The 71259-nt window shown below is 51.2% G+C and overlaps 1 protein-coding gene across 1 annotated transcript; it reads left to right on the top strand.

The window, feature by feature from the left end:
* Nucleotides 1–30426: 30426 nt before the first annotated feature.
* On the top strand, nt 30427–58889 carry LOC132526512 (guanylate cyclase 2D-like). Its single transcript, XM_060160862.1, is given in 15 exon segments — nt 30427–30584; nt 32422–32556; nt 39322–39421; nt 40645–40828; nt 41067–41216; nt 41518–41667; nt 45072–45211; nt 46561–46724; nt 47171–47363; nt 52753–52888; nt 52891–52921; nt 53915–54018; nt 54874–54968; nt 56567–56653; nt 58020–58889. Coding segments are annotated over 15 exon segments (2697 nt in total).
* Nucleotides 58890–71259: the final 12370 nt, after the last annotated feature.

The following is a 71259-nucleotide window of genomic DNA, read 5'->3' as shown; positions in this document are numbered from 1 at the left end:
TGGGGTCCTCCCAGATCTGGAATCTTCAGTTCTGCTGTGGTTCCACGTGGCATCCAACTGCCAAAAGGACACTTTGGTTGTTTGCTCAGCTGTGACCTAGAACACAATGAACTGACTTTCTTGCTAAATCCTCCTCCGGGAGTCTGGGAGAGGGTTGACAGAGGGAGTGGAGCGGGGAGAGGCGCCATCCACAGTGTTCTGGTCTCCTGTCCCTGAGCCCATCGTGACTTGATAGGTTTTCACTGTGCAGGTTTTGCACTGTGCATGTTTTTAAAAACATGACCGTGTGTGTGTGTGTGTGTGTGTGTGTGTGTGTTTCTTTTTCTTTTAACTTTTTAAACTTTTCTGAGAAGATGATTTTAGATCTTTATTTACTCTTCTCCCATGTCTCAATCACAGTTTCATCTTCATCCCCATGGGGCTGTGATACTCAGAAAAGAGGACGGCTTCTCTTGTAGCCTTCCACGGAAGAAGTGCCTGCATGAGGAGGGGAAGGAGCAGGAGGAAACTTTAGTGAGCACCTACTATGTGCCAGTTCTCACAGAGAGCGCTCTGCATATTATCTGGTTTTTTTGTGGGGATGGGGGTAAGGAGGCTGAGAGATAAAATAATATGCACGAGAGGCATGTGGTTGATGATGATTATGCTAATTAATAAATGATAATTTATTATCATTTGATAGTATGATAATTATTAGGTGAAATTATTATTCGAAAAAATGACAATTTCTTACAGTTCAACCGAATACATGTTATTCAGGCACATCTTAGGATGTTCTTGCTGTAGCCTCGTGGGAATCCTCTGCAATGAAGGAATTATTCTCATTTCAAAGCTGAGGAAATTGAGGCTGAGAGAGAGATCAGGTGACCCGCCAACTCCTCCCAGCAAGTCAGCAGTAGGGCGGGGCCTTGAACTCAGGTCCGTTTCCAAAGCCCTTCAGTTTCCTGACCTCAAGCCACAACCCATTTTGTCTCCTTCCCTGCAACTCATAGGGACTCAGGAGGTGGAAAGACACTGGCCTGGTGCTTGGGAATCCCGGGCTGGCAGAGGCTCTGTCCCCAAGTGCTGGGTGTCCTTGGGCATGTCCCTCCACTCTCTGGGACTCACTGTTCACATCCATAAAGTGGGAGGGGCTTGAACGCACCTGTTTCCTGCTGTGACCGCCTCTGGATGTGTGCTGTGTGCACGGAAGGCTGGTACCACGTCTGCCTCATCTGCGTTCCCCGTGCCTGGGGCGGCCCTTGGCTCAGAGGGGGCCTCAGTGAACTTCCACTGACTGTAGGGGTGGGAGGGAGCGTGCGTGGGTGCACCGTGCGTGGGCATTGCAGGCTCCAAGTGAGGGGGCAGGGGGTCCAGGGCTGCTCTTCTCGGGTAGGAGGCTGCCCTCCTGGTGACCAGGGGGAGTACTCGCTGCCCAGGCCTCAGGCAGGCCTCTAAAGGGGGAGATTCTGGGGACCCCTCTCAGCCTCACCAGGGGGCTCATATTCTGGGGTGCCCCTTGAGAGAAAGCCCTGTGGCTCTTGACCTTAATTGGGCCTCCTAAAGGTGGGAGTGGGACGCTTGCTAGGGGCTGCAGTGTCTAGAGGCTTCCCTGAACTCTCATAGTCACTTATGTCACCGAGGACTCAGCCATGCTCCCCTCCCCTAACTCCAGAGGAAGAGGACCAAGCCACGGGCATGCCCAGCAGAGAGAGCTGTCTGCCCACCCAGCTCTGTGGGCAGGAGGGAGAACGGCGCTAGCGCTGTCCATAGCCAGGCTCGGGGAAGAGAGGGAATCTGGTGGCCCCCAGGGAAAGAACTCACAGATGTTTTACACCCAGACCTGGCTTGACCTCCTCGTTCATGAACTTCATGTGGCTCAAGCCAAGGACAGCATGCGAGCCCTCGTCTTACCAGATGACCCTCCAGCCATGGGGGCAAGGGTGACCATTTACGGAGCACTAACTGTGTGCCAAGCAAGATACTCAAGTCTTTGCTTTATTATCACATTTGATCCTCACAACAGCCCTGTAAGTTACTATTTTTATTCCCATTTTACAGCTGAGAAAACAAAAATCTTAGAGATATTATATAACTTGTCCAAGTTCAGATATCTAGTAAGTGGTAGAGCTAGGATACAAATCCAGGCTACAAGACTTGGGCTCTTAACGACTGCATTATACTAGTTCCATCCTTCCATCCATCCATCCAATCATCTAACCAGTTACCCATGTGTATCAGACAGAGTCCCCGTAGAATAGAGATTCACACTTCATTCAGGCTAATTCAAGGTGGGCTTAATAAAGAGACAGTTTATAAAGATGGGTGTGTGTGTGAAGGGAAACCACACAGGACCCCGCAGTGCCTGAGCGTTAGGAACAGCCAGGTGGATAGTTCCTGGACCCTGAGGGGTGAGGGAGGAGATGTTAATGGAATCTGGGGAGAGAGGACCTGACAAGAGCTCTGCCCTTTGTCAAGAGATGTGCCCGCCCATCTGAGGCACCACACAGAGAGAAGCCTGAGCAGTAAGGTCCCCAGCGGCTTCCTCCCTTCCTCTCCCTCCCCCTTCTTCTGGGCTCCCCATCAGCTGACCCAACCAGAGGCCATAGGACACTTGAGCCAGTGATGCAGTCCCTTCAGGTCGGCCTCTGGGGCCCAGAGCAGGGTGTGGAAAGGTGGAGAACAGAGCTGGAGGGACAAAGGGAGGACACTCTGCGCATCATCTATCCATCCATCCTACACGTCTCTCCTGGCACTGTGCCATGTCAGGTATGAGGCTATTATTCCGGGCAAAAGAGATGTTATTCATTCATTCACTCATTCATTCACTCACTCACCAAGTGCCCTTGAGGCCTCTGTGAGAAGCTCCATGCCGGGTGCTGGCACCCAGGGAGGGGTGCGACCCAGATCCTGCCCTTGAATTGCTCACAAGCTGCTGATAGATCGTCCTGAGATGTGACCTGGGCCGCCTGCTCCCTTGTGTGGGTCTGGGGGTTTGGGGGGATGGGTCAGGTGAGATGGAAGTAGTTTTACCGGCAGGAAATCTCTTTGCTGAATCTACTAGTTCGACCAAGTATTCTTAAGATTATACTTGTCTTTGGGGATGGGAGCTGTAGTCAGGAAATGATGGGCCCAGCTTAGGGCTGAGGGGAGGCTCAGTGCCTTGGTCTCATTAACATCACTATGTTATGATGAAGAAACCAAGTGCAGCCACATGGGAGCAAGACGCAGCCCTAGAACTTCTAGGGCTCTTGCGGTACTTGGACAGGTGGGCAGAGCCCACTTACCAAAGACCTGGCTGCTGCTCCAGCTCAGCTGTGTGCTCTTGAAGGAGTCCCTGCTTCCCTCTGGGCTGCCTGCTCAGCTATACAGAGGCTGCTGGGACCTCCAGCTCTGAGGATCGGTGAGTCTGGGAAGAGGCCACAGCTGGGCCTCCTTTCGCCTTCCCCCTGCCAACCCCAGAGCTCTGGCCAGGCCCTGCATGAATGCCTCTGTGCTTCTGTTTTTCTTCAGGACCTTGAAGTTGCTACCTCACTTCCCTGCACTCAATTACCATCCCTCCTGTTGGCCGTGACTTTACTGCATCAAAGCCCCTCCAAGGGGTGCTCAGACTTGCTGTGAAGTTCATGGTGCCGGTAGTGCTGAGCTAAGGGGTCCAGGCATTCTGGGGGCAAGCTGAGAGCCCACTCGGGTATGTGAGAGCGTGAGGAGGGGTCCACCGCTCCAATGCCTGGCTGCCTCCTGACACCTCAGCTTGTCTGACACAGGAATGCCTGATGCTCACACAGTGATGTATTCTCAGCCCTGGGGCCTCTGGCCTGGCAGGGATGGGGGCAATTTGTCTCTTACTTCCATTTCTGGTCTTTTTGTTCGCTCAATCAGTTAGTGGACTTCCAAAATAATTTCTTACCGGGCTATATCTATGTATCTGCATTTAAGTCTCTGTGATATGCACGAACCTCTAGAGTGCAAGCCCCAGGCAGGTGCCCCTTTTGCCCAGATCCAAGATGGGTCTTAGATCAGATGGGAATGTGGGCCCTTCAGTGGATGCCAGTGGGGAGAGATGCTGGTGACCAGACCCACCAGTGGGAATGAGAGAGCAGTGGGGGTTGCCATTGTGGAACAAAATTGACCAAGCACAGGTGGCCCTTGTCATCACCTTGTCACTATGCACCCTTACCCACCTCCAGAACTCCATCGCCCCAGGTAGGAGGGGAGGGGGAAAGCCCTCAGTTGTCTGAGGGAACCCAGAACTGACCCAAGTCGTGTCCACCTGCAGCAGAAGTTACCCATGAAGGTTACATTTCTGCACCCGTGAGCACGGCTGATGTAGCCCGTCCCTCTCTCCAGCCCGAGCCTGTATCGCACAGGTTTTCTCCTCTGAAATGGGAGGAGCTCAACGCCCTTTCCAGCTAAAAGCATTATGCCCTTTTTGGAGTGGGGGCTGAAATAGAACCCCAGTTGTGCATGACACCTCCCACAACCCAGAGTTCTGTAATCTGCCCACTGGCTGCTGACGGCAACCTCCCCCTTCCCCCTCTGCCCCCTCCCACAGCCGCTAAACTGGTAGTAGGCGACTCCTTGGAGTATATATTCTTGGCAATGAGTATGTGAGACTGTGGGCTTGACTGTGAGCGTAAGAGTGTGAGCGAGGCTTGTGTGTGAGAATGTGTGCCCACATGAGAAACTTCCTCCAAGCGAACAAGTCAGAGAACATTGAAAGAAGACTCATCAAGTACCGCTGGCCCGTCAGCCTCTGAGTCGAGGTGTGTGTTTCAGATGAGGACCAAGTGTTTACACTGGAGTTAGCCAAGAGACCCCAGCCCTATTTTTTTTCAGGGTCCATCAGCATCTTGGGGCCAGGGGCCCCTTAGGCTAAAAGGTTAGGGGGAGGCTAATATCAAGGACCATGGAGATATTCTGGGTCACCCAAAGCAAACATGAGCCCTTGCTCAGACCTCACAGAAAGACCATCACTGGTTAGTTCCATGCAGAGGACCAGGCCTCTGGCAGGAAACGGTTAGGGGAGGTCCAGGTAATGGAAACTGGAGGAAAGAATGAACGAAACTCTCTGGGATGAGACAAGTCACTTGGTCCTTCATGTACAACTCAGTTCCTCTTTGCCATCATGCTAGCAGGTTAGATTATTATCCCCACTTTATAGAGGAGAAAACAATTGCCCTGAGAGGGGGAATGACTTGCCCAAGGTCACGCAGCCAGTAAAAATCTCCACCCAATCATGTTGGCCCCGTTGTTCCTTCAAGCACAACAGAACTTCTACCTGGGGAAGTGGAGAGGAAAGGGGCAGGCCTGGGCTTTCCCCAAGGATGGAGCAGGTGGTCAACATGACTTTGAGATTTGAAGGGCCTGGTTTAGGGGAGCCTGACTAGGTGGGAGTTGGAAGCACACAGAGGCTTTGGAGTCAGTGTCTGCATCCTCCTGGCTGGTAATCTTGGGCTGGTCATTTCACTTCCCTGAGTCTCAGTTTTCTCACCTTTAAAATGGGGGTAATGATACCCTCTACTTTCTTCATCAGGTTGTTGTGAGGGTTAAAAGAGATACAGTGAGGGAAGAATTTAGGCCTGACCAATACTCATCTGTGACTGTCATCACTGGTGTTGGGATGCAGGTCCCCTAGGGTTGGCATGAGGGTGTCACATCTGGGGAGAGCAAAGGGGAGGATGTCCCCAGGGAAGAGAGGGCAGTGACCAAAGTTACTCTATGTCAGGAACAACACATGGGGAATTCTTTGTTCTCATTCTTTCCCCATGAAGGCTATTCCCACTTCTACACCTCTAATAACCTTTAAGCTTCAGATAAACAGTGGAATTGTTGGGAGAATTGCCTGGCCCTTCAGATTTTTCATCTTGAATCATCACGTTCTACTCCATACCCCTCCTCCACAACGCTGGCCATGAGAGATCTTATTAGCTGGAGCAGCAGGACGGCTCCTACTGAACCTGGGGTTTGGGAGGGTGCTGGGGAGAGGGGAGGACGGAGGGAGAAGCAGGATTGCACCTGCTTCTCGCAGGAGGTGGGGCCCAGCCTCCAGGCGGGTGAACTTCAGTAGGACCAATCTCGTGCTTACAGATGCACTGCTGCATGCTTCGCTGCCCCTTATCTTTTTCCTGCTTCGTCCTGGTGCAGTCTAGCGCACACACCACGCCACTGACCATGCTCTCCACCAAGTCCCTCGCAAACTCCTTGTCAAATTCAGTGGACACCTCTCACTTGGTCTTGACCGGCTGGCCCTCTTAGTGTCTTGGGTGCTCTAGACACGCCCTCCTTCTTCAGATACCCACTTGATGCCAATGATTGGCTCCCCTCCCCTAGCTGCTGCTTCCCTCTTCTCTAGGCTCTGCCTTCTCAATCGCTTCTGAGGGCTCTCCTTTCAAGGCTCCCCTGCCGTGACCGTGTCCGGAGACAGGTCCAAGCCCTTCCCACTCTACATGCTGTCCACCTTCCCTTCTCTGACTCCTCCCAGATCTCCCTCTCCACCTGCAGTGGCAATCTCCCCCAGTTCAAAATGAACATTGATCTAGAAATTAGTTTTCACCTATAAGGTTGACACATTTTGAAAAATATTGATGATATCCAATGTTGATGAGAGTTGCTGGTAATGTAAGCTGGCGTAGCCTTTCTGGACCCCAACTGACAGACTGACAGACTCTATCAGACTATAAAATACACTATCTTGGTGTAGTGGACCCAGCGACTCACCTCTTGGAATCTACCCCAGAGAAACACCAGCACATGTGCACAAAGAGGACGGCACAAAGCTATTCATTACAGGATTGTTAATAACAGTGAAAAATTGGAGGAAAGTGCACAAGAATAGGAGATGCTACATTCATTCTATGCAACACCATGCAGCAACAGGGGCATGCCACCCTGTAAACTTGGACTTACAGTGTGGTCCAAGAGAGGGAGGCCTGAGCATGTGCTCCCCTGGGCTGTCCTGAATTCCAAGTGACCAGGAGACTAAATTAAGAGCCAGTGAGCTAAGAGGCCCGGGAGGGTAGAGGACTGGGCAGGGGGCTAGACGGGGAACAAGGCAGAGGCTGCGATTCTACGAGCACCACAAGCCAGGGTGGAGCCAGATGAGCCAGCTACACCAGTGGGGGCGTGACCCCGGCTAGAGACCTCCCTTGAGGAACCCAGCCTCGTCCTGGAGAAGCAGGTGGTGCTGACAGCAACTGCCTCTTCCAGGTAATCCTGTGCTTGCCTGGTTGCTCACATTAAGGTCCCCTTTACACACTCATAGCTGAGAGGCAGGTGGAGGTGGAAGCTACCTGAGGAATGGAACGTTTTCATACAAGGCAGACCGAATATTACCAAAAGAGACTGTTTAAATGATCAGATCAGACCGAGCTTGAAACCACGTTAGACGACATTATGCAAGTTTTTCCTGCTGACCCAGGCAGGAGTGGTTAGGGAGGAAAGTCAGATTAGTAACAAACAAAATAATTATAGCTTCCTTGTGAAAGTGCAGAGTGAGCTGAATTTTGTGACCTTGATGCGTCTGTACTTTTTTCTTCTCAGTTTCTTCTGCCGGGCGCGCTCTCCCTCCCCTCTCCTCCTGGATGGCTTCTACTCACCTCTCAATTTGCCCTGATAGCCCTCCTCGGGGAGCTGCCCTTGGACGCCCCCACCGGCTTCCACACCCCAGGGTTTCCCTTTACCACAGCATTTAGCGCACCGTGTTGTCAGACTGTGAGCTCTGGGGAGCAGAGGCCTCTGCTAATCATCAACGTACCCCTAGGACCTAGCACGGTACTTCTTAGCGCATGGCAGGTGCTAGGTTAATGCTTGTTGAATAAATGAGGGACTAAATGAATGAATGAGGGAGAGGTGCTGCCTTTATAGAAGACCTGGAAACCCTGTGACCTTGGGCTACACATTTTCCCACCTGGTGCCTCTGTTTTCCACCTGCAAAGAGGCAGGGGTGGGCTTCTCTCTGAGATTCCCACCCACCCAGTCCTCCTGCAGAGCCCAAGACGGACGGGACGGATGGGGCGGGACCTCTGTCCTCTCTGCCCGCTGAGAAATCCCAGACCAGAGAACCCGGTCTGTGCAACCTCCCTGCCCACTGCCAGCTCAGCCTTTGCAAAATTCTGCTGCTTCCTCTTTCCAGACGTGGCTCATGTCTGGCTCCGTCCCCACGCCCTCCTCCTGGAGGGACCCTGACTGCTTCCGGATGGGGGCCGTCCCTGCCTCTTTCCGGAAGTCCAGCAGGCTGAGCCCTAGCTGAGGAGCTGCCCAAGGCCTCTCCCTGCCTCCATAGCCCGGGGGTGGGAAGAATCCTTCTTCCCTCCTCTCTTTCTCTGTATGCCATTCTCGCCTCTATCGCCATGTCCCTCTCTCCTTTCTCTCTGTGTGGCTGTTTTTTGGTTTCTCTGCCTCTGGCTTTGTCTTTTTCCTCCCTCTGCCTTTCTCCCTCTGCTTGCTCTTTGCATCTGTGTTTCCCTCTCTGTCCCTCTCTCCTTGTTTTTTCTGTGTTCTTCTCTCCCGTTTCCTCTCTCCGGACCCCTTTCCCATCCTAGAGGCCCCCTTCCCTTCCACAGGCCTTAGCCTCCTTAACCCGGCTGAGGGATAGTCTCGGTTTTTCCCAAAGCCCTGGCCAGCCTGAATTCCCACGCTGTCCCTCTGTCAGGCAGGCGCCCCAACACAATCAGGGGACCATGTTGGACTCACAGCGTCCTAGCATGGCCTTCCTGAGGGGGAGGGGGTGGAGACCGTGACCCATGGCCAGGGCTGCCTGGGCCTTTTCCAGCCTGGAGGTACCTCACCCCAACCCTGTGTGAGCCTGCAGAGACTGTTTTCCTCTGCTAGCTTCCTCCTGCAGAGCCTGCCGGGAGCTGGGCTATTAGATCTCAGGGCTGCTTCAGTTGAGAGGAATTAGACTGCAGGACCCAGCTAGAGGGATGTAAGAACCCGAGAACAAATATGAGGCTGGAATGTGAAACCTGAGGTGGGAATTGAATACGTAAGATTCTCCCCTGTTGGATTCTGGGCTCTGCCCCTCACCAGTGGGCTAGTCTGACACACATCACTTCCCTTTTCTGAGCCTCTGTTTTCTTTCTTGTAAAAGGGGACAGCAGATTCCCTTCTGGTGCACCGCTATGAGAATGTTAAATGTTAATGTGAAGTGTTAATGTTAAATGTTAAGCCATGGAAAATACGCTCAACAGTGAAGGCTCACAATAAATGTTACTTGAGATGGAATCTGAATGCCTGGTAAAGAGTCAGACCTGAGTCACATGCCACCGGTACTTTCTCAGACTGGCATGGGGTGGGAGCAGGGTGGGGCAGCTGCTCAAAAAGGGTTGAAGAGTAAATAAATGAAAAGATGAGGGGATGAATGATCGAATCTCAGTCACTGATCAGAAGCGGCTTTGCGTAAATCAAGGGTCCTCAATAAAAGGGAGAGGTAATTCCTGTCTTGTAAGGTTTTTACAAGAATGCAATTAAATAAGGAATGTGAAAGTGCATAGTCAGTGGTCAATAAATCTTAGCTCTTATATAAATGATAATAATCTTAGCACAAGAATTAAAAGAAAAAAAGTTCAATATAGAAGGATCCATCTTCATCCTTATATACGGGGCCAGTTGCCGTATTTAAGCCTAAACTGCTGAGGAGCGTGGGCAAAGCGTCTGGCTTGCTTCTTACTGGTCCTCAGGCTCACAGCAGATTGAGTGGAGGGGCCTGGAAGTTGTTGCTACAGGCTCGTGACCAAGTGGCCAGGGTCAGGGAGCCTGTAAGCGTAAAGCAGACCCAAGGGGGCCAGGGTCAGGGAGCCAGTCCTGCCAACGAGGGCTGAGGCCAAGGGTGAGGCTGTTTCCATGACTACACGCTTCGCCCCATCTTGCTAGTAAGCCTGGCACATCCTATCCCCAGGTGGGTCCCTGGGCCCCTTCCCCACCTGAGCATGGACCAGAGGGGCAAGCCAGACAGATCAGCCCCTACCTGATTCTAGCTGCCCTTGAACACACCCCAGCCTACCACATCTTGCTGTCCTTGCCACTTGGGATGTGCAGTCCAGCCTTCTCTTTCTGTTACTATCCTGCTCACTCTTCAACTCCCAGCTCTGCTGCAAGCCCCCAAGATCTCCCTGAGTCCAAATGACTCACTCACTAACCTGACTTTGGGCAGGTTACCTGACACACAGGGCCTCAGTTTACTTGGGTGTAAAGTAGGGCTGTTCATACCTAGCTGTAGGTCTTATGAGCATTTAGTGTCGGGGGTGATTTTTGACACATGAACTCCACCTCATCTTGACACCTTAAAACATTTGTCTTGGTATCCCCCTTATGTTATTGGCATGTGTTCCCCATCAGAATGGGAAGTCCTTGAGGACAGGGTTATCCCCATCCCCAGCGCCCAGTGCAGGACCTGACCCAATGCAATACATGCCTAGGAAGTGGCCCCGCCCCTGACCATCCCAAGATAGAGCTACACTCTCTGAGCACTTACTATATGCCGGGCAATGTGGGGAGCATTCTCTGAGCATCAACAAGTAGTGGGCGTCTATGGTGTGGCAGGTTCTGCAAACAGTGCTAAGTAACATCAGTGAACAGAAGTCGCATATCCTGTCCTTGTGGAGCTTGCCTTCTAGCAGAGGGAGCAGATGACAAACAGCAAGCACAGTGAGCGCCAGGAGGTGACAGGCACTATGGATACAAACAGAGCAGTGCAAGGGGGCATGTGGGGTGCGAGGAGGGGAGTGGGTTACAATTTTAAACAGGGTGGTTGGTATAGGGCTCCTTAGAAGAGGACCTTTGAACCAAGGATTGAAGGAGGTGAGGGAGTTGGCCGTACAGATGAATCTATGGGGGGTGTGTTCCTGGCCAGGGGAACAGTCTGGGCAAAGGCCCTAAGGCGGGGCCTGCCTGGCTAGCTGGGGTGAAGAAGGGAAACAGGAGCATGAGGGCGGGGCAGTTACTGGGCCTGTTTACCAGGCCTTAAGAGATCATTGTAAGGACTTTGATTTTTTTTTTTTTTTTTTTTTTTTTTGCGGTTCGCAGGCTTCTCACTGTTGTGGCCTCTCCCGTTGCGGAGCACAGGCTCCGGACGTGCAGGCTCAGCGGCCATGGCTCACGGGCCCAGCTGCTCTGCGGCATGTGGGATCTTCCCAGACCGGGGCATGAACCCGTGTCCCCTGCATTGGCAGGCGGACTCTCAACCACTGCGCCACCAGGGAAGCCCGTGGGACTTTGATTTTTTGCCCTGAATGAATTAAGGAACCCTTAGAGGTTTTGAGCCTAGGAATGACGTAATTGACTTGATTTGATTTATTTTATTGAGATATAATTGACATATAACATTGTATTAGTTTTAAGTGTACAATATAATGATCTGATATATGTATACATTGCAAAGTATCACAGTAAGTTTAGTTAACATTCATCACCATACATAGTCTCAAAAATTCTTTTCTTGTGATGAGATCTTTTAAGATTTACTCTCTCAGCAACTTTCAAATATGCAATACAGTATTATTATTATTTTTAAATATTTATTTCTTTATTTTTGGCTGCATTGGGTCTTCGTTGCTGCACGTGGGCTTTCTCTAGTTGCGGCGAGCAGGGACTACTCTTCGATGTGGTGTGTGGGCTTCTCATCACAGTGGCTTCTCTTGTTGCGGAGCACGGGCTCTAGGTGCACAGGCTTCAGTCATTGTGGCGCGTGGACTCAGTAGTTGTGGCTCGCGGCCTCTAGAGCGCAGGCTCAATAGTTGTGGTGCACGGACTTAGTTGCTGTGCGGCGTGTGGGATCTTCCCGGAACAGGGCTCGAACCCGTGTCCCCCTGCCTTGGCAGGAGTATTCTTAACCACTGCACCACCAGGGAAGCCCCAATACAGTATTATTAGCTATAGTCGCCATGCTGTAACATTACGTCACCAGGACTTGTTTATCCTATAGCTGGAAATTTGTACTTTTTGACCACCTTCTCCTATGACTCATGTTTCAGAAGGCTCACTCTGCAGAGTTATTCTATGGGTTCAAATACCAGCTCCGCCTCTTTGTAGTTGCATCACTGGGCCAGACATTTATTTTACCACTCAGTTTGTTTCCTCTCTGTATAAAAGCAGATGAAGAGTATGTGTCTAACAGATCTTGGCAGAAATGCCTGTCTGCTTTTAGGCCTAAGAATAGCAGTCCTTCTGAGCAGTTGGTCTGTTTCAATCTCATGAGCACCGTGGCCGAACTCATGCTCACTGGCTGCTGGGAAGCTGAAAGCAAAACTGTGTCCTTCCCAGAGCAAACTCATCCATCTTTCGGTGCTTGAAGTTTTATTTCTGTGCTTGGTTCTTCCCATGCCTACTTTAAAAGTTTTTTGAAATGCTATGCCCTTTAAATAAGTTCTTTAGAATAACAGTTATTCCTCAATTACAAAAATAATACATGTTAATGTTAGATATTTTGGGAAATGAACATGTAAAGCACCAGGAAGAAAATATATGTGACCCAAAGATAACCACTTTTAATCTTTTTTGGTAGTATTTCTTTTGGATTACATATAAAAATATATATTTTAATATATACATTTTATATATTTCATATATAACATATAATACTTATGTATTTAAAAATATATTTTAAATACATATTTCATATAAAATATATAATATATATATATGGTTTTTTGGGTTTTTTTTTTTTGCGGTATGCGGGCCTCTCACTGTTGTGGCCTCTCCCGTTGTGGAGCACAGGCTCCAGACGCGCGGGCTCAGTGGTCATGGCCCACGGGCCCAGCCGCTCCGCGGCATGTGGGATCTTCCCGGACCGGGGCACGAACCCGCGTGCCCTGCATTGGCAGGCGAACCCCCAACCACTGCGCCACCAGGGAAGCCCCTATATAATATATTCTAATATAAATTACATATATATGTAATATATATGTAATAAATTACATATATGTGTAATATATATGTATATATATAACATATATATGTAATATATATGTAATGTATATATATACACATATGTATATATATATATGTTATATATATATATGTAATTGAGCTAGTAAAAGTTTATTTTTCCCTCCTCTATGCTTCCTTTAATTCCATGCCCTTGCCCAGGCTGCGAGGGGATCAAACCTTCATGCCACGGTGCAATGCAGATAATAAAGGAAGCCAGCATTTGGCTTTTGTGGTTTGAGTATAAGCGACACATTTGGAAGAATTGATGGAATCAAGCAACCCAGATTCCAGGCCAGACAGGGAGTATTCTAATGGAGAGCAGAGGGGGAGAGTTGGAGGGAAGGCGAGGAACTGCGGGTGTTAAGAAGGGGTCCTATGTCATCTCCCTCCACAACCCTACCACTTGGTGCCCGCTCTCTCAGCACAGCCTGAGAGGTCCAGGCACTTGACTTTCTTGCAGCCTTCTGAGATTCTCGACAGCAGAGCAGAGGTGACTGAAGAAGTCCAAGCAGCTGGGCCCATAAAGCCTCGCGGAATGTTCCGCAGCCCTGGAGAGGCTGGGGGCGGGGGCGGGGAGGGAGGTCCTGGGCCCCTGGTGGTCGTGGTGCATGCTGGAGAGCTAGCACCTGGGCTCCAGTGGCTCACACACAAGAAGTACAATCACAGTGCACCTGGTGTGTAGCTGCATCAGCTTCCCGTGGCTCCTGTAACAAATTGCCAACACGCTTGCTGGCTCAAAGCAGCAGAAATGGATTCTCTTACAGCTCTGGGGGCCAGAAGTCCAAAATAAGTCTCACTGGGCTGAAATCAAGGTGCTGGCAGGGCCCCATTCCCTCTGGAGGCTCTAGGGGAGAATCTGCCCTTTGCCTCTTTCAGCTGCTGGTGGCTTTTAACCTTCGTTAGCTTGTGGCTGCACCTTTCGGTCGTGGTTGTACCTTTCTGTTGTGGCTGTCCCTTTCTGTCGTGGCTGTCTAATCTCCCTCTGCTTCTCTCTTATAAGGATACATGTGATTGCTCTTAAGACCCATGTGGATAATCCAGGATAAACTCCTTCTCTCAAGATCCTTATCTTAAACAAAAGCAAAAATAAACAAGTGAAACTAAATCAAACTAAAAGCTTCTGCACGGCAAAGGAAACTACCAACAAAATGAAAAAGGCAGCCTGTCGAATGGGAGCAAATATTTACAAATTGTATATCTGATAAGGGGTTAATATTCAAAACATATTAAATGACTCATACAACTCAGAAAAAACCCCAAAACAATCGTATTTAAAAATGGGCAGAGGGCTTCCCTTGTGGCGCAGGGGTTGAGAGTCCGTCTGCCGATGCAGGGGACACAGGTTCGTGCCCCGGTCCGGGAAGATCCCACATGCCGTGGAGCAACTAAGCCCGTGAGCCATGGCTGCTGAGCCTGCGCATCCGGAGCCTGTGCTCTGCAATGGGAGAGGTCACGACAGTGAGAGGCCCGTGTACCACAAAAAAAAAAAAAAAAAAAAACCATGGGCAGAGGATCTGAATAGACATTTTTCCAGGGAAGACATACAAATGGCCAACAGGTATATGAAAATATGCTCAATATCACTAATCAGGGAAATGTAAATCAAAACCACAATGAGATATCACCTCACATCTGTTAGAATGGTTATTATCAAAAAGACAAGAAATAACAAGTGTTGGCGAGGATGTGGAGAAAAGGGAACATTTGTGCATTGCTGGTGGGAATGTAAATTGGTGCAGCCACTATGGGAAACAGTACGAAACTTCCTCAAAAAATTAAAAATAGAACTACCATATGATCCAGCAATTCTACTTCTGGGTATTATCTAAAGCAAATGAAAACACTAACTTGAAATGATATCTGTACCTCCATGTTCATTGCAGCATTGTTCAAAATAACCAACACGTGAAAACAACTAAGTGTCCATCAGTGGATGAATGGATAAAAAAAATGTGATATATATATATATATATATATATAAAATGAAATACTATTCAAACATAAAAAAGAATGAAATCTTGTCAAACCAACAACATGGATGGACCTTGAGGGCATTATGCTAAGTGAGATAAGTCAAACAGAGAAAGACAAATACTGTATGTTCTCACTTATATGTGGAACCTAAAACAAATAAAAAATCCCCCAAATAGATCTCATAGATACAGAGAACAGATTAATGATTGCCAGGGGGGAGGGTAGTGGGGGGCATTGGAGAAATGAGTGAAGGAGATCAAAAGGTAAAACTTCCAGTTATGGGCTTCCCTGGTGGCGCACTGGTTAAGAATCCACCTGCCAATGCAGGGGACATGGGTTCGAGCCCTGGCCCGGGAAGATCCCACATGCCGCAGAGCAACTAAGCCCATGCGCCACAACTACTGAGCCTGCGTGCCACAACTACTGAAGTACGTGCTCCTAGAGCCCGTGCTCCACAACAAGAGAAGCCACTGCAATGAGAAGCCTGCGCACCGCAACAAAGAGTAGCCCCCGCTCGCAGCAACCAGAGAAAGCCCACACACAGCAATGAAGACCCCACACAGCCAAAACAAAAAAAACCCTTCCAGTTATGAAATAAATAAGTCCTGGGGATGTAATGTACAGCATGGTGACTATAGTTAATAATACCATAGTGCATATTTTAAAGTTGCTAAGAGAGTAGATCTTAAAAGTTCTCATTACAAGAAAAAAAAATTTTGTAACTACATGTGGTGATGGATGCTAACTAGACTTATTGTGATAATCATTTTGCAATATATATCAATACAAATATCAAATCATTATGTTTTATACCTGAAACATATATGTCAATTATCTCAATAAAACACTTAACTTCAAATAAGATAAAAATAAACAAAATTTCAAAAATATGTAAGATGAAAATTATAAGCAAATACATATAACAATTTAAACTAAGCAAATCATTAATAAATTATAATATAAACCCATAAATAATTTTTTAAAATTTCTTAGGTGAGACTAAAATAAACATCTCAGTCTTCTGCTCTCTGTCCTCTCCATCCATGTGTGTATCCAGGTACCTCATCTCTCCATGTCTGCCTAGGTAAGGAACCAAAGAAGAGCTGAATGAGACAGAGTTCAAGAATCACTCACTGCCTTTCTTTCAGTTTATCTCTGCCTGGGTTGAGGCACCCAATTAATGCGTAAAATATGTGCAAAATAAAAGAAATGGAACATTTTATTGGCCTCTGATGGGCTGGAGATGCATATTTAGAGTTTCTGGATACAGGAGACCAATTTTTAAAAGGTGATGGAAGCTACTTCTTTCCACTAGCATCTAAGATCAGTGAGGGCAGAGGTCCTCCACCCCTAGGGCTTAGCAGGGCATTGGGTATATAGGTGCTCAGTTAATGATGACATTATAAATGAATTCATTGTATCCACTGGTAGCACTTTTCTATATTATCCTGCCCCATTATATTTTATTCTGCTGAGAAGAAGGGAAGAGGAAAAATCAGGACCCCTTAGGGGTGATCTGGGGTAAGGGAACTCATTTCTTTGGATCTCAGTTTCCTCCTCTTTGAAATTATGGGACCAGATTTTTTTTTTCAAGATTTTTATCTTAATCACATATTTTGCCCTATAAGTAATATGCATCTTTTGCCATATTGGGTAATAGTCACAGGTTCTGGATTAGAAAGTGAATATGCCTTGTTGGGGGGGGGGAGGGACATTTTTCTGCCCACCACAGGGGCCCTGCAGTAGCTAAGAAACTGCCTGGAACTGAAGGGTCACATAGTCAGAAATAAGGCTTGACCGGAAAGTGCTCAGTGAGGACTGACAGCCAGGGCTTGGGCAGGCTGTAGGGATGTCTCAGGGGGACACCACTGTGGAGAGATGACACTTGAGGACCTACCTGTAGGAACAGGGAACAGGAGGGGGTGGTTTGTTTGGGTGGAGGACCCAGAAATGTCTGAGATTGTTTCTACCTCACAGAATGGGGGTTCATAACAGAAATAAATCTAGCCAAAAAATAAAGTTTCCACTTTTTTGGTACATCTGAGTGGTCTGCAGTTGAAATCCACTATATATACCCAAGCACATACATACTCCCACAGTTAGCATTCATCTATAAATATTCTTGTGGGCTGATTTTTTTAACTTAATAAAATGCTGTAAACATCTTTCCAAGGCATTAAATAGTCTGCATCATCATTTTAACAACTCCCTTTAACATTCCATTGATTGATATTCAATGCTATAGATCCATCATCTTGTATTTTTATAAAATCTTATAAGCCACTTTAAATCCCTTTTTTCTTTTTGACATTATGGGAAATCAATATATTTATGAATATCTTACAAGGTTGGTATGAGGATTAACTATAACACATATAAAATTTGAAATTGTAATCCATTCAAATCTTTCTTTGCCAGATTTACTTCTTCATCGTTTCTTATCACAGTAAAGGTGCTGCCTGAATTAGAAACTTGGGAGTCACTGCTGCCTCTTTCCTTTTTCTCACCCTGTGCCCTATGTCTAATTAGTTGCCAGGCCCCATCCATTCTATCTTTAAAACTTCGCTGGGATCAACAAGTTCTCTGCATCCTCACAACCCCGCTCCTTAGTTAGGCCCTTATCACCTCTTCCCTGCACGGTTCCACCAGCCTCCTCCTGGGGCGTATTCTTTTGGGTTCCCTCAAAAGCAATCCTGATACAAGAACTTGGATGCACACAGCGTGACCCTAAGAGTAAATCAGGCAGTGGGGAAAGTGAGGAGAAAAAACAATAAAGCTCAGTCTCCCTGGGGCCCCAGAGGTGTCCGTAGGGCAGAGCAGTTTCCTGGGAAAGGCTTCTCTTCCCTGGGCAGAAAATAGAGGAAGTTGCTTGGGGTGGGAAGCTGTCAGCATGTATGGGAACTGTTTCCTGTGACCACCCTAGAATTTGGGGGTGGACCAAGGGATCCAGGGCCAGTCAACATAGCAACTGAGACGCTGGTCTCCTGCCTCAGTCCGTCCTTCTCCTGCCCGTCTCCACTCTGCAGCCCCAAGGGTCTTTCTGGAACCCGGAGTCCTAGGCTGAACTGTATGAAAATGAGGAAGCAGGTAGAGGGGTGCAGGGACAGACTGGCTCCCACAGTGGGGCTTGTTGAGGGGCTACAGCTTGGTTCACGGGCTGCCTCGTGTCTGAGTTCAGTTCAAGTTGAGCTGAACTGGGCCATGCTGGGCTAGCACAGGCCAGAGGTGTGTGAGCAAGTCTCAGGACATCAGATTTCTTTTGGTTCAGGTTAAATTGGAAAGGCTGAGTCCTTAGCATCAGACAAGAAGGGGAAGGTGGCCCAGGAGGCCCAGGAAAGCCACCTGGGAGTCCACATTGTCATGGACAACCCACACGCAGTTAATTGAGAGTTTACCCTGTGCCGTTTGACTAAGGCATGAAAGGTACGAATATGCATTTAAATCAGCATTGATGATAATTAATACCCTCATATATGTCTGTAGAGCTTACCAGAAAAAAGTAGAGCACTATTGGAATATTGCCCATGTTGGAAAATAAAAGGATACATGAGGCACTCATGTGCAGGGGTCCCCAGCCCCTGGGCCTGGACCGGTCCGCGGCCTGTTAGGAACCGGGCCGCACAGCAGGGGTTGAGCAGCGGGCAAGAGAGCGAAGCTTCATCCCTCGCTCTCTCCACCGCTCCCCACTGCTCGCGTTACCACCTGAACCATCACCACCCCTCCCCCGTCCATGGAAAAATTGTCTTCCATGAAACCGATCCCTGGTGCCAAAAAGGTTGGGGACCGCTGCTCATGTGTACCATAAGATCAGCTGAGAAATCAGCTGTCTGGAAGCTGAGGACTTTCTCCAACAGTCTGGTGACTGGCCTCACTCACAGGAATCTCAAAGAAGCCTGGGGGCTCACTTCCCAGTCTGGCTGGTAATGCATGCTGAGTGGCCGTCAGCCAGAACAGACCCCTCTGGGTCATCTTTTTATTTATTTTTTTATATATATATATATATATATATATATATTTATTTATTTATTTATTTATTTATTTATTTATTTATGGCTGTGTTGGGTCTTCGTTGATGCATGTGGGCTTTCCCTAGTTGCGGCGAGTCGGGGCTGCTCTTCGTTGCAGTGCGCGGGCTTCTCATTGTGGTGTTTTCTCTTGTTGCAGAGCACGGGTCTAGGCACGCAGGCTTCAGTAGTTGTGCACGCAGGCTCAGTAGCTGTGGCTCGTGGGCTCTAGAGTGCAGGCTCAGTAGTTGTGGCGCACGGACTTAGTTGCTCCGCGGCATGTGGGATCTTCCCGGACCAGGGCTCGAACCCGTGTCCCCTGCATTGGCAGGCAGATTCTTAACCACGGCGCCACCAGGGAAGCCCTGGGTCATCTTAAAGGGACAAATTTCATTATGTGCTGATTAAATACTCAGTTCAGCAGCCATTTCCTGGTGCCTGCTTTGTGCCAGGCCCGGGGCTGGGTTCTGGATGCAGAGGTGGTTAGGAAATGATTTCTGCTCTCAGAGGGCTCACATTCAGGGGTAGCTGAGATAGGAGGCAGAGTTCCATATTGTGAGGGAGAGAAGCATGGGGAGCCCCAGATAGCTTTATGAGTCACAGGGGAGACGTCCTGCAGGCGTGATACACGAGATGGGTCTTGATGAATGAGTAGAAGTTTGCTAGGTAGGAAATACGCGGGGGGCAGGGCAAGACACCATTCCTTCAACTCCATTTATGGAACATCAGGCCCCCTGCTAGTTATTATATGAAAACAACAAACAGAGGAACCTTGGTGTTAAGGAAGCTGAGGCCCAGAGAGGCAAATTGACCTGTCCAGAGTCACACAGCACATCAGGGGCAGAGCAAGAACTGAACTCTTTAAGTCCCAACTTTTTCCACCCTTACTGGGCATGACTCTGGAGGACAGTACCAGGCAGTGGTGGGGACAGGGCCCCCCACTCTGAGCGTTCTCATGTGCAATTACTCCAGACCATCCCTCTCTCCCCCATCCCTCAGCATGAATGGAAGTTGGATATGCCTTTGATTTCTGTTTTCTGTTTTCTGTGCTTCTCTCCACCTCTCAAGTTGCAGACTGTGAAAGTATATGCCCCAAGTAAGGCCTAGGCCAGGTGGTGCTGGGGGAGGGTCTTGCTGAGACAGCTGGAGAGACCAAGCCCAGGCAAATATTAGCATATCAGATGTGGTGAAGGCGAGGGTCTGAACTGGAAAGCAGTAATGTGTCACCTGCAAAGTGCAGGTGGGGAGTGGGGGAGGAGGCCAGAAGCAAGGGATGGAGGTTAACATGTATGGCATTTTTATGACCTAGACCTGGAAGTCACATATCATCACTTTGATTGTACCCTATTGGTCAAGACAAGCGCCAACAAGCTCCTGCCAGGTCCTGCTTCTTGATGGGGAGTGGCAAGCTCCTGAAAGAGCATGTGGGATGGGAGATATTGTTGCAGCCATCTTCGGAAAATAAAATTTGCTACACCCATTTTGCAGATCATGTTTTCACTTTCTTTATGGTATCTTTTGATGACCATAAGTTCTAAACTCTATAGCAATAAAATGTATTGCACTTTTGCATTCATGTTTGCATTTTTAATGTCTTATTTTAAAAAGTCCTCTATCTTAAGTTCATAAAGCAATGTATATGTTCTATATGTTCTCCAAAAATTAACAGGAAAGTTGGCTCTCAGATTTAGGCTCTTAATCCATCTGGAATTGATTTTTGTGTCTGGTGTGAGGTACAGATCACACTTCATTTTTTGCCAAAAGTTAACCAGAAGTATTAGCGCCATTCAGTGAATGGTCCTTTCTTCATCTGCAATACAGCTGTCATAGATCAAGTTTCCACACATGCAAGGACCTATTTCTAGGGTCTCTATTCTGTTTCATTGTTCCAGTTGTTTACTACCTATGTCAACACCCACACTTTCTTAATCTCTATGGTTTTATGATAAGTCTCAATAGCTGCCAGGGCAGGCCCCTCACCTGATTTTTCTTTTGGGGGAGTATCTTGGCTTTTTTGCTTGTCTATTTAAAAAAAACATGTTAAAATTGACTTGCAAAATTCTCCAAAAGATCTGCTGGAATTTTGATTGGAATGATATGGAATCTATACATCAGTTTGGAGACAATTGACACCAATAATTGATGACTTTTTTATCCATGAATCTTAAGTATCCCCTACTTTTTAAAAGTCTTTAATGTTTTTCAATAAAATGTTTTCAATAAAATATTTCTTCGCAAAAGAGCTTGCATGTCTTCTGTTAGATTTATTTCAAGGTACACTTAAATTTTTGTTTCTATTGTAAATGCATCTTTTAAAAAACTTACATTTTGGGGAGTTCCCTGGAGGTCCAGTGGTTAGGCCTCCGCGCTTCCACTGCCGGGGGCATGGGTTCGATCCTTAGTGGGGAATGATGCAACTAAGATGCTGCATGCCGTGCGGCCAAAAATTACATTTTTGAATTTTATGTTGCCAGTATATAAAAATGCAGCTGCTATTAATGTATTTATCTTATATTCACCCACTTCCTAAACGCTATTATTTTAATGATTTGTTTCAGGATTGTTTGTAGATTCCACGTAGACAATATCATCTGTAAACAGTGAGAGTTCTGTTTTTCCTTTCATATCTTTGTATTTCTCATTTCTTCTCTTTACTGTATTGCCTTGACTAGGGGCTCCAGAACCGAATTGGATAGAATTTGTGACAGCAAGTATCCTTGTCCTGTTCCTAATTTTAAAGCGGATTTTTTAAAAAACAACTCACTGTTGACCATAATGTTTGTTTGCGCGAGTTGTGTAGGTATTCTTTCTTTACGAGGTTTAGGAGGTTTTTGTCTCTTCCAAGTTTGCCAAGAGTTCTTTTTAAAATTATGAACATTGAATTTCACTGAATCCTTTTCTAAAAAACCTACTAGATGAAAATATGGCTTTTCTCCTTGAATCTGCTATTGATCGATATTAGTTAAGATAAGATTTGACTGTGAATGACAGAAATCCCCAAATAATAGCATCTTAAACATAAGAGGAGTTCATGTCTTTCTCATATACCAATCCAAAGTAGGCAATTCAGGGGTAGTTTGGCAACCTGCTGCAGGAAGTCCCTCAACAGCCCAGGCTGTGTCACCTCTCAAGGGGGCGGACCTCAGGATCCAAGAAGGCGCTCCTGCAGCACAGGGAGTGGAGGACCTGCCGCACAGGGAGTGGAGGACCTGCCCGACAGGGGCAGAGGGCCAGCCAGCTGACTCTCAAGAAAGGCCCTTGGAGTCTGGTGCCCTAGACTTAGCTTGCAGTTTTATTTGGGATCTTTTATATACATGTTCATATATTCTATAATCTTACAATTTTTCTTTATCACACCGACTTTGATTTTCGTATGAAAGTGTTTATGAATTCAGGGTTATTCATTCCTTGAAGGTTTGGCATTGCTCAGATGAAAAACTTTATTTGGGAGTTTTATTGTGGGAAGATCAAAAAACCTTTTTAACAATTTCACATTTACAGAAAAGTTGCGAGTGCCGTAATTTATATTTTCCCTCAAAGAATATTTTAGTGTTTCCTACAAACGAGGACATTGTCCTACATAACCACAATAGGAATATCAAAATCAGGAAATGAACATGTATGCATTACTATAATCTACTCCTTACACCTGATTCATGTTTCTCTAATTGTCCCAGTAATGTCCTTTAGAGCCAAAGGATCCAGTTCAAAATCTTGTGTTGTGCTGTGCCTCTTAGTCTCCTTCAGACTTGAATGGCTCCTCAGCCCTCCCTTGACTTTCACGATCTTGATGCTTTTGAAGATTACAGGCCAGTTCTTTAGTAGGATGCCCTTCAACTTTGGTTTGTCTGATGCTACCTCATGATGAGAATCTTGAGCAGGAACATCACAGAAGTGATGCTGTGTTCTTCTCGGGGCATCCCATCAGGTGGCACATGATTTCATTTGCTCCATTACTGGTGATGTTCACTTTGATCACTCTGATGGTTCTTGACAAGCTTCTCCACTGGAAAATTACTGCAGAAAATTATTTCTTTTCCATTTGTGATGAATAAGTATTTTGTGGGGAAGTATTCTGAAACTGTATCAGTATCCCCATTCTACATCAAAATCTCCCTCCCTCCTCCTTCTTTCCCTCCCTCCCTGACAGTTTGGACTTCTGGTTTCTTTTTTTTTCTTTTTTTTTCTTTTTTTTGCGGTACGCGGGCCTCTCACTGTTTTGGCCTCTCCCATTGCGGAGCACAGGCTCCGGACGCGCAGGCTCAGCGGCCATGGCTCACGGGCCCAGCCGCTCCGCGGCATGTGGGATCTTCCCGGACCGGGGCACGACCCCGTGTCCCCTGCATCGGCAGGTGGACTCCCAACCACTGTGCCACCAGGGAAGCCCCCTGGACTTCTGGTTTCTTATTCAATGAGTTATAATCTGTTCTTCTTATTTATTTTGACGCACAGAGTATTCCAGATTTGACCAGCAACTTCTGTGTATTTTTGATATATCCCAATCATTCTGTGAGCACTTCCTTACTTTCCATGAGCTTTTCCAGGTTCATCTTTTTCCTTCCCTGTTCCAGGCTTGGAATAAGCCCTTTCTACAAGGAGCCCCGGTTCCTTTTGGAAGCTAAGATCTAAGTGTTAAGGGTGCTCATTGCTATTGGAATGTTACTACTCCAGCTCCTTTCAGTGGAAAGAGCTAGAAAGCATATCTATCTGGAAAACCACGTGTTCATCCCACTACCTCCAATTCCACTCCGACATCACACAGAAAATTCTATTTTTCTCTCTTTCCATATTTGTAACTCCCTCCTCTAACAGTGAGAAAACTGGCTTCCATTATGCTGAATATATTTACTTATTTGATCATATATAACCAGTCTGTCATCATAGGCACTGCCCCCCTCCTTCATGTGGGTAACTTCCTAACCCTTTCTGTGCTCTGATACCCTGTGCCAGGCCAACTCCCATATGGGCCCAGGACTTGGCAAAGGGGAAGTAAAGGTCAACATTTGTTGAACTGACCACTCAATGGTCAGTCCTTAACACTGACCAAGAAATTTAAATCTTATTCTATGAAAATCTCTTTTAACTTTGAATTGTCACTTCAAAGGAAATCATTTGCTCCCATAACTGGGAAGAGAATTTAAAAAATAATGTCAAATAAGGAAAACACACGGTTAAAAATTCTCAAAGAATTCTTGTACCCTCAGAATACACTGCTGGACTCCTGATTTGAGACCCTTTCTCTAAAATGCGTGTTATGCTTCCGCGCCTTTGTAAGCAGCGTTCACTAGGGTGGTTACACAATCTTGATAACTATGAATCATTGTTAAGCAGGCTTACTGTTAATGATGCTGGTGCCCCTGCTCTGCTTGGTCCCAGATTGAGAAACAGTGATTTCTGGTATCTCTTGCTCACGATTATTCCATCTCCTTCTTGGTTGTCAGCTGGCATTTCTTAGGCCTGCCAGTGTGCCCACCTCCAGGGTGCTTCCTTCTGATTTGCTGGTTTAATTTGAAGAGGTCTGATGAGCCAAATCCCTGGACTAGATAAGAATGTGTGGAAGTGGAAATCACTGCGTTAGTATTGGTTCAGCCCATACCACACCCGGTTTCTCTGTCTGCAGCTGGGACCTGGACAGGCAGGAGGCCCTCAGGTCTGTGGGCCAGTGCCAGCCCCCCAACTTAGGGAGAGGCCAGGTGTTTCCTGCTGTTTCCTGCTCTGGGTGCTCATGGCAGCCCAGCCTGTGGGCCAGACCCCAGGCCCTCTCCCCACCCCTCCTCTTCTTTTTTTTTTTTTAAATTAATTAATTAATTTGTTTTTGGTTGCGTCGGGTCTTAGTTGCAGCATGTGGGATCTCTGTTGCGGCGCACAGGCTTCTCTCTAGCTGTGGCACGCGGGTTTTCTCTTCTCTAGTTGCGACGTGCAGGTTTTCTCTCTCTAGCTGTAGCGCATGGGCTCCAGGTTGTGTGGGCTCTGTAGTTTGCGGACACAGGCTCTCTTGTTGAGGCGTGTGAGCTCAGTTGTTGTGGCGCGTGGGGCTTAGTTACCCCATGACATGTGGGATCTGAGTTCCCTGACCAGGGATCGAACCCGCGTCCTCTGCATTGGAAGGCAGATTCTTTACCACTGGACCACCAGGGAAGTCCTCCACCCCTTCTGTTCTTGATCCTCAACCATTTGGGGCTTTCTGCTGGACTCTCATCTTTTCTCCAGGTTTCTTTCCCTTTTCACTAGCTTTGTCACCTGTATTCTAAGCCTGATTCTGTCACTGATTTCCTGGACCTCAGTTTTCTCATCTGGAAAATAGGGGTGAGGGTTGAACGTGGTAGGTCCTAAGGCCCCTCCAGGCTCTGCCCTCTCCTCCTCCCGTCTCTGGCATACTCCCTTTTATTTGCAACCTCTCTTTGCTCCTTGTCTATTTATCATACACTATTTCCCTGTCTGCCTCTGATTCTCTTGGAGTTTCTCTCTTTCCTCTTACTATGATTTTATTTCCCTCTTTGAACATCTACTTCCTATCTTAATTTTTCTTCCTTGCATCTCTTTCTCCCTCTCTCCCTTCCTCTGTTTCTATTGCTTCTGATTCTATGGACTCTTTTCCCTCTCTGCCCTTCTCCCTGGCTTTCTACCTCTTCCCCATCTATGACAACTGTGAACTGTTTCTCCTACTTACCCCATCACTACCTGATCACTGCTCCATTTAACTCCCTGACCAACATTGCTTTCTCAACCTATTCCTGGACCGGTGTTTCTGGGTCCACACCCCCTCTCTATCCCTGCCCAGAGTCCCCTTTCTCAGTCATGCCCTGGCCTTGGGCAGGGATCTGGGAGCTGATGCCACGCGGCCCCTACCAGAGCCAGGTTCCTCCCTGTGATGGAGACAGCAGCTGTGAGGCTGGCTCCAGCAGGCACATTGGGTCCAGTTGGCTGCCTCTGTCTTAAAGAAGGCTCGAAAACTCAGACACAGCACTCAGATGGAGTGTCACGTCCTGCCACAGCCCAAACCTGGAGAGCAGGCGTCAGCTGTACAAGCAATCGCATTCCATGTTTGCATGTGTGTGTGTGCGTGTGCGTGCGCACGCACACACACACACACACACACACACACACACACACACACACACACACACACACACAGCTGGGGCACGAGCATTGGCAGTCATCTCTCATTGAGCCGGCATTCAGGTTTGCTTAAAGAGTGTTCCTCTCACTGGAATCTACTATGGCCTTAATTGCAAGCTTTCAGCCCTTGCAATGTTCCCCATGTAGACACAGATCAAGGCTCAGTAAGGAGAGAGAATTCTGACCCATCCATGGGTTAGGATCTGATTTCCATCCTATAAAACCCACAGGTTCTGCACTTTGCTGTCTGGCCCCATGCTTTCCAGAACCCCATTTGCTGCGCACCTCCCAACCCGTGTCAGGCGCACGTGTCACCCCACACAAACCTCACAGCAACCCCAGGAGGCAGGCACAATTGTCCCCCATTAGGCAGGTGAGGAGACAGGCTCCCAAGATCACAGGCCAGTTCAGAGGCATTTTCAGCCCAGCACAAGTGTGACCTGCCTCTGGTGTCCTCTACCCACTGTGACAATCCAACGATGAAAATTTGACAGTGGGAGGAGAAGCTGAGAGATCCTTCCCAAGCAGACCATTGGCAGCTGGTTCTAGTCTTAGAAAAGGCACAACAGCAAAAAAAGCTGTCAGATCTGATATCCCAGTAGCTGCCATGTTATAGCCAGATATCTGACCAGAGGCTCTGCATTTTGGAGGTGAGGGAACACGGCAGTGAGCTTGGGGGGCACATCACAAGTAGCACAATCTTTTTCTTTTTTGGGGGGTGGGCACACTACCGTGAAGCACGCGGGATCTTAGTTCCCCAACCAGGGATCAAACCCACAGCCCCTGCAGTGGAGGCTCGGAGTCTTAACCACCGGACTGCCAGGGAAGTCCCACAAGTAGTGCAATCTTAAAGGAAACAAGATGGCCCCAAAGGGTGGCCTCAGATGTCAGAGTGGGAAGTGGCAGGCTGCCTGTTTGGAGGTGCCAGCCGGTGGTCTGGCAGCACGGGGAGCAGCTGCCTCCCGCCCCGACTCACTGCCAGGGCCCTTGACATGGAGGCAGCATGGGTGCCCCAGGTCTCCACGCCCCGGTGTCACCTCACGCATTCAGCCCTGCTCCCAGAACGTGGCTAGCTCTGCAGAACCGTGCTGGGCCAGAGCTGTCTGGGGTCCTGGGGCCACGGAGAAGAATTGGACAGCACTTGAGGCTGCAAACTCTCAGCCTCATGCCCTCCAGGGCGCTGCCACGGGCCCCCCTGACAAGTGCGGCTCCCTTTCTCGTCAGGCTGCTTCTCACAGTTTTCTGGATTCTCCCATCTACTTCTTACTATTTGCCGCTGACTCCTTGTCAGTTGACATGCCTCTGTCGCCTCTGTCGCCTCTGTCCTGCTCAATCATTTTGCTGGAGATTGGGGTCCAGCACACGCCTGAGGAGGGGAGGGGCTGAGATTCACCAGACCACAGGATCCACGCCAGAGAGGGTTGCTTCCACCTCCTTTTGTGCCTCCACTTGTTACTGAACAAACGCAAGTTTATGTACCGGAAGCACAGTGAGGCCAAACGAACCTAAACGTCAGAGTTTGGAGCAGGGAAAGGTTTATTGCAGGGCATGCAAGGAGAACGGGTCAGTCATGCCCCCCAAATCCTGAACTCCCTGAAGGGTTTCAGCAAAGCATTTTTAAAGGCAAGGTGAGGGAGGGGCGTGGTTGGTTCTCAAAAACTTCTTGATGTCAGAATCCTTTGTTCTTGCAGCTGTCCATGCAGGTCAGGTCACGATGTTCCTGTAAACCTCCAACAAGACAAATGTTATTTTTAGTCTCTATATGAATGGGAAAGAGTTACACCTTTAAAGGTCAGAGCCTTGAGAACGGGTTATCCTGTACATTTCAGGCTATTGGCAACACTCTTAACTTGAAGCAAAAGCAGTAGAATACAAAGGTTAAAGTAAAAGAAACAGATCTAATATGGAGTCAGATTTGTTCTTGCCTATAACACACCCTCCACTAGGGGGCAATCCTCTGCCTCTCCCACTAGGTTACAGCAGGGACCTTGGTTTAGTCATCCAGTCTCCTTGGTACCAAGGACAGAGCTGGCGTAGAATAAGGGCTCAGAAAAGGTTGAAGTCACAGACAGACGAAGGGGTGAATCTCAACAAGCTGGACTCATGGATGGGAGGAGCTTTGTGAAGAATGAAGGCAAAGATCCTGCTTAAGCCAGGACGGGGGTGGGGTCACGTGCTGCAGGTGGCAGAGCCTGTCACTCACCGTGGTGAGCAGCTCTGGGGGCTGCAGAAGCAGGTTTAGACCGGGGTGGGTACGGTCCCACTCAAGTCTACACTGGCCTGCAGCACCTTGGCAGGTTTTAGACGCTGACTTATGAGGAGGAAAAGGGCAAATAGAGCACCGCCACTTTTCCTTTGGGTCCTCTCCCAGTCTCAGGGAAGGCCTGCTCTCTACAAGCACTTGCTAAGACAGGAGCGCTACAGTGTGGACCATATTCCTCCTCAGGGCCAGGGGACCAGCTCATGATGCAAAGCCGGCTTGCTCTGCTGCGTTCCGGGCAGGACTCTCCACTTGCTCCAGGGAGACGCGACGTGGGTTTTCTGTTCATTTTTTGAAAGTCTTGGCTTTCTGCAGGTTGCTGCTAGCTGACAAGCTCATTCCAAGGCGATTCAAGCCAGGCCTGGTCCTTGCGATAAATCCCTGGCAGGGATCACGAGTGACAACAACACATAAAATAAATGCCTAGGGGAAAACTCAGCCTTCTGAAACAGATGGCAAATTTACACCCAGCCGCCCGAGGAGAGGCAAGTCGAGTTCCACATTAAAATGTTAATTTCCCACATTACAGAAGTGTACCTGGAGCTCCTGTGCGGGCTGTTAAGTGGTTATTTGGTATCCACCCCAGGTGGCAGGATGAGTTCACTGAACTCAGCCCTTGTCTCCAAGAACCTTCCTTAGCCTCAGAGCAGTTTCCACCCCTAACATTTCCACATTCACCTGGAACTGTCTCCATTGCCCCAAACCACTTAGAAATCTCATCAGGATCCTTGGAGACCATCTTTACTTCCCATCTTGTATTTGCTTTGTGGCCTCGGGTAAGTCAAACAACCTCTCTGAACCGTGAATACCTCACTTGTAAGTGTTGAGGGCGTCCAGCATACTGAGTGCTCTCTGGTGTATCTCATTTAATCCTCACGACAAACCTAAAAGGTACACTTATTTCCCCATTTTACAAAGGGAAGCAGGGCTCTGGTGTGTGAAGTGTTCTCCCTGAGGCCCCTGTTACTGGAGGCAGGCGAGAGGGTCTGTCTCTAAGCTTGTGCTCTTTACGCCTCACCCTGTGCCCCGTGGTCTCTGACCTGGTTTTCTGTGTATCTATCCTTTCACCTGCCAGAGTTGCCAACAAGCTAGAGACCGGGACCAGGGCTTGGCTACAGTGCCCTCCTGCAGGAGGCTTTTTCCTGCCAGGAAACTCTAGTCTAGGCTAATTATTGGAGCCTTGGTGCCCTCTGCTGGATAAAGGCTAAAAGACCCGCCAGCGTCCACCCTGGTACAGTAACATCTTTTTCAAAAGGGCATTATTTTTGGTCCATCCATCCACCCGTCTTCCATCCATCTCAGTTTCACCGTTGTCTGGAGGCATGACCCTCATTCTCTGGGGCTCCTGTTCTGCACCAGGGCTCAGCGACACAGAGAGGGAAAGAAGGTAGCACTGCATCTGTGTCCCCCTTTCCTGTTTGCAGAGCGCCTCCACCTCATTGTACCCTTTGTCCCCACAGCAACCCGAAGGGCCGTTAAAATCCCCATTTAACTGGAGAGGAAAGTGAGACCCAGAGAGGCCAGGCAGCACAGTGCAGTAGAAACAGTTTTGGGGACAAAGACAGGTTACAAATCAGGGCTCTGTCATTTACTAATTCTGCCACCTCGGGAAAGTTTATTAAGCTTTATGAACCTCAATCCCTCATCTGTAAAGTTAACTCACCCAATTGATATTTAATGTGCATATGCTCTGTGCCAGGCTTGGCTTTGGGGCTACAGCAATGAATAGGACTGAACAGGTCCTTGCCCCTTCAAGCCTTGCACGGTGAAGGTTATAATGAGGCTTAAATGAGGTGAGAATATACCACAGTGCCACCTGAGTGCCCTTTATGTCATGTCATGTTATTACCCATGTGAGGAACGTGAAAGGATTTGGAGATGATTTGCTGGGAAAAGAAAAGATGAGGGAAAGCTGGGCATTATGTTAAAATGATAAAAGCAGCATATATTGGGGTTGAGGTCATGGGCTCTGGAGCTCGACCGCCTGGTTCTAAATCCCAGCTCTGCCCCTCAAGAGCTTTGTGATCTGCAGTAGCAAAATGGAGACAGTAAATTCAACACAGACTTATTGTATATCTAATAAGGGCCAGGCAGGGTCTTAAGGCGCCAGAAATGAACGAGACAGGGAAGGCCTGTCCTGTCTCATAGGAGTGTGACGATGAAATGAATCATTACATGGGAAACACCTATAATGGTCCTAAACATAACGTGTTTGCTCTTATGACTATCTTGGCTGTTGCAAAGGCTCTGTGGATGGTATTTACTGGTACTCTGTGTTTGATGATGCCTCTTGACCGTCTGGGGCTGATGACAGCCAGAAGGTACAGGCTTGCCCTGCTGGCAGAGAGTATAGAACAAGGACCAGGATGTGGAGGTCAGAGGACACAGGTTTCTCAACGCAACAGGACAGAAGCATTAACAGCTGACTGGCTCACAGCAGGGCAGTGGCCCAGGGAATAGTGAGTGGCCAGTAACCAGTGGATATGTGCAAGTGTGGGTGGAGATACACAGAGTTCTTGTCCTGTCTGAGTGGTGTCTCAGAGACCACTTAAGGCTCCTTCATCAGCTAAGGACTTCCATTTTTCTGGGGGACAGATGAAGTGGACTCTAGAAGCCCTGGAGAGATCCTGGATTCTGGTTAGTTTGGGCCAATGAGAAGCCTAGCAGCAAGGGTAAGAGACATGGGATTGGGCTTCTACTTCCCTTGATTCTTCCCTGTGGGGACATCATAGTCTGGATGTGTCCTTTCCCCTTTCGAGGCAGCCAACTGTCTACCGGGCTCCAGAAAACTCCTTCTCCTCGTCCCTTTGGACCTGGAGAGGCAATAGTTCTGCTACCATTAGTCTCAAGTTACTGCAATATTCTTTAGAAACCCCTGCTCTCACCTTTATAATAGGCCTTTGTAAACAAGCCCTTCTAGAATTACCCTAATTGGAGTCTGCCCTCAGTTTCCTGCTAGGACTCTGTCTAGCGGCAAGAGTGGCCTTAGGAACTAGATTCTCCAAATAGGATTCTGGAATTGGGTTTGTCCTGTATTTGAGCACCATGGGGATAATCTCCTGCTGGGGGAAATAGGATGCAAGTAATTCATGACACCTGGTAGTATCACAATTACTCAAATGATCATGGGTAGTAGCATGGGATGCAGTGCAGGTGGGAAGGCCAGACTTTGGCATATCAAGTGGCTGTGGCACTTTGCCCTGTGGCAACAATACTGGTTATAAAGACAGTGGAGGGACTTCCCTGGTGGCTCAGTGGTTAAGAATCCACCTGCCAATGCAGGGGACACGGGTTCGAGCCCAGGTCCGGGAAGATTCCCACATGCTGCGGAGCAACTAAGCCCACACGCTGCAACTACTGAGCCCACGCTCTAGAGCCCGAGAGCCACAACGACTAAGCCCGCATGCCACAACTACAGAAGCCCATGCACCTAGAGCCCATACTCCGCAACAAGAGAAGCCACCGCAATGAGAAGCCCGCGCACAGCAAGGAAGAGTCGCCCCTGCTCTTCTCCGCAACTAGAGAAAGCCCATGTGCAGCAATGAATACCTAACACAGCCAAAAATAAATTTATTAAAAATAAAACCATCTTCCAAGGTCATGGGCATTTATGAAGTTAAAAAAAAAACCAGACAGTAGAGGCACATGGCTTCTTCCTACAGCCCAAGAGATTATATATATATATATATATATATATATATAGAGAGAGAGAGAGAGAGAGAGAGAGAGAGAGAGAGAGAGAGAGAGAAAATAAATAGAAAATTATGACCATAAAATTGAGAACGTGTGTGAACAACAGAAGGTTTCCATGAGAGCTTGAAGGAGTCCCTCATGTCTGTGGGTGCAAGGAGGGTATAACCAAGGACCAAACCCAGGGTCTGATGGTAAAGGTTGCAGAGTTGCAACACCTCCACCCCAGGTCTCTTGTATTGAAGGAGGAGTGCTAATAGGAAAGGACTGGGACCCCAGGACATGGGGTGGAGACATCTGGGGAGAAATGGATGGGGCTGAGAATTCTGATCTGCAAATTCCCCTAAATCCCCTTCACCAGCGGAAGCAGCCCCTCCCTACCTAAGTGCACTTCCTTACCTGCATAAAAGCCTCTCAGTGGTCGCCCGGGGAGCAGTAATTCTATAAGCTGATACCTGTGCTCCCCAGAACACCCTCATCATTCCTCATCGCCCCCAAGCCCATGGCCAGCACTCAGCCCCAGCATAGCCTGCAGGAGAAGTGCAAACTAGTAACCTCAGATACTTGGAAGTTGACCAAGGAACTGATATTGGAATCGAAAAGGTAAACTTGGCAGTTTAGTAAGTTTATTACTCCCATGTGGTCTTGCTACAGCTAATAAATCTTAAATTTGCTGAAAACGAAAAAAGACAAAAACAAAAACAAAAAAACCCCTGCACTCTGAGAAGATAGTCTAGACAGTCTAGTGTAATACTTATAAGACTCTGTCAATCTATATAAGCAGGAGCCTGTGGGAGTGGATTCTGAGGGTGTTAGACCAAGGGGAAGAATTATAAGAATTGATTGGGCCAAATTCACTGACATGGGTGCCCTAGCCTAGGATTTGGAATTTAATATTTTGACTTGATCACCCAGGAGTGGTTTTTTTTTAATTTATTTTTTACTGGAGTATAATTGCTTTACAATGTTGTGTTAGTTTCTGCCGTACAATGAAGTGAATCAGCTATATGTATACCTATATCCACTCCCTCTTGGACCTCCCTCCCACTCCCCCCCCCATCCCCTCATCTAGGTCGTCACAGAGCACGGAGCTGAGCTCCCTGTGCTTTATAGCATGTTCCCGCTAGCTATCTATTTTATGCATGGTAGTGTGTATATATGTCAATCCTAATCTCCCAATTCGTCCCACCCTCCTCTTCCCCCACTGTGTCCACATGCCCATTCTCTACTTCTGTGTCCTAATCCTGCCCTGGAAATATGTTCATCTGTACCATTTTTCTAGATTCCACATATATGTGTTAATATATGATATTTGTTTTTCTCTTTCTGGCTTACTTCACTCTGTATGACAGACTCTAGGTCCATCCACATCTCTACAAATGACCCAATTTCATTCCTTTTTATGGTTGAGTAATATTCCATTGTATATATGTACCACATCTTCTTTATCCATTCATCTGTCGTTGGACATTTAGGTTGTTAGCATGTCTTGGCTATAATAATCTGATTAATTGAAGCTTGGACAGAGTGATGGCCTTACTGAACAACGTTGAAATTCCAGAACTTCCTTGGAACACTGTGTAGGAAAGTCTGAAGCCTCAGGAGAGTGGGCACGTTGGAGTGGATCTATAATAGGCAACCTGCTCACAACCCTAGGAGAAGCTGGAGGACACTCCCTTCACCCAAGCATTAAGGAATGCATTCATGGGGGTGGGAGACCTCCCTATCCTTGAAGAACTCTATGGTAGTTGTCCTTTGTAGGCCAGAGATGGCCATGGGGGGTGTTGTGATGGAAGCTCCTTGATCTCAGTGTGAATAATGGGAAGTCAGGTAGATGGCAGCACTTAACCATCAGCAACAGTGGTTTCTGGGACTCCGGGAGGACAAAAGAATGGGCAAGCACTAAAGAAACCAGCATTATTGAGCATTCACTGTGTATAGCCCAGAGAGGTTGTATAGGGTATGTACAATCCCTAGCACATAGTACAAATTTCGTGCACTTAGTAAAGGTTAATTTCACCTTAGTAGGAGAGAGCAGGTGGCAGAGGAAGGGCTGAAAATCCACTGGATTCTGGCATCTATCTCCACATAAGGGTTCACATCAAAAGAGAAGATAGAAAAACCGCTGTTATAATTCCCGAAGAATCAATGTGGTGTGATGAGCAGAAGCCTGGACCTATAGTCAGCCCCACCACTTTACTAGCTCTGTGCCCTTTGTCAAATTACCTAACCTCTTTGAGCTGTACTTCCCTCATATATAAAGTGGGAATAATAAGGACAGTACCTGTCTCAGTGGGTTGTATAGGTAGTGCCCAGCACAGGGCTTGGCACGTAGTGGACGCTCAGTAATGCTGGTTTCTTCGGTGCTCGCCCATTCCTGTTTCCTCCTGGGAGTCCCAGCCAGGTGTGGAGCTGTCCGTAGTGCTGAAGACATCCTCCTTCCCTCCCTGCCTCCTTCACTCAGTTCCTCTCTCCTTCATTCCCTCCTTCTCTTCTGTGCTTGGCTCCCCGGAGCCCTAGGGTCTGAAAAGATGGAATTTTCCAAACGGTTTCTTCAGGTCCCTATGGAGGACAGGAGGGAATGAGCCATATACGAGTCCCTCCCTCAGCAGGAGTCTCTGGAAGCTGGCAGGCAGCTGGAGTGGTGACTGTGGGACTGTGCGGGCTGTGGTGGGAACGGGGGCTCCCTGGGACAGAGCCCACTTGGAGAGTCTGACATCCGAGGACGCTCATGCAGGAACCTCAGGATCTTCCGAGAGGTGGTCAATCAGTTCCAACAGCACAGCGTGGCAGGTGGGTCTTTGGGGAGCTTGCCCTGAAGGAGGCAAGAAGGACCAGGTTGGGGTACAGGAGAGTGACCCTTGGATACAGGGCTTGAAGAGCCCCTGGCTCTGACTGGAATCCCCCATCCTCCTTCCCTGGAATATTTTGGTCATTTGTTTGTTAGTGTAACTAAAGGCATCTTCATCTTTTTGCGTTATGTAGCATGCAATTGACTAGCTTCATGAACTTGGCTCCATGAGCCAATATCTGTGGCTAATCCTCAGTGTCTCTCCCCTTGAGTCTAAAACTACAAACGGTACCTCCCTAGGAGGGTGGCATCTGAACCCCTTGTGCCAGAGGTGGGACTTGCAGCTCACATACTCCTGGGGGAAGGGTTAGGAGAGGGGACATGGCCAGCTGCAGAGACAAAAATCACCTGTTTCCTAATTTTTGTTGACAGCTAGAATATTGGAGATGAAGGATCTTTGGAGACCCTAAACATATAAACGAAGCCCTCCCTGTACAGGTGGCACTGAAAAGGGTGTGAGCACTGTCTCACGAGTCAGAGGTGGAGGTGGGGCTAAAGGTGGCTCCTCCTCTAGCCTGGCCAGAGGCTGCCCACGCTAAGGGCCTGAGCCTTCTGTGACCCCTTGCAGGCCATCAGCTGCAGAATTCCTGGGACACTGAGCATGGCCAGCAGGACTGAGGGACCAGGGGAGCCTCCTGCTGCTTTGTGGGATGGAGGGAAGTCCACACCACTTTCTGTACCCGTTTCCCCATCTGTACACAGAGGAGTTGGTTCAGATGCTTAGATCTCCAGGATCCTTCAGCTCTGATGTTCTAGATGTTCAATAAAAGAGGTGATTTTTGTCTTTGGCTGGGAGGTGGGAAGCCAGGCTCAGGACCAACTCAGCCCTAACTTTTGGTGAGACCCTGGACAAGTCACTGCCCTGCCCAGAGTCAGTTTCTTCCTCTGGAAAAGAGGATAAGAGGTCTCTCATCAGGTTCTCTAGGAGCACCAGGCAAAGGAGTGGATCACGGGTGCTTTGGGAAGTACAGATTGAGGGGAGAGGTGTCTGTCATTAATATCAGCCGTATATGCCTATGTTCCCAACAAGAAATGATTAGCTCTTTGTGAGCCCAGAACAAACCCAGCTGCTCTGAGGGGTTCATCCCTTGGAGTGGGATGTTAGGAGACCACTTAGAGCATCACAGTGGAAGAGGAGGGAGTGTACAGAGGGTCCCTCAGAGACTGGTGGAAAAGCAGTACTCCCCAAGACCCTGGCCTCTGAGCTGGGAGAAACATAGCATCACAGGCCAGGAGGGCTCAGGTCTGGCCAGCCCTGCAAACCGGCTTCTTCTACAGATGGGGAGGCTGAGGCCTTTTTTTTTTTTTCCGGTACACGGGCCTCTCACTGTCGTGGCCTCTCCCATTGCGGAGCACAGGCTCCGGACGTGCAGGCTCAGCGGCCATGGCTCACGGGCTCAGCCGTTCCGCGGCATGTGGGACCCTCCCGGACCGGGGCATGAACCCGTGTCCCCTGCATCGGCAGGCGGACTCTCAACCACTGCGCCACCAGGGAAGCCCGAGGCTGAGGCCTTGAATGGGGCAGGGGCAGGACTGGGGCTGAAGCTCAGGCCTCCACCTCCTGCTCCAGCTTTCTTTACACCCCAGTACACCTGCCTCTCCTCAAAGATCCAAAGATGGTGCTGATGGTGATGGTGATGATGATGGCTATTCTGTTTAATAAGCGCCTAGTTAATTACCTACTCACCACAATGACTATCCTCATTGTAAATACGCTACACATTTTAGTCTTCACCACAGCTCTGCCAGGTATAGCTATTGTCATCTCCATTTTACAGATGAGGAAACTGAGGTTCAGAGAAGTTAAATGTCTTGCCCAAGGTCAGGGGCTAGTAAATGAGAAAATCAGGATTTATTCCTCTGTGTGATGCCAAGGCCCTTCTTATTCCTCTGCACTGAACATAATTTCTAGGAGCTCCTCTGCACAGACCATTGCAGTTGGCATTGGGAGGGCATCCTCTTACCCTCCTGATCTACACTCCAAGTGTAGGTGGTTCAGCGGCCTCTCTTACTTGGATGACTAATTGGCATCTCCAACTTGACTTTGAAATTGAACTCCTGATCTGCCCCCTGGCCTCCTCCCATCGTCTTCCCCACTGCAGGTAATGGCAACCCCATCCTCCCCCAGGCTCAGGCACCCTCGTCTCCTCACACCCCACACCCAGCCTGTCAGCAGCACCCTGGGTTCCATCTTTAGAATTCGCCCAGAAGCAGAGCCCTGCTCACCGCTCCCTTGTCTCCTCCTGTTCCAGGCCCCCGTCGTCTCTCGCTAGGTTACTGCAGCGGCCTCCCTGCAGGCCTCCCTGCTTCTGCTCTTGTCCTGGACCTCACTGTGGCAGGTAGGAGGATCCTCGGAAAACAGAGTCAGATCTGGCTCTCCCCTGCTCAGAGCCTGCAGAAGCTTCCCTTGCGCGGAGTCCAGCCAGAGCCCTCTCTGCCCTCAGCTCCCTGCCCTCCGTCTTCCTCACATGTGGTTCTGCCCTCCCGTTGAATACACCAGGTACACGGCTGCTTCAGAACCCTTGTGCTTGCGGCTCCCTAGGCCTGGACAGCTTTCCTGTCTATGCTTCTTCCCTCACCTCCTCCAGATGGCAAGTCAAGCTTCCTTTCTAGGAGCCTGGGTGAGGGGCAGCGTGGGCGGTGGTTGGGAGCCCAGATGCCTGAGCAAGGCTGCTTGGGTTTGAACCAAGGCTCTGCCACTCACAGACAGCTGCCTATCTCTCTGCTTTCTCTTCCACAAAATCACGGTCATGACTGTACCTACTTCTAGAGGTCGTTGTGCAGAATAACTGAATTGAAATACGTGACATCCTTAGAATAGGTGTTCATTGCAATACAATGTGCGATAGTATAGTGAGTACTACAAGCTATTCAGTGCTGTTATTATTATCTGGACTTAACTCAAATTGGGGGAGATTCATCGGCGGGCAGACAGACAGTGCTTATCCTTCAGCAAAAGACAGGAAGGGAGGGAGGCAAAGGAAGAAGGTATGCCTCCCCCCAACTTCTGTGGCAGTGGAGGTCAATGTCCTCTCTCCAGAATAGGGCCTGGCATTTCACCACCTTGCCAGCCCAGGCGGAAGCTGGGGTTGCCCAAGCAAAGTAGCCCTCTCCACCTTGCCCAGCGGTCCTGAGCAGCCTTTTCACACCCAATCCTGATATGAGGGCTGGAGAGGTTTAGATTCAGTGTAAGGAGGGCCCTTCTAACAGTCAAAGTGAATGACACTGAAATTGGCTGCCAAAAGAGGTAGTGAGTGGCCTATCGTGGGGAGTGTGCAAGAAGTAGGATAATCATTGACAGGGATCCACAGTATTTATTCAGCATCTTGCCTGTCCAATCCCTCTGTAAGGTGCCTGGGGACCCCGAGATGAATAAGAAACAGGCTCTGCTGTCCAGCTGCTCTCAGTCTAGTGCAAAGAGCCTGACATGCTGGCAGACAAGGGCCAGAGTGTGGTCAGGACAGTCATGGGGTCTGAGCAGGGTCTGTGGGGTCCCTGGAGGCCAGGAGCCTGAGGTGAGAACCCTAAGAGCTATGCTGGGAATCAACATCTGTGCGTGATGACCAGTCCACAGGTAGGACTTTCCCGGTCTGGGGCCATCCTGAGCCTTGCCCTGGAGAGGGTGCTGGGCAGGGGTTTGTGTCCTCACATCCCAGAGGAGGACCCAGGAGTAGGTAGCAGGAGCTGAGAGAAGGGGCTGAGCTCCATGTGCAGTTGTTACTGTTGGGACTCATGTCCAACCCTGCTTTCCCCACAGGTAAGCAGCCCCCAGGCGGCCTCCTCGCTCTGGCCCTGACCTGTGTCTTGGTGCTGGCCGGCAGGCCCTCACTTGCCTCATCAGGTGAGATCCTGTGCATCTGAGCCTCGTTCTGTCCCTCTGTGCCCCCCACCCCACAGGCCCTCTCCTCTGTACACAGCCCTGGCATCTGCAGGGAGCTTTCCCATCCTCTGTCCCAGACCTCAGGACCTCCCCACCCTCCTGTCCATCCTAGAGCTTCAGTCAGGACCCTATCAAGGCCGGCAGAGGACCTCCTGGGAGGTCCTTTGAGACTTGGGGAAGAAGCCTGGGCCCTCAGACAAGACTCCATCCTTCCTGAGCTTCAGGCTACACATCTGTACAGTGAGGGCTTGGTCAGGATGACCCCCAGGGCTCTTCAGCTTGGAAAACAATTCTTCCTGGGTTTGAAGTCCTCTGTGCTCCCTGAGCCTCGGCCCCATCCAGGAGGGGGCAGTCTTCTGCCCCCAGCTCTCACCCCGAGAGATCTCCAGGTGAGTTGGAAACACCGAGGGACCCAAAGGCACATCAGGCCTAGGGTCCTGCCCTGAGCTGGGCCGAGGGGCTCTTGGGGGACAGTGCTCAGTGGTGCCCTTCAGCCCAGCTGGGACTGATGGGGAGACAGGAAGGGAAACAGGGAGAGGACGGGGGAGGGCTCTGGGTCAGAGGCAGATCCAAGGAGCCGGATGGGGGGAGTGATATTTGCACCATCCTCTCTGTCCTGCACTTTTCTCACCTCCAGATTGAGCATCCAGCAGCTGCAGCTCGTGCGGGGCCCCTACTGGATCCTGCTGACGGCCCAGGAGCTCACCTTCATCCACCGGCCCCCAGCAGATGGGTGGGTGGGGCAGGCACCGGGCTGGTGGGCAGCGGCAGACAGAGCCGGTCTCGGGTCAAATCAAGTCTACTGTCTGCTTCTGTAGGAAAAAATGTGATTGGAACACAGCCATGCTCATTCGTTTATGGAACTCTCTGTGGCTGCTTTCACACTGCAATGGCAGAAGTATTTGTGACAGAGATTGCAAGGCCTGCAAAACCGAAAATATTTACCATCTGGACTTTAACAGGAAAGTTTGCTGACCCCCTGTCTAGAAGGCCTCAGATGTCTTCACTTGCATGCGTGGGGCCTTGGCTGGGTGCTTGGAAGAGAGGACTCATCAGGACATGCCTTCCCACTGTGGATGGTCTCAGGGCCTCTCCCGGTGATCTTGCCAGTGTGGTGACTCAGGGTAGAGGGACTTCTTACGAGCATTCAGGCCTCCAACTGAGAGGGCTCCAGGAAATGGAAGCTGTCGGTCTCCTAAGACCTGGACCCAAAACACACAAGATCACTTCCACCGTGTTCTATTGGTCACAGTGTCACAGAGCCTGCTCAGGTTCAAGGGGAGGGGACAGAGGCCCAAGCTCTTGACAGCAGGGGTGTCTAAGGATTTGAGGCCATTCTTACCTCACTGTGTATGCTAATAAGCGTGCAGATCTCTAAGGAGGGGGAAGAGTATTCAGGTTTCCTCCACTTAATTGACCCCTGAACTGTTTTTGTGAGGAAGGCCATGCTAGACGATGGTTTCATCTTTCCTGCTTGGGCGAATGCTAGCCTTGCTGGCTGGATTCGAGCTTTCTGACCTGCTGGACTGCTTTCATCTTGTGGCTGATCTCTTCTGCTCTTCTGCTCATCAGTTTCTGACTCTTGGGGAGAGAATTTGCACACTTTCTAGGTCCATGATGTCACTTAGGTTGAGAATAGGCCGAGATCCCTATTCTGTGGAGTTGGCTTACTCATCCATGATGCTTCCACACACTCATTTCGCTGGCTTATTCATTCAACCAGCCACCCATCTACTTACCCAACCACCCATTTCATCTACCCACCCATTCATCATTCATCCATCCACCATCCACTCATCCTTTATCCATCCATCCATCCATCCATCCACCCATCACATCCATCCAACATATCTGATGCCTCTCTGCGTTCAGCTGTATGTTGGGTGCTAAGTACTGGGGGTCAGATGTCCACACTTTGAGAGTCCCCTGTGGGCTGCTAAGGTGATCATTGCCCTGGCAGATGCGGGAGCTGCGGCATGAGAACATTGCCACCTTCCTGGGCTTCTTTGTGGCCGCTGGGGTCAGTGCTCTTTTGTTGGAGCACTGTGCCCGGGGCAGCCTGGAAGACCTGCTGCGGAATGAGGCTCTGCGGCTGGACTGGACTTTGAAGGCCTCCCTGGTGCTGGATATGATCCGTGGGAGAACCCGTCTCAAACCTGGAGCTGTGGAGGCAATGGGGAGGGAAGGGAGACAAGAGATGCTCAGATTTCCTAGGCCTGGGCTCTTTCTACTTTGTCTAACTGAGAAAAATCTGACAGTGTGGCAAAGGGGGAGGGGGAGGCAGGAAGGTTTCCTGGGGTCCGTGGGAATTCTGAGAGAAGCAGGGGTCCTTTCATTCACCACAGGCCTAAGGGACCCCCATTATTCCACTCCAGGGGGTGTGGTGTCTGCACCATCGGCATGCCCCTCATGGCTGCCTCAAGTCCCGACACTGTGTGGTGGCTGGATGCTTTGTGCTGAAGGTCACTGACCACGGTTATGCAGAGCTCCTGGCCGCTCAGTGGGCTCCCCGCCCCCGGCCAGCCCCGGAAGGTCAGCTCAGGGGTGGGCAGGAGGCTGCCAGTAGGTTCTGAGGCCTCTGTTTAAACTGGGTGCTTGTGAGGCAAGGGGAGAGGGGGAGATGTCCGTGCTCCGGTACTTCCTGTGGTGTGACCTTGAGTAGATGACTTTTCCTCTCTGAGCCTCGGGGCCCTTACCTGTGAATGGGGGAGGACAGAAGCAACTCCCTCCTCCGGGGCTGTAGGGAGAGGACGATGACACCACATGTGTGAAGTACCGCCCAGCTTGGGTGGTCAGTGGGTGACGGCTGTGTGGCCTCATCCTGTGATTGCAGAGCTGCTGTGGACAGCTCCAGAGCTGCTGCGGGGGCCCGGGGAACCCGGGTGGGGCACCCTCAAAGGAGACACCTTCAGCGTCGGCATCATCCCGCAGGAGGTGCTGACTTGGGGCCCGCACTATGGTTCCCCAGGGCTCTCAGCGGAAGGTACAGCCTCGTCCTCCTCCTTCCTTGGCCTGTCTCTGGCAGAGACCCCATGTAGTTGAGGAGCTCTGTGAGCATCAGGAAATTGGGGCCTGAAAATAACCACACAGACACACATGCCTGGTTTGACAGCAAGAATTGCGTTTCTTTGACTTAAACCAGGCAGCCTTCAGCAACTCTGCCAAAATGGCAGCTGACCAGCTCCAGGGCTAAAGACCTTGGTTCCTGGGTATAAGCCCAACCCCTTCCTCTCCCAGTGTCATTGCCATGTCCGGAGGTGCTCACGCCCTTACCACCGGGCTGCCCAGCACAGACTTCGAGTCTGTGTAGACCTCAGTACTCCCCCTGGATCATTTACTTACCACATGACCTTACACAAATCACTTACCCTCTCTGAGCCTCAGTTTTCCCATCTTTATAGTGGGGATCAGATTTTAAAATGTGTCAGACATCCGGTCCATGCCTGATGTCACCAGTCTGCTCAGTATTTGGGGACTTGGTCCTCTGCCTGAGTGGGGCTCCTTGAAGAGCATCTTTGTCCCCCTGCTTTCGGGTGTAATCGCTCACACCTTCCTCATCATCACCTGGTCTTAGGCATTTTCTCTTCTGACCCCAGTGCCAGGGCCCAACTTCAGAAATATTTCCTCCCCTTCTGTGTTCTCTGTCGGGGCTCCCTGGACTCTAGGCTGCTCTTCTAATTGTCCCCCTGCTGCCTCTGTCCAGTTCCAGGGACCTGTCTCACAGATACCCTGCATCTCGGCCTGCAGTACAGGCAGGGATGGAGCAGAACCCACCACCCCTCCCACCCCAGATGGACAATCTTGAACTCACGGGGAGGCCTGGCCTCGCTTCTTTTCTGCACAAAGCATTGCTCCATGAATAATGAGCATTCCAGGCCCCAGATTTATGGGGTGGAAGAGTGGGAAGGGAAGGGGCTTGGTCGTGCCATTTGTTCAACTCTCCTCAACTGCTCCGCCGCCCCTGGCAACATCTGCCTGCTGAGAGAGGGGGGACCAGCCGGATGGGTCTGTCAGCCATGCCACCGTGCAGGGCTTCTCATGCTTTAGGGACGAGGTCTGGAACCCCAGGGTCACCCCTGGATTGGGCTGTCAGTCCCGGACCTGCTACTCCCTGGCTGTAGTTTTCCTGGTCTCAGGCAGTAAAATGTCAAGAGCATAGTCTTTGGGGGACACGGACTTGAGACCAGCTCCACACCAGTTCACCTTGTGACTCTGAATAAATCTCTTTCAGGCTCTGAGCCTCAGTTTTCTCATCTGTAAAATGGGGACCATGATGCCTGCCTCTCAGAGTATTTGTGAGGATCCGGTGAAATGCCTTAGACAAAGTGCCTGGCATACTGGGTGGTTTTAGGGGTGTGCTAGTGGGGAATCCCATGTTCTCTCCTGACTCTCCCAGTTGGAAGCAGACCTCCTTGCTCTTAGAAATAGCATCTTTTTAAGATCCTGTGGTGGATGGGGGGGATACTTGTGGTTTCCAAAGCACTTTCATATGCGTTATTCCATTGGACAACCCTGTGAGGTGGGCTAGTGCACTCTTTTCAGAGATGAATGAAGTGAGGCTCAGAGAGGGGAAGGGACTCCCTAGCGGGAAGCCATGGGTCTAGGATTTGGGTGAGCTCAGTGCTCTTGCCCTAAAATGTCCTGGAGTCATCCACGGAGCAACTTCTCCACGGAGCTGGATGTGCAGCCTACCCGGTCAGCAGTCAGCAGGGCTGGTCCATCACAGTGATGCATTGGGTGTGGACAGCAGACTCGGCATGGGGAGGGAGCCCGAGACCCGGCCTGGCCTGGGCCAGGGTTTCCCAACATGCTTGCCTGTGAGGACTCCACTTTAATGACAAAAAAGTTTTGAGCTTCACACGCTACTATTTGACTTTTAATATCCGCTGACTGAGGAAATGCCCAAAGACAAAAATCTGCTCTGAAATCAGCAACACTTTGAAATGGATCTGTATTTTACTCATCACAACACCATCCAAATACTTTTGAAAAAGAGCTGGACATGTGTGTGTGTGTGATCTATTATTGGTTCCATCTGCACACACTCCTTTGCAAGCACATACAGCTTCCCAGACCCTTTACTCAGAGGCCCTCAGCGTCTGATGCCTGCAGACTGGGAACCTCTGGGCAGAGAAAATCGTGCAGGCTGGGAGGCGATCAGGCTCAGTTCCAGCATCTGCTTGTTACTGACCCTGTGGCTGTGGGTGACCTAGTTCACCACCCCAGAACCTCAGTTTCCCTGTCTGTAAAATGGGACAATGAATCATGGGCTGCCCCCAACAAGGAGGCCAGCCAAGGGAAATCCAGAAAGAAGCTTCTCCTCACTGGTTCCAAGGGACCCACCTCCTCACCGTCTCTGAGGAGGATCTCAGCCCTCCTCAGAGATTAACCTGCTATACCTCTAACAGCCCTGTGTGGTCTGTACTATTATTATGCCCTTCTGATAGGTGAGGAAACTGAGGCTCAGAGAGATGGCATAACGTGTACAGAATATAAGTGGATCATCTCGAAGTCCTCTCCTGTGCCGCTGAGAGCCTGAGCCTGGTCCCCAGCCTCACCTCCTCCCGGTGCTCCTGTGAATCTCTCAGCTCCCCCAGGCCCCACTCCAGCTTCTCGAGGTGGGGTTATTTCCATTGGTTGTTAGGTGGGGAAGCCGAGGCACAGAGTGATGGCGAGTGGCAGAGACGGAGCTGGATCGTCGATCTGTCTGATCTGGACTTAGTCTGTGGTCTTCATCACGTGGAGCGGGGACAGGAAGGTCCACAGCAGGGGTGGTCCTGGGAGAAGAGTCATCGTGATGGTGATAATGATAAGCAGAGTCTTGCTTCACACTTGTGGAGAGTTGGTACCAGACAGCCTCCAGGTGGCAGGGCTGGTAGAAAGAGCTGCACTGCGCAGGTCTCGAGCACATTCGTGGTCATTGCTGGTAACAGAGCAGTAACAAGTTGTGCAGGGTTCAGGGGGTGGAGTGAACCTAGTACCCCGAGATCTAGCTTCTGTCATCTCCTCCCTCAGCACCCCTCTTAAGAAGGCAGTTTATGAAGCTCATTTCACAGATGGGGAGACTGAGGCTCAGAGAGATTGCTGTCTTGTTCACCATCTCATAGAGAGGTGGTGGCAGATCCAGAATTCAAACCCTGTTCACCTGTCTCCCAGGCTGAGATCCCTTCCCCAGCCACACTGGGGGAGACCCAGGAAAACAGCGATCCTGGCCCACTGGCCAGCACGTCCCGGGGCACAGATCAAGGGGCTGAGGAATACCCTCGGGGCCTGATGTCTGCACCCCACAGGCCCACCCTGCCCTCCGTCTCAGGATCCCAGGCCCACCCCTTCCCACCAGCCCTCCTGAGGACCTCAGCCCCACTGCCCGGCCCGTGCTTGTTGCAGAAATCATCAGGAAGGTGGTGTCTCCCCCTCGCCTGTGCCGGCCACTGGTGTCTCCTGACCACGGGCCACCTGAGTGCATCCAGCTGATGGAGCAGTGCTGGGAGGAGGACAGACCCAACCTGGACCAGATCTATACCCAGGTCAGCGTCCCCAGAGGAGCTGGCTGCTCACAAGAAACGGCTGATCGGTTCACCTCACTTTCCCCAGCGGGGGCCCCACACTCTACCCGGGGCCTGGAACCATTGTGCAGAAAGGGGGCAATGGGCCACCATCGTCATCGCTGAGGGTGAGGCCTGAGGTCCACCATCTGAGGAAAGCTTTCTCAGAGCTCTGGGTTCAGGGACATTTGCCTTCCTGAGCACCAAGCCCCGTGCTAAGTGCTGTGTCTCAAGGTCAGAAGCTGTCACACTCATGGCAACTGACCTCTAGAGCTTATGCCTCTGCTTTTGATGAGCAACACATAGGTGCCCTTCAGGGGCTGCTGCTACTACCTGCCTTACAGACATTTGCCTGAGAGAAGCAGTATTAATGAAGGTTGGATATGCACACCTATACACACACAAAGGTCGAGATGCTGGATTTAGACAGGAATGAACCCCGTCACTTTGATCATCATTAATTTGCTTCTCCTACTGACTGCACTTTGGGAAGGCGCAAACCATACTGGGGAAGGTTCTAGGAAGTCTCCCGAGGAGACTGGGTGCCATATTTCCTATAAGGTTGTTGTTGAAGGTACAATTCATAACAACATGTGAATGTCCTCTTATGAAGACCTAAGAGAGGTACTTCTCTCTGCTCAGCCCCAGCAGTAGTTGTGTTCCTTTTGAGCAACTAGTTTAATACTCCATTGTCTTATGGACTCCATAGATTATGTAATCTCTATTTCCCTCTTTGCTTTGTTGCTAGGAAGCTCATATCCAAAATTGTGACCAAATTCTAGCATGCATTTTGCATATAGACCTCACTCCTGGATTAACAATTTTTTTTTTAACCTTTACTCTCCTTTGGTCCCAGCGCCCTTACATATTTATTATTTTATTTTGTAAACAATTTTTTGAAAAGGGAGAGAAATAAAGAGGAAGAAATAGATTATATACGTAAATAATCTACATACATTGCTTTTATCTATTTACCCATCTCTTCATCCATCCATCCACTTATCTTTGAGAACAAAGAATGCCTATCCCACAGTGTTTTTGTGAGAACCAATGTGTTTGTTAATGGTGATGCAATGCTGGGCAAATTTTCCTTTGCAAAGTCCTCTCCCTGCCTCTTCACCTCATAGAGAACAAACCCATTTTTCCTCCCAGCCATCTGTGCTTTCACTTGTCAGAGTTGCCATCCCTTGTCTATTACATATCTGCTCCCCACCATCTGGCTCTTCCAGGCAGGGACTATGTCTGGTTCATTCCTGTGGTCCAGATTCTCAACCTGAGGGCCAAGTGTGCTGACCTTCATGGACAAATTGGGATTTTCGTTCCATTTTCAGTTCAAAAGCATCAAGCAAGGCAAGAAGACCAGTGTTGCTGACTCTATGCTGCGGATGCTGGAGAAGTATTCCCAGAACCTGGAGGACCTGATCCAGGAGTGGACTGAGGAGCTGGGGTTGGAGAGACAGAAGATGGAAAGGTTGCTCTCTCAGATGCTCCTGCCGTGAGTGGACTTGGTTGTGGCTCTAGCCTCAGTGGCTCGGAGCATGGGACCTGGGACATAGTAGGTGCTCAGTAAATCTGGGTTCCATTAATTCATTCAGTTCATTCATTGTTTATTTATCCAACATATTTTTTTTTTTTATCCAACATATTTTAATAGAATGCTTACATGTATTAGACACTGTTGGGGGCACATGAGTGTTGAATTTCTGCTGCCTCTTTCCCTAGGGAACAAGGACAAAGTACAGGGTCCCCCATCTGACCTCAGAGGAAATAATGTCCAGAGAGGGGCAGGTATTTGCTGGAGGGGAGCCAGCACACCAACAGAGCTATCCCAGATCCCCTGACACTCAACCCAGGATTTTCCCCCAAATATCCCTCTCTCACTTCCAGCTGTGGAAAGATGGTCCTCCCACCTTGTGACTCTGGCCCTTCCCATCCCTTCAGGTCTATGGCTGAAGCTCTGAAAAGGGGGGCGACTGTGGAGCCAGAGTACTTTGACCAGGTTACCATATACTTCAGTGACACTGTAGGCTTTACCACCATCTCAGCCCTGAGTGAGCCCATTGAGGTGGTGGGCTTGCTCAATTACCTCTACACACTGTTTGATGCTGTTCTGGGCAACCATGATGTGTATAAGGTGAGAGGACCAAGAGGCAGGCATTCCATCTCTCCCTCCTCTATGTTGTGTTTGCATCATACATTTACTTCCAGTCATTTATATATGCATTTTTTCATTAGTAAGCTATTGCTGTGTAACAAATAACTCCCCAAACCCAGTGGTGTAAAATGATAAGCATTTATTATTGCTCACAAGCCTATAGGTCCAGCTGGAAATGTCTGTGGACTCAGCTGGTCTCACTCATACATCTGTGGTCAGTTGTGGGTGAGAGGAAACTCTGCTGATCTTGGCCGGACTCTGGAGCCTTTGTTGAGATAACTCAGTTCTGGTCCACGTGGCATCTCACCCTCTAGCAGGTGAGTTGGTATTATTTACATGGTGTGGCAAAGTTCTGAGAGAGAAGGCAGAAGCCCAGAAGCCTCTTGAGATCTAAGCTGGGATCAGGCACATTGCCGTTTCTGACATATTCTATTGGTCAAAGCAAGTCAAAAGGCCAGCCCAGATTTAAGAGGTGGGGAAAAGAAATTCAACCTGTGCCAGGCAAGGGCCGACAGGTGAGTCAGCTTCTGTGCCTGCCCTTGGCGAGCTCTCAGTGCTGGAGGCTGAGAGGGCCCCAAATCCAGCTAGGAGTAGATGCGTAAAGAGCAAGGAAGGCTTCCTGGAGGAGGTGTCTTCCTAGCATTGTCCAGCCTGGGTGTGATTGCTCCAGGCAAGCAATGGGGAAATAAAGTGCTAAAGTTTGAGGCTTGAGAGGGTGGACCTAGTAATTGGGAGGGATGCTGAATGGGTCGTGATGGCTAGACATGAAGTGGGCCAGTGGTGGGAGTGGGTGGTGGGTGGGAGACGATGGAGTGGGCAGCAGGGGCCTTGGCAGAGCTGTCAAGATCCTCCACAATCTAGTCCCTGTGCACCTCTCGATTCTGGGTTTGAGTCCCACCCTGAACACCAGCTTGTGTATCACTTTGTCTTCCCCTCTCTGGACCTTATCTATAAAACAGGAATAATGACTCCAGTCCCAGGGGTTCACAGATGATGGGCAGATCCTCTCCCCCTGGTAGAAGTGCTGTGTAAACTGTGAGCCTGTGAAAGTGAATAGCTTTCTGCCCTCTACGCCTGCTTTGGGGGCCTTCCCACCCCACCCCTGACCCTCTTCTGATTCAGTTGTTGGGGGTTCCTAGGTCAGCCTCAGACACAGTGGATGAGGTGGGGAGGAAGCTCCAGGAAACAGCCATACTCTGGCTCCCCTGGCCTTAGCCTTCGTTTGTGACATGCCAGCCCCCTTCCTGCCACCACCCTCCAGGAAAGCCGGGACTGGGGAGGGCCAGGCCCTGGGCTGAAGCCAGGATGGAAAGGATGCATGGGAAGGAAGTTTCAGAGGAGAGAACTAACTCTTTGAGGTGCGAGGAAGTCTGCTGGTAGCATTACACACAGTGTCCCGACAACAGGAATCTCCAGTACTTATTGAGTGCTTACTGCATACCAGACACTGGTACACAGTCTAGATGCCTTATATATATTAACCCATTTGATCGTCATAACAATGTATGAGGTAGATAATAGCACCCCTAATTTACAGATGAAGAAACAGGTGGTTAAGCAGCTTGTTTAATTACATAGTCCCAGCAGAATGTGAAGCTGAGACTTGAACTTGGGCATTCTGGTCCTGTAACCCCACTTCATCAGGGCTCACCATCCCGGGACACGGACAGCCTCAGGATAAAGTCATAGGTTTGTAGAGGCCCCTAAGGCCCTCCAGGAGCTGCCCCCCCCTCCCCACTGCATCTCCGCACTCTGCCCCTGCAGTCCTCTGTATTTCTCACACAAGCTTTGCTCTCTAACCACGAGGCCTTTGCACATGCTGTTCCCTCCTGGAACCCTGCTCTCTCTCCCCTTCTGCTCCTGCCTGGTCTCAAGTTAGCTTCCCTGCCCTCCCAGACATGGTTAGGAGCTCCTGTGTGATGCTCTCATAACTACCCTTGGACCTGTTGGTTCCAACCTAAACCGCTCTGTCCCCAGTGCTTGGCAATGTCCAGTACACGGTAGGTCCTCAGGAAACACGTGCTGACTAAATGAGGAGCTCACTGAGGCCCAGAGAGGGAAGTGCCTTGCCTGAGGTCACAGAGCTGGTAGGTAACAGAGCCAGGACAGGAAAGTGCCCTGTCCACCACCACCGCCCAGCTCTGTCCACTGCCCCACGCTGACCCGCGGAAACCTGAGCCACTGGAATTCCTAGCACACACCTTCCTTCCCATTCCCCGTTCCTGCCCCAGCCCATGGTCTGAGGCATTCTCTGTCATGCTGGCTGAGTTTCCCTCTTGCCTCCAGAGCTACCGTGGGCCCCAGGAAAAGATTCCTCATCTCGTCTTGCTGAGCCCTGCAGCTTTGATGTGCCCTGAGTCACCCCTGACCTTGTCTCTTCCTCCCCTGCTAATCTTTTCTCACACATGTGTCCCTCCCAGCTCTGAATCACGCTTTCTGATCTGCTCTGAACTCTGGCCAAGAGGTCTGCATCTTTCTGGCAGAGTGAAATGAAATAAAACAAGGCCTGCACACCCATCCAGATGTGGGGAAACAGGAGGCCGGGTCCTCCCCATGTGCAAGCGCGTCTCTCATCGCTTATGCGGCAGCCTTGGTTTCCCCTCCGTCCCAGCAGGATCTGGTTACCGCTCTTCAATCCGGTCTGGACTGGGAGGCAGCCAGACGATCATTTCCTGGTTCCACAGGGGTCTGTGGTTCCCTCCCAGCACGCGCTGAGTGAGCACTTTCATGGACATAACTCTGGAGCAGGGCGCGAGTGGGCTGCGGGGGAGGAGAGGGTTCACCTCAGCCACTCCGCCCGGCGGGTGGGCATGGCCCCAGCCGTACTGCTGAGCCACCCTGGGCACATCACTTCACCTCTCTGAGCCTCAAGTTCCCATTTGTAAAACAGAGGTGAACGTGCCTATGGCTCAGGGTGGTTCTGTAGATTAAGCAGTGTGAGAGGAAGTGCTGTCGTTCATACCAACACGACGATGAACACCAGCACGTGCAGGCGCTGAGCCCTCCCCCTGAAAGCACAGAATTGCAGGGGGTATAGATGTACCACTTAAATGTCTGCAGAGGACTGGCCTGGCCTATGGATTGTCACAGGATATCTCATTTAACCCTCGAAATGCCCCTCAGAGGGATGCATTACTATCCCTACTGTACAGATGAGGATACAGGCTCAGAGAGGTGGGCGACTCGCCCAAGGTCACACAGCAAGCCAGTGGTGGAGTTAGAACAGAGAGAGAGAAAGAGCCCAAGCCATGTGCATCAGGAGGCAGCATAGCATATGGGCTCTGGAGCTAGACCGAACCAGTTCAAGTCTGTGCTGTGTGACGTTGGCGAGTGACTTAACCTCTCTGGCCCAGTTTCTGTCTGCAAAATGGCAAGAGTAATAGTACCTACCTCACAGAATTCTTGTGAAGACCTAATTCTTGTAAAGGGTTTGGAATAGTGTCTGGTTATATGAGTAATAAGGGAGCACTTACTTAGTCCTTCTTCCAATCTTGCCAATCAGATAATGCATTCGTCCTCCTGCGGGGAAGAAGGGTGTGGGCAGAGGGAAAGCGAGGGCTTGCTCATATTTCTCCCAGGGGCGTGGGGTGGGAGGTCTCTCTCCTCTGTGGAAATGTACACAGTGGGGGGCAGCCCTTCCCCTGACCCAGCCGCATTCAGGCCAGCTCACAGTAAGTGCAGATGATGGGGAGGGAGGGAGATGGAGGTCACAGCACTGAGGAAGGAAACATCTTTTCCCCAGCTGGTGACCGGGGAGATTTAATGGACTCGATGCATTGAAAACTGGGCTGATGGACGGCTTGGATCTCAACAGATAGGGACTGGGGGAGACCATCTTAGGCAGAGGGACTAGACCATCAGGGCCTGGAGGTGAGCAAGCGCTGAGTGTCTCTGCGGGAAGCAGGAGGTTTCCCGTTTGGCTGAAACGTGGGGAACCAGGAGCAAGTGTTAGGAATAAGTCAGGAAATTCTGCAAATCATGGGAGTCCCTGATTGCTAGCTCCATGGGGAGTAAATTTTAAGCCTTTTGCTGTAGGGAGCAAATGTAAGTATATGAGCAGAATGGGGCATGGTTAGGGCAGATCACTTCCCGGTATCGGGGCAGGGATATTCTGGGTGAGGGAAAGAGCTGGGGGACATAGGTAGTAGGGCACAGTCCACAGATAATGGTGTGTGAAAGAAATTTATGGAATTATAGCACCCCCTGTGGGCACGAGAAGCGTCGTCATTATTATTACCATCTACCAGGTGCTGAGGGAGAGCGGCTATGCCTGGCCAGAGGGAAAGCTCTGATCCACAGCTCTGAGGGATGCCGGCATGTGCCCGCTGTAGGAGTGGCAGTGCAGTGCTCTTTAACCTGCAGATGGGAAGACTTGGGGTGTAGAGTTGCCATCTTCAACCTTGGCTGGCCTGGCCTGTGGCAGGGGAGAAGGCCACGGTATACATCTGCGTCCCCAGCACCTGGAACAGGGCCTTCAGAATAGATAATGAGCTTCAGAATAGGGAAGAACTGTGGCTTGAGTTCACGGGGTAGAGCTGGAACCAGCAGGTGAAAGGCAGGTTACCATTCAACTCAACTTTTGTAAATCAGAGTTGCCCCGAGGGAGAAGAAGCCACCTCAGGAAGGAGACGTGAGCAGGACCGACAGCCACGGGGAGGCAAGTGGGTGGCTTTAAAGTCCCTCCTAATTCTGAGACTCTGGGATTCTACCGTCTCCAAAAGCATTAGCCCAGGAGAAGATGATGATGGTGATGGTGATGGTGATGGTGATGGTGATGGTGATGGTGATGATGGTGATGGTGATGGTGATGGTGATGATGGTAACGAGAGAAGTCTCTGTTTATTGAGCATCTGTGACAAAACCGGCTCTTACCTCTTTATCTTTAATATGCATTTCATATAAGAGGAACTGAGGCTTGCACAGGCGAAGTGGCCTGACCAAGGTAAATGGCAGAGCCGGGGTTTGTATCCACATCTCTTGGATTTCAAACGCTACATTCCTTTTAGTACACCTTGGAAGGCCAAGCGTTTGGGAAATAGGTTATATATCCAAAATACATGTACTCCTCTCCAGAGGAAGCCCTGATCTGCTGCTGCGGTGCTGTGCAGATGGGGCGCCCAGGGCTGCTGCCAAGGAGCTCATGGTCTGGGGTCAGAGGTAAGACCTGCAATTCAGACAAAGGTGATCTGAAATGTGCGGGTCCAATCATTGCCAGAGTGGCTGGGATGGGAGGCCTGGGAAGGATGGCACTGTTCGCCAGAGACTTGAGGGCTGGGTCAGGGGCTCCAGAGAGGTGGCCTTGTGTGGGATGTGGGTCAGTCGAAGGAGGGGGGTTCTTGTCCTGGAGCATGAAGGCTGTGACTTCTAGGTGGAGACCATCGGGGATGCCTAAATGGTGGCAACAGGGCTGCCCCAGCGCAACAGGAGCCAGCATGCAGCTGAGATCACCAACATGGCCTTGGACATCCTCAGCTCTGTGGGCGACTTCCGGATGAGGCATGTGCCCCCGTGCCCATTCGTGTCAGGGCTGGACTGCACTTAGCTATGGACCTGGGGCTGCGGGAGTCTCCCAACCCTGCCTGGGACGCTGGCTGGGGCAACCCCAATGGCGTGCTTCTGGAATCCTGAGATTCTAAAAATCCATAATAGAAAATTTTTACAATTCTTTTTTTCTTCTATTATTTTAAGGTTCTAAGATGTCATAAATCAAAGAATCTGTGATGCTCAGATTGACACATATATATATTTTTATCTCAGCATCTGTCAAGGTCATCTAAGTCCATGCTGAGGAGCTGACAGTCTGATGGAAGAGGCAGAACAGAGGCCTTCTGTGGTCATGCAGACAACTCAATATTTGCTGGGAGGGGACTAGGAGAGACCTCAGGGTCTCTACTATAGAATATCCTTCTCGTGCCCTCACCCCTTCCTCCCTCCATAACTTCACCTGTGGGATAAAGTCCAAACTCCCCACCCCACTCATAGCCTCCAAGGCCCTTGCTATTCTCTCCAGCCACATCTCCCACCACTTTCCACTTTGTATTCTGTCTATACCCAGCCACTTGCAGTTTCCCACAGGCATGTGGGCTCTGTGCCTCTGTGCCTTTGCACCTGCTGTTCCCTGCCGACTCATTCTCTCATCCTTCAAGACTCAGTTTAGGTACTGCCTCCTCCAGGAAGTCCTCTGGGCTGGGTCAGAGTCTTCTTTCTGGGCTGGCACAGCCCTGGTGCTTCCCTCTTCACAACACTGATTAGTGTTTATACATATCTCCCCACCAGGCTGGGAGCACCCTAAGAGCAGAGCCTGGTTCCAATTTATCTGTGCCCCCCTACTCCCAGCCCAGAGCCTGGCATAGATGTCATCTCCTCTCTGGGTGTTCTTGGAGATTCCATACAGCTTCATCCTCACCCCCCAGCTGGAGCCCAAGATGTGGGGTGGGGACAGCAGTTTGGGGAGAACTGGGGGGACAAGAGTGTTGTAGAGACTTCTCTTCGGTCCAGGACCTGCTGGAGCTCACTGGGCACATCTGAGTTTCAGAGCCCTGCATGGCAGGGGTTGTGGGTCTCACCATGTCTCAGTACTGCCTCTCTGGGGACACAGTTAACACCGCATCCCGGATGGAGTCTACAGGGATACATGAGTGTCTCATATTTCTATCCTAGGGAAGCCCAGGGAAGGACTCTCTCAAGGACCCCTGCAGCCTGGCTGTTTGAAACAGTGCTTAGTAACCAAATCACCGCCTGGTGGCAGCGTACCCTAGTTATCAGTAAAACAACTAGAAGGAGATGATGTATGTCACTGGTTCTTTTAACTTTGCACAGGGCTTTTGTGGTGATGGCATGAGAGAATTTGCAGGGAAAACAACGACTCCAGAGGCAGGAAACATGGGTCCTCACCCTGACTGGGTCCAGTGTGCTTAGTGTCCTTGAGCAAAATGCTCTTCCTCTAGGTCTTGGTTTCCCCATCTTTCCAATGAGGAGACCCCTTTCAATTAAAAAAATATGCCGTTTTAGACCCTTGCTGGCAGCAGGGGCCTCTCTGATGGCCTGGCTAGAGCAGCTGAAAAAACTGAGCCTTTGCTCCTGGCTGCACAGATCGTGTGCTCCCTAATGTCGCTCAGTACGTATCCTGCTTAATCAGATGCATGGCCCTAGAGGGGAGCCCTGCCCTTAAAAGAAAAATAACTGCTTATCTGCACTGGCTCAGCCTTCAAAGACTTCCCTACAAGTAGAGATTATGTTCCTAGAGTTCTGACTTCATCTTGAGTTCTCCTTAACAATCAATCCATGTAGTTTCCTTTCCCTTGAGACCTCCACTTTAGTGCCCAGCAATCTACTAGAGGGACAAGAGGGCCAGGCAAAAGGTATTGCATGAATCAGAGTTGTGTGTATGACTGGCTGGAACTGGGGCTGTTACAGGCTCTTAATGATTTTACCGAACACTGGGTATGCTGTCACCAGGTGGTAACTTGACGACCACCTTTCTTCTCAGCATACAGAATTCATGTCTGCATAAGCACCGCCCAGACACTGCTCAGCCTGGATGAAGGCTACAGAATTGATATCAGAGGCCAGACTGAGCTAAAGGTGAGAGACTTTCTTTCCTGGGATTGATGGGAAATGTCTCCAGAGGTCCAGTTTCTGCGGGCAGCAGGAGAGATTCTCATCTGACTGACATAGCTAAAGGAAATGCTGGCCTGGGGCTGATCACCTTTAATGTCCTCCTCGCTCCCCAAATTCTAAGGAAACATTTCTTCCGGGGAGGCCCTCCCTCATTTGGCTCTTCATAAGGAGAAGGGCCGGGGCAGAGAAGTTACTTCCCTTGGATGACCTGCCTGGGCAGCACGCTGGTGCACCACAGATATTATTACCGCAGAAATTACCACAGAAATAATGAAAGGAGGATCCACGTCCCCATTTTACATTTGAGGAAGTTAACTTAGAGAGGCAAAGAGACTTACCCAAGGTCACACAGCTGAATCCTAGGTCTGGTGGCTCCAAAGCCTGTGCCTTCTCCATAGCACTGTTGGGCTCCTACTCATCCTTCAGAACCCTAGCACAGAACTTAGCTCTCACTGAAGCCTGCCCTGACCCAGGAATCTCTACTTTTCTTCTTTCTTTCCCCCCAGAAATAACTGTCATGCCTTCTCTGTGCACCCACCAGTCCCACAGCTGGCCCTCTGATGTTGTCAGTGTGATGTTGGGTTTTACCTGCCCATCTGCCCTCAAAGGCAGAAATTGGTCTGTCACGTCTGCATTCTTTTTTTTTAATGTTAATGTTCAGTAAGGTAATGGTACCATCCTATGAATGACTTTTCTTCCTACCCCTCCCCCTTTCATTTCCCCAATTCCTCAGCTAGAGCCAGGCCTACTGGAGTGACTGGAGCAGCTGGGGCATTTAAAGGCCCAGGGTTGCGACTGGGCCCCAGAAATTGGGGGACTCCCGTGGGGGGCTCCACGGGTCTCACTTCATTAAACGGTGAAATGTCAGAGCAGCAGCTCAGAGAGGAGCAGTAACTTGTCCAAAGTCACACAGCCTGTGAGGGCCAGTGTAAGTGGAATCCTTTGCTTTGGAGGCTGAAGTTATGGGCGAGTGGAGTAAGGGCAGGCGTGTCTTGTTTGGGGGAGTAGGCACTAGATGTCCTAAGCAACAGAGGATTCTGATGACAGAAGGGGATGCAGAGTGGGAGTCGGGAGGGCAGTATGCCAACCTCAGGTTCTTTGGGCTGACCTGAGGGATCCAAGGGGCAATACCCATCCCTGGTCCAGGTGGCATGTGAAACTTCTAGGGCAGCCCATCCTGACCCCCCAGGTAGCTGCACCCCCATCCCAGGGGAGACCACTGTATCCTTCAACAGTTTGGGAAAATCACAGAATCCTGGGATCTTAGTATTCCATGACTGCTGGTTATAGAACTCATGATTCATTATTTATTTATTTCTCTAATGGATAAATATTCATTCATTTAATCCTCACAACTCTATGAGGTATTCAGGAAACTGAGGCACAGAGAGGTGAAGTATGTTGACCAAAGTCACACAGCTAGAAGTGACAGAGCCAGGATTTGGACCCAGACAATCTGCCTCCAGGCTCTAGGCTGCTTTCCTCCCAGCTGTGGGAATCGTGTCTCTGCCCTGGCTCTCTGCTTGAGAAGGTACGTTCAACTCTTTTCCTCTCTCTTCCAGGGGAGGGGCTTCAAGGAGACCTACTGGCTGGTGGGGAAGGCGGGCTTCCCCAGACGCCTCCCCACACCTCTGGACATCAAACCTCGGGTGAGTAAGTGGAATTTCCCCCAAAGCTTGGCCTCTGTTGTTTGAAAGTTGATACTTGTTATTTTTCTGATTATAAAGGTATTACCTGCCTCGCGGGGATAACTTGGAAAATACAGAATTCTTTAATGATTAAATAATCTCCACCTTTCCACTCCTGAGAGACAGCCACTGTTAGCACTTCAGCATGGTTCCTGCCAGCCTGTTTCTGATGTCCAGGTCATGGATGAGATCGTGCTGCTCCATAACTTCTCATTCTGGTCTGTGCTCTCCGCTCAACGTCCTGAGCGCCCTGGGTATCATTTACTCACTTGTAGTTACAGCATCAGGATTGCAACATGTGGCGGCCGTGATTAGCTCAACCTCCCTCTTGTCACTCAGCATGTAGGGTCTTCCCATTCTGAGCCCGTTACAGGTGATATGTTGATAAATATCACTGGGCGTTTGTCACCATTCAGACTATTTCCGCCGGGGGGGTATAGCTCAGTGGTAGAGCATTTGACTGCAGACAATTTCTGAAGACGAGGAATTTACAGATCAAAGGCCCTCATGTTTTAGGGGCCAAAAGAAGCAGATTCTCAGAGCTGGTGCCTGCCCTGCAGTTGGGCTCTTTCCTTTGTCCTCTGTCCTTTGCGACCCCATGTCCCTCGCTGAGGGCAACCCAGGTGAGATGGGGGAGCGGGGGAAGTAAGAACATTTTACTGCAACGTGCTGTTCCTCACTCTCTTCCACTCGAGCACCGGGCGCTCCACAGGGGGCCACAGGGCGCAGGTGCTGCCCATAGCTGAGAATTAGTTTCCTAGAAATGAGGCAGCCCAGGGGCCCACAGGGCCCCACAGGCTCATTCCACCAGTGGGTGGCTGGCCTAGGGATGGACAGAGCCCCATCAGGGGCCCACAGCACGACCACATCAGAGCTTCCTGCCCAGGGTCTTTCCTTCATTAGAACTTCCAACTGACTCCTCACAGCAATTCCAGGATGGCCCCCTCCCATATCTCAAAGACCAGAAACGTGTGGGGCACACATGGGCTTCCTGGGAAAAGACCAGCACTAAAGCAGCCTAGGCTGCGCGTCCTCCAAGTGGAAGGATCAATATGGACAGGAGCTGAGGGCCATCAGAGCATCCCTGCCCACCAGCTATCAGGCTGCCCCCAGGCCTCAGGACCCCAGGGAACCCGGGCAGAGCAGTGCCTGGGGGCAGGCAGTGCCCTGTTTACCTTCACCCCTGAGTGCCCTCCCTGACACACACTGGGGTCCAGCGAGCTGGGGAGGAGGAGGGGGATGGATGGGCATATGGAGAAACCCTCGGGGTGCAGCACACACACAGATGCACCCTTTTTATAAGGACACTCCAGATTCCTGGGTGCAGAACCAGCTTGTGTTCACAGAAAGGCCCCCAGACAGCCCTGGGTCCTTCAACTTTGCAGACGATTTGCCGGGAGAGGACCGGGCTCGGGACCGGCTGTGTGCCGTGGGGCAGGTCCCTGACCTCCCTGGCCTTCCCGTGGGCCACAGCAGCGCCAGCTTACCCACCCCCAGGAGAACATCTGCGGCCCCCTCACCCTGTTCAGTCCCTCTGGGTCCTCTACTCCAGCTGCCGTCCTCTGACCTCACAGCCGTCGGGCCTCCGCCCCACTTCTGCCTCCGTGGGCAGCCAGCCCTCTCAGAAGGCCCGTCTGCCGACGCTGACTGCACTTCCTCATCTTCCTCTCCTGCCGGCCCTCGCAGCCTGACTTCCACCACCACTCACCCAGAAGGCTCTGTGAGGTCACCGGTGCCCTCTACCCATGTCACCAGCTCCGTGGGCAGTTTTAGTTACCGGCCTCTTCCCAGAAAGGTTCTCCAAGGCCTCCTCGGCGCCCTGGCTGTGCTTCCCCACCTCCAACTCCTCCCCCCAGGGCTCCCCGGCAGCTCTTCTCCTCTCCCCAGCTCTTCCTTGCTGGGGCTGCACAGGGCTCCTCCCCCGGGCATCCCTTCCTATCCTGACGCCTCAGCCCCAGACCCCCTCAATAGTTCTCTGGCAGCCGGGCCTCCACCAGAGTTCTCTCCTTGTGGGTGGCCTCGCCACCCTGTCAGAAAGCTGGACACGGTCCTGGAGTCAGCACGTCCTGGAGCTCTGCTCCCATCACAGCCCGAAGCTGACGACTTCTCCATCACGCCCGCTCTCCCGGTCACCGTGGGGCTCTCGCCATTTCCCCTCACCCACCTCCGCCCGGCAGCCAGAGCACTCTTTCACTAAAACACAAACACGTTTCACATGGAAGCTCCGTGTTTCACACCCTCGGGGTCTTCCTACCTGAACCCTTTCATGCTGCCTCTGAGGTCCCGCTCTGTCCGGCCTGGGCCTGCCCCTCGGGCTCAGCTTTCCAGCACCTTCTGCTGTGAGTCACCTCCTCGGGGCCTCCCTGCTGCTCCTCGAGACACACCGAGCTTCCCACCTCAGGACCTTCGCTCTCGCTGTCCCCTGGCCTGGTCCCTCCCTATCCTGCAGGTCTCAGCTCTGTCGCTGCTTCCTTCACGGGGCGACTCATCACACACTCTGATTGGAGCCCTGCTGCAGCCGCCAGCCCATCTCCCAACACTATGTCACTGTAGCACTTGGTTCTCCTGATATTTCTTGCTGATGCATTTATGGAACTTTCCCCAGGAGAGTCTGGCTGGCCGATATGCCTGCGGGTCTGCCAGGTGAGCTCCCAGCCCTGCTCCAACCCACCCTGTCCTGGCAGTGGGAACCGGCAGGTCTGGCAGCCGTTCGTCATCCTGAGCTCTCTCAGCTGATGACGTTTCCACTCCAGGCCAGAAACTTTAGAAAGCGCCAGCAACATTTTCATCTTCTTGACTCAGGGAGGGAAGAGAGCGGAGATTAGCCCCAGTGAGCTCCACCTGACCTGGGAGCCTCCCAGGCCTCTAGGCAGCAGGGAAGAATCCCACACCCACCTAGGCACACGGGCTCAGATCCAGCAGGTGGGCACACAGGGGCCCGAGCACCCAAGTGCACCTGCGTACGCATACACACACTCCGCCTGGCATGGGCATCAGATACATACAAACGTGGAAACACTACCACATGCCCCTCCGTTTGCTTGGAGATGAGGTCACAGATAGACCCACAGAAACACAGACAGATATGCAGGCAGACACACAGCATCTCTGCAGGAAGGGCCAGCTGGATGGGAACTTGTCTTGGACTTGGGTTTATGAGGCAGTTACCAAATTTTTACTTGAACTGTGTGCTATAGCTTGATTTTTTTTTTTTTTTTTTGCGGTACGCGGGCCTCTCACTGTTGTGGCCTCTCCCGTTGCGGAGCACAGGCTCCGGACGTGCAGGCTCAGCGGCCATGGCTCACGGGCCCAGCCGCTCCGCGGCATGTGGGATCCTCCCGGACCGGGGCACGAACCCGTGTCCCCTGCATCGGCAGGCGGACTCTCAACCACTGCGCCACCAGGGAAGCCCAGGTTTATTATTCTTGATTGTCCTTTTCCCCTAGGGACACCTGGCAGGACCTCATAAACCAAGAAATCAAGGTGGCCTTTGCCAAAGCCCACCAGAGCAGAGACGGGACTTGGAGCTCGGGTAGGGCCTTGGCCAGGCCCTGAGGAGAGGGACGGAGCAATGTTGAACCCAGAGGCTCCTGTGCCTGGACACCCCCAAGACCTCTCCCTGCACCACGCCCCACAAAGCACTCCCTTGGGAGCTCCCTGGCGGCCAACAGGGTGCTCGTTAACATGTGCCCTAGAGCGATAGTAATTGATGCGTTCCTGTGTGAATCCTACAGGTAAACTTGCCTCCGGACACAGAAACAGTAAAAATAGAAATATTCGCTCCTTTCCCAGAGGGCTTTGTTCTGAACAAATGGTTCTGACTCTGAGAGCTCGTTATAGAGCTCACTGTTCCTTCCATTGAGAACACCATCCCCATCGTACAGCCAAGGTGCCCAGGCCCCAAGGGAGGAGGTCATTTGTCCTGAGTGGCACAGCTGCCCTGGGCAGAAGCAAGACGGGGACCGGGAGCTGCAGCCAGGCAGTCGAGGGCTCCAGGAGCCCCTGGACCACCTGCTCACGTTACACCACTTCTCAGAGCCTCTGTTTCGTCATCTCTAAGATGGGTGTGGAGCGGGCCCACGTGAGGCTTGTTCCTGACAGAGGGCTTCCGCGCACGGCAAACGTTCAGCACAAGCTAACTCCTTCCCCGCCTCTCCTCCCTGAGCTGGCCTAACCTCTTGGGCATCTGTGAGCACTGTGTTGGGAGTCCGGGTCTTGGGCTCCCAGAATCTAAGGGGAGGGGTTGGGAGGGGGGTCATAATTCCTGGGTTCTTAGGAAAATGAGACTTCTGTCTTACAGGAAAAAAAAAAAAACCCCACATCCAACTCATTAAACTAGCTTCCAAGATCAAAGTGTACTTTCCAAACCCCCGAGGCTGATTTCGGAGCAGACAGACCAGGCACAGGTGGAATTCATTTCCTTGACTGAGGGGAGAGGGTGGGGGCCAGGGGGCAGGTTAAGCCCTAAACAAACTCGTCCTTCTTCAAAAGACCCCTTGGGAGGGGGGAGCTGGCACTAAAACTGAACTGGGTGTCGTGGGGAGAATGTTCTGCTGGGGGCTGTGCTGTGTGTGTGTGTGTGTGTGTGTGTGTGTGTGTGTGTGTGTGTGTGTGTGTGTGTGTGTGTGTGTGTGTGTGTGTGTGTGTGTGTGTGTGTGTGTGTGTGTGTGTAGATGTGTGTGTAGATGTGAGAAGGATGTGGGCGATGTGTGTGGAGCCATGAGCTGCTGTGTGGTGGAAAGTGTTACACTCCACTTTGGAAGATGCCCCGGCCATCCCGACCTGCACAACTTTGGGCTTAATCTTTATTCCTCAATTTCCTCAAATGCAAAATGGGACCAGTCACCCTTACCTCCCAGGTCGTTGTGAAAATTAATGGAAAGGACTGGAAACACCACAACTGGCCCCAAGCAGGCCTGCAGGAGGGCTAAGAAGGGAGGGGGCATCTGTCGGATGTGCCCACGGTTCTGCGCGTGATGGTGTCTGCGCGTGCGGTGCCCCTGTGGCGTGGAGGCCAGAAGCGTGGCCCTGGTTCCTCCAGTGAACTCTGTGTGGCCCACATGGGGCCTGTGGATTTTCTCTCTGGGCCTCAGTCTCTTCATCTGTAAAAGGAGCTTTTGGTCTAATGGCCATGAAGTCCCCCTGGGCGTGAGGCTCTGTACGTATCCATGGGCACACAGGTGGTAAATGGAGGCCCAGCGGCAGGCAGACACAAGACCAGAATTCAAAGCAGGATTCCATTCTGCTTTCCTCCCAGGAACTGGTCTGTGGGCCCCTCTAAGCCCTCAGCTCCTCACTGCACAATGGGGACCAGCGCCCTGCCCCACCTACCTTATGCGGATGCTGTCAGGTCAAAGGAGGCAACGCTTTGAAAGCACGCTGTCCCCGAGGAGAGTGTGCAGCAGCCGTGACTGAGGGTGCACGTGTGTAAACAGACCTGGGTGGCTTCGTGTACGTTGCGTGGATGTCAGCGTTCAAAGGACCCTGAGCAGACAGGTGACCTTGTTCCCTTGCACGTGACTCCATCTGCATGTGTGTGCTTGTCTGTGGATGTCTGTGCGTGTGCTGTGCCTCCGTGTATATGTGCATTGATGTGTGTGTGTGCATTGGTGTGTCTGCATGTCTGCTGCCTTAACTGTGTATGTTATGTGTCCAGGTGTGTCTGTCTGGGCACCAAAGTCTGGGAGCAGCGGCAGATCTTCTGATATTCGTGTCTGTGCCCATAATGTGGGTCTGTGTGTGTGTCGCAGTGCAAACCTTGTGCACGTGTGGGTATATGTCAGGCTGTGCCTGGATCTGACCTGGCTCCTTGCTCGAGCCCTCCAGAATGGTAGTGAGGGGAGAGTAGCCCCTGGCACCGAGCTGCCCATGCTGAGAAGGGCTGAGGCAGCTCTGTTCTCAGAGGCCTCGGCTCTGACCCCCCTGGGCAGAAGCTGGGGGCTCCAGGGAGAAACTCTATTGCCAAAGCCAACACACTGCATATGAACAGACCCCACACACTGGGGTCTTCACCTCTCCCCAACCTTCCCCCATCAGTTGAGGGTGAGGTCACCCAGGAGGACAGCCAGTGCCTGTCTGGCCTTGTGCTGTGTCCCCTCCTGGGGTTGGGCCGGTTTCCTCTTCCCCCAGAGGCTTTGGGGCTCGTTTATTTTACATTTGCCTGCTGCCTGCTATGGGCCAGGCCCTGTGCCTGGAGCTCCCACGACACTATCTCAACCACAGCCACCCGCTGGGACAGGAGGGCTTTGCCCACTTTCTAGAAGAGAAAACAGAGGCTCAGAGGGGTGAAGTGACCTGTCCATGCCGGTCTCTGTCTATCTCCTGATCTGAGATGGCTGCACAGAGCTATAGAAGCCCACAGAAATAGCAGCACCCCGGAGGGGGTGGCCTCAGGGACACACAAGTTTTGTTTTTCTGTGAACGAGGTGAGGACAGAACCTTCCTCATGAGGCTGAGGAGACTCTCGGGGCTGGCCCCTCCCTCGTGAGCAGCGGCCTAACATTTGCGTGGGGCTTCCGTGCATATGCTCGTGTGGAACCCCAGAGACGGGGCCCCAAGTCATGAGTTTCATGATGAATCAGTGCCAGCTGGTCCCCATGAAGTCCCCTACCCTCCCCCACCCACCCGGGGCTATCCTCCTGTCCCTTGAGGTCGGTTCCCAGCAATGGGACACTCCTGGCATCTCTGGGGGCTCGGGTTCTCGATATGGCAGATGGGGCCCTGGGGCCCTGGAAGGTCCTCGCAGGCCCTGGTGATCTGGAGTTGTTTGGTTTGGGTCCTTCAGGTAGGCACAATTTGGGATGGTCTCCTTGGAAACAATGAACATTTTAGCCTGGCATTCAAGGCTCTGCTCATGCTGTCTTCACCTCATCTGTTCCCTGTACTCCCAACTCTCCGGCCTTGTCAGACTGCTTACTCTTCCCCATACCCTTCATGATGCCACAACTTATTCTTGTTGTTTTCTCTAACTACATGACCTTTTCAACTTTTTCAACATTTGGTGAACTCCTACACATCCTTCAATGTCCATCTAATAAGCCACCTCCTTGCAGTGGTTAAGAATCCGCCTGCCGATGCAGGGGACACGGTTTCCAGTCCTGGTCCAGGAAGATCCCACATGCCACAGAGCAACTGAGCCCGTGTGCCACAACTACTGAGCCTGCATGCCACAACTGCTGAAGCCCATGTGCCTAGAGCCTGTGCTCCACAACAAGAGAAGCCACCACAATGAGAACCCTGCGTACCGCAACGAAGAGTAGCCCCCACTTGCTGCAACTAGAGAAAGCCCGTGTGCAGCAATGAAGACCCAACGCAGCCAAAAAAATAAATAAATAAAAATTTAAACATAAATAAATAAAAAGCCACCTCCTCCTAAAACCCTTTCCCAACCTCCCTCTGTATGTAATTAGTAGTTGCCTTGCCTGACCCGCACGTGTCAGTAGGAACCTTATCTAGTTCATTCCTTTCGTCCAATGCCCAGGAAGAGGCGTGCACTGGGAGGTTGAATTGATGAATGAATAAGCTAATGAACTAGTTAACCCAGAGGTTTCGATGAACCATCTCCCCTGTGCAATGCCAGCTCCTGAGTGTCCTGCCTAGTTTCTCCTCTGCTGTATCTGCATCTAGGCTTGCTTAGTCTAATGCTTAGCTGGGATCCTGCATGCCAGGGAGGTGTGGGCAGTGTGTCAGTCCGCGGCTCCCATGGCTGCCCTGTCTCTCCTCCCCACCACCCATCCTGCTGCTGTGGATGCTCTCACCTCCAACCCCTGCACTAGACTGGGTGCTCTTCCCCAGCCCCTCTGCTTCCCACTCCTTCTGGCCAACTCCTCCTCACCCTCCATGCCTCTGCTCCTTTGTCACTTCCTCCAGGAAGCCTTCCCTGAAACCCTCCCTTCCACCCCTGTGTATTGCAGGAGGAGCACCTCCTCTGCCCTCTCAGACCCCTGGGCACTGAGCCCTGTCCCTGCAGGCTGGGGGCTTCCTGAGGGCAGGGCTGAGTCGAAGCCCTCTTTCTGTGACTTCGATGGGAGAAGAAATATAACAGGGCAGGGGAGGTGGGGAAGGCCACCGTGGTGGCAGGTGAATCTCGCTTTAAGGAAATGCACCTGCGTGAAAATCCAGATTTGCTCAAAGACTTTAGAGCTAAGTCTACACTCTTACAAGGAGAGGTGAAGTGACTAGAGCAGGAGGGAAGGGCCTCACCCGTACTCAGCATGTTGTGTGTGCACTGTCTCAGGGAGTGGTCCTCTCAGCCCTAGGAGACGGGTGCCTTCACCACTACTGCCGCTGAGTTCACCTGGGGCTGTGGGATGAAAATCCCGGTGCTTTCCAGAGGGCCAGCCATGCTGTCTCTTGTCCCGGCTCTGCCCCTGGACTTGCTTGTAGAAACCGCTCCTGCTTGGGGCTCCAGCCTCCCCATCAGGACATGGACCGGGGGTGGAGGGTGGGGGTGGGCGTGGTGACTAAATAAATCTCCAAGGTTCCTTTCCCAGAGGTTTCCCAGAGTCCTTGAGACTCTTCAGAAGTCCACCAGGGGGCAGGCAAGCTGTTCTCGAAAGAACCAGAGCCCCTCCAGGAACCCCAAGATTCCTGGCCCCTCCCCAGGCTGTCAGGCTCCCTGGGCTCAGCCATCCAGCCAGGGAGGGAGGATGGTGCTGGGCAGGGCGATAGGCGGGGGCCCCACCCCACAGGGGAGCCTTGCCTGGGGAACCTCCCTGACGACTGATGGGCAGTGAGCGGACGACAGATCTCAGCGTCTGTCACCATCAGAAAGGCCTGGCCCAAGTCAGCATCTGTCAGAGGTCTGTCCAGTCTCCAGCCATCTGCATTTCCTATTAAATAACACCTAGGTGATGCTAACCTTATCCAGGGCTCTCCTGGACGCTGGCTCAGGCAGCCTACCACACCCTCTCCGGGGAGGCAGGGGCAATGGTCCCCACACACAGATGAGAGTGAGGTTGGAGTTCTCTTGCACTGTTGACTTGGACCTTCCTTCTGGGCTCCAGCTCAGCACCTGGCTGCCTGCCAAGCATCTCCCCAATGAGCCACAGGTCACCCTGACTGTACTCAGCTCTGTCCCTGCCCAGAACCGGGGGTGACCACCCTCTTTTTCCTGTCCTTCCATGACCCTTTCCCTCACCCCCATAATTAATCCCCAAGTCTGTCCCACCCACCGTGATAGTCTCTGCCTTGGTCTAGGCCCCATCATCTGCGTCCTCAACAACAGCCTGGCCTCTGTGCCACTCTCCGGCCTCTATTCCCTCTGGCCCATGCCAGCCCGAGTCTGCCTGCAGCACAGCCCTTGCCATGTTGCTTTCCTCCTTAGCACTCCCCCACTGCTGATGGCCAGGGCCCGTCATGGAGCTCCTGCCAACAGACCCTCCCACCATCTCCCCTGACACCCAGGCTTTCCCACCCCCATGCCCAGCCCTGTCTTGTCCTCTCAAATTGCTCAGACCCCCAGTTTCAACCTAGAGGATTTTTATTGTAAAAGACTTCCTATTAGTAGTTATAATAACCCCCCAAGACCTGGGACCAGTGGTCTGGAGACTAGGTAACCTTGGCCTGCCACCACTGTGTCCAGATGCAGAACACTTCCAGCCTGAGGAACAGCAGAATATCCAGTGAGCTGTCATTAGGCGCATGGCCTGGGGGAAGCTAGGCCGTGGGTGCAGGCTTTGTTCTCCCTGTGTGTCTGCCTTGAGCCTACACTCAGTACTTGATACAGCCCTAAAACCAGGTCCAACCTCCCAGCGCAGCAATAAGAAATTTGGAGTTTGCTGGAGATTTGCTGGGAGCCAGAGAAGAGAGTACGTCCTCACCCATCATGCAGCCAAGCTTCGTGAACCTCAGTTCTCCCTCCCAGGTCCCTCCCCGGCAGTTACCCACTCTTCCCCCTCCTCTTCCCCATCACCCCCTGCTGCCCCCAGTCAACCAGCACCCAGCCTCAGCTTCCTGCTTCATTGGTAGATACCCAAAGAGCAACTACAGGATTGATCAAAGGCCCAGGAGCCTTTTACAGGGCTGATTCAGGCCTTCCAGGCGCGGGGCAGGAGGTCTTCAAGGCTCCCTCTGCAGGCAGCCCACGGGAAGGTCTTTATTTCACTGAAAAGGAGGACCTGAGGTGGGTGGAGTCTCTGCCTTTTAGTCCTCACTACCATCAGGCAAGGTAGACACATTCTCCCTGTATTTTCAATGAAGCCACTGTGACTCAGTCCAAGGTCACCCAGTAAACCAGTGGTGGAACTGGACCTCGACTCCAAAGACCCAACCACGCACGCCATCCTGGCTGCCTTGTCAGCCACAGCCGCATGGAAAAAAGTGACGCGGGCACAGTGACAGCCTCGGTCACCAGCCGCAGGGTGAGATCAGCTAAAGGAAATGCGGTGAGTTCTGGGGTGAGGTCCGGAGGGGCAGGCAGGTGCGGCTGGGGCCCGGGGTGAAGCCAAGGCCAACAGCCAGGTGTCCGGTTGGTGGATGGAAGAGCCGAACGGGGCAGACGTCCGAGTGTGCTGTGGACAGAGGTCAAGGTCGGAACCTGCAGTGTGAGTGAGACACTGGGAGAGTGAATTCACTTTGACCATCCAGGAGCCTTTTAAAGGGCTGGTTAAGGCACTGGGCAGGATGTCTTCACGGCTCCCCTTGTGGGCAGCCCAAAGGAGGGTGGGTTTCTCACTTCTGCGGCCACCATCTCCCCTCTCTTGGCCTCTGGACTTCTGTAGCATGGACATGAAGAGCCTTTTCAGTCAGAGGGCTTAGCTTTTCTTTCTTTTCTTTTGGTATCGAGCCCCACAAGCTAGTTGCTACAGCCCTCCCCTCTGGCAACTCTAAACGGAGACAGAGACAGAGCTAGAGCAGAGAGATGGGAAGGGAGAGGCAGAGGGAAGAGGACAGAGGTGAGGAGAGGGAGTCTGACAGATGACTGTGCACAGTTGGGACAGATCCGGAAAGGAGAGAGGAGACGATGGAGGATGCATGTGGCGATTGATAGGGACTCTGGCCCCTGTGAGAGTGAAAGAGACAGGAAAATGGGAAATGGGACATGTGCTCGGACCCCCAAGGCCATCAAAGAGTTTTAAGCAGGGGAGTGACCTGGTCAAATCTGTGTTTTAGAGAGACTCCATCTGGCCACCACGTGGAAGATGAATGGCTGGATGGATGAACAGGAAAGGGAGATCCCGGGGCAGGAAGCTCTCCTGAGAGGAAGGTGAAGAGAGAAATGAGCAAGGCCAAGGGGGAGGGAGACCCATTTAAAGATCAGGAGGATGAAGAGGAAGATGAGGGGCCAGAAGAGGATGCAGGAGGAGGTGATGGAGAGGTGGGAAGAGGACGAGGAGAGGGTGCCACAAGGAGCCACGGGAGCAGGCAGCTGTGAAGAAAGCCGTCAAGTGACCAAGCGAGCTGGAGACGGAAGTGTCTGTCCATAGCAGTTCTGGACGTGGAGGCCGGGGGTGAGCTGGGTGGAATGATGGGGCTGGGAAATGGAGGTCACAAGAGCAGGCAACAGCCTTGACAGGCCTGGCCAGGAGGAGACAAGAGGGTGGGTGGGCAGTGGCTGGCAGGGCACCTGGGAGGTCTGGAAGGGAGTTGTGAAATAGGGGCATGCCTATGCTGATGGGAGAACCTACAGGGAGAGGGGCTTCCCTGAAGCCTTCCCAAGAGGTGGCCACCGCCAGCAGAAAGCACAGCCTGTCCCCTGGGAGGCCAGGTGGGCCCTGATGCAGGCAGAGGTGAGGTTGCCTTTTGGGTCTGGTTCAGGCCTCAAACCCAGGTCTCCTACTCCCTGGGTAGGGAAGGCAAGCAGGAAGAAATCACACAGCCCAGAAGAGGCCAGAGGGCAGGAGTCTATAAGGCTGAATACCCATCTCCAAGCTTCCAGACCTAGAGAGAGGGGCTGGCTTTGGGGACAGGGCAGGGCATACACTCCCTGGGGGACAGGATCCAGCCCTCTGCATTCCGGACCCCCAGCCCAGCCTCCAAGTTCCTGGGGTTCTGAGCCCACAGCACCCATAGGGATGAATCACTGAATCCCCGGGACGCCACGACAGTCTGACTGAGCCCTTTCCCCTTCTTCCCTTTCACACCCCAGGGAATTAGCTCTAGTGGGAGCCACTCGACTTGTGTGTGGTCTGCTTCTGAGAAAGTCAGCTTCACGAGCAATTCGAGATAGCCTTGCTCCCATGAGTGTGTCCACACACACAGATGGTGTGTTTCTCTGTGCACTGTGTCCTGTGGGTGTGCACTGCTTTGGGGAGCCTGGGTATTTTAAGTCTTCGCTGTATATTCGGGTTACGAAGTGTGTCTGTGGGCAATGCGTATGGAGTGTTTGTGACTGGCGTTTGCATGGGAGATATATACACTGTGTACACATCATGTGTGTTCAATGTGCACGCTTGTGGTGTGTGCATGCATAGTGGATATACGAGAGTTGAATTTGGGGGTGTGTCTGTGTGTGGTGGCTAGGTGACTTTCGAGGGTGTCTCTGAAATGACTGAAATGTGTGTGGACCACGTGTGTGCCTGTTTGACATGTGAGGTGGATGCACGCTTCCTGTTTTCCTGAGTTGTGGCCCTGTGTGTCCTGTGTTGTCTTTGACGGTGTATATGAAGGCTGTGTGTATGTGTGTGTGCTGCGTGTGCTGGCGGGAGAGTGTGCTTTTGCAGGTGACTGTGTCTGTGGGGGGAGCGTGTGTGTGAGGAGGGATGTCATGGAGGGAGGTGTGAGAGCCCAACACAGCAGAAGGGGCAGAGTTCCAGCCCCAACTTCACCATCTCCCAGCTGTGTGACCTGAGCTAGTTACTGCCCCCCTCAAGCCTCAGATTCCCCCCAAGGGTCAGTACTTTATGAATTCTAGGAAGGCCCTATGGTCATGAGGAGGTAGGTAATGTGAGTAGAACAAGAAGGGACCACTGTGAACTGTACTGTGAACTGAAGAGGACCGTCCCAGTGAGAGCTGGGTGTGGCCAGGCCTCCGCCCAACCTCTGGGGGCTCCACCTGTCCCCTTGCAGGATGGGAATGCTGCCCCCTCTCACTGCTCCTGAAGGGCAGCCACAGCTACATTTTAGGCAGGTCCTCTCCCCACACCCCTTAAGCACCAACAAGGGAAGCTTCCTGAACCACTTCACTCCTGCCCTGAACTAAACGAGCATGAAGAAAATAGAGCTGCTGCCCCCCAAAAGAAAACAACGCCTGGCCAGGAACCACAAGCACTGACACAGACTGGGTGAGCGCCATGGACTGGGTAAGCACCACAAGCAGGCACTTGACACCAACGAGCTCACTCTCCTAACAGCCCCAGTTGTCCCTCCATCTTGGCTCCACTTTAGAGATGGAATGAGTTCAGAGAGGTGAGGCCACCAGCCCAAAGTCCCACAGCAGTGGGCAGCACAGTGAGGACGGGAACCCAGGTGAGTCCCTCTCTGAAACCTGGGCTGCTTCTCTTCCTCGGTTCTGTCCTCCTCAGGTCCCTCCTCACCCCACCCAAGAGGGGGGAGAATACAACTCTACACACAGGGGATGTCATGATAAATTTTAAAAATCCTAGATTACTTGCTCTTTCAGCTAATTAATGCTCCATCATGTGACAATACAGTAGAGTATTAAGTGGGGAGGCATTGGAGCCCCACTGCCTGGACTCATCCATACTGGCTGTGCAAACTTGAGTTAATTACCTAACCTCTCTGGGTTTCCTCATATGTCATCTGTAAAATGGAGGTAATAATAATAATAATATCTACCTCACTGAGTGTTGTAGGATTAAATGGATTACAACATGAAAGTTGCATTAGAAAGCTGCCTGGGCCAGCCCATCCCCTTCTCAAAAGTACAGAGGACTCACACTGGTCTCAGAATTTCACTCATGGTAAGAAAGATTCATAATCCCATTAACCATAACCTTCATATTTCATCCCTTCATTTCGGCAACTCAGTGGGGAGGGGCAGGTGTTACCTCCATTTCACCACGTAAGGACCACGGAGCCTGGCCGCCCCACGCCCTCGCAGGTGCAGCGCTTTTCAAAGGGCGCCTGCGGACTGGCAGCATCAGTACCACTGCGAGGTCCTGGGCCCTGCCTCAGACCTACTGAACCAGACTCTCGGGGGTAGGGCCCAGCAGTATGTCTTCACAAGCCCTCAGGGATTCTGATACCCTCTAAAGTTTGAGAGGAACTGGGCCTCCGAAAAGATTGCTCTGTGAACCGGGAGTCCCTCACCTGAGGCAAGTGAAGGAAAGCAGGGTGGCGGCTGGGGAAATCTCCCACGTGTGACCTCGTGCTCTCGGGGCCTAGAATCTGCTGTCCTTCTGGGAGTGGAAGTAGAGGAGGCAAGAAGGAGCGTCTGAAACTTCAGCAGGTGACCATTATCTGTGGGAATCGGCTGGGTACAGGCGAGCCAGTTTCTGGACGTTCTGCCAGGCCTTGGGGCTTTGACCAGCTGGAGGGAGACAGGAGCCTATAGCCTGCGGGAGCCCAGCACAGTGGGGATCCCAAAGTCTGGAAGGGTTGGGAATTTGGCAAGGGACCTCCAGGGAACCCGTAGAGGCAGGGGCCCCCCACCATGGGTTGTCCTA

The sequence above is a fragment of the Lagenorhynchus albirostris genome, chromosome 9, assembly GCF_949774975.1.
Source record: "Lagenorhynchus albirostris chromosome 9, mLagAlb1.1, whole genome shotgun sequence".
Classification (NCBI taxonomy): Eukaryota; Metazoa; Chordata; class Mammalia; order Artiodactyla; family Delphinidae; genus Lagenorhynchus; species Lagenorhynchus albirostris.
This window is presented reverse-complemented; position numbering and strand designations above follow the sequence as displayed.